The following is a 60,948-nucleotide window of genomic DNA, read 5'->3' as shown; positions in this document are numbered from 1 at the left end:
AACACTGATCCTTTCTGCAATCCATTTAACAGTAAAAAAACAACAACAAAAAACTCATGAGAATTTTTTTTCCGCTTAAATAAAAATAATAAACTGATAAAATAATTGTTAATAAGGTAATCATTTCAGGCTGCACGGTGGTGCAGTGGTCAGCGCTGTCGCCTCACAGCAAGAAGGTTCTGTGTTCGAGTTCCAGCTCAGGCACTGGATCTCTCTGTGTGAGTCTCCATGGTCTCCCTGTTCCTGTGTGGGTTCTCTCTGGTACTCCAGCTTCCTCCCACAGTCCAAAGACATCAAGAGGGGATGAGGTTGATTGATTCTCTAAATTGACCGTAGGTGTGACTGTGAGTGTGAATGGTTGTTTGTCTCTATGCGTTGACCCTGAGATGGACTGGTGACTTGTCCAGGGTGAACCCCACCTCTCGCCCGAAAGCCGCTAGGATAGGCTCCAGCCCCCCCACGACACTTAACAGGATAAGCAGAAGAAAATGTTCAGTTCTCTTCAGTGTTCATGTTCCCATCTCGCGCTGTATTTTACAATGTGACCCAAACACACTCAATCAGTGATTCTCAAACTGTGGGACCACCAGCGGAGGAATCACCGAGATTTTTTTAAAAAGAAAAAAGTCAGAACCATGGAATACTATCCACCCATTTTCTATACTACTCATCCATTAGGGATCGCCGATCCCCCTAACCCAAGAATAAATGTTAAATTAGCAGCCAGGAAACCCTTATATCCCTAGAAATTGTCCCATATCCACTCCTATAATACATCTGTTATCAGCAACTGTAACTGATGCATTCAGCTTCATCAGCACCCAAACTTTATACACCTCCATACAGCAGAAAATAACTGGTTTAATACCCGCTTAGATGACAATAAGGATCTCCGTACCTGTGGTACAAGGGAAAAGTAGAGTTGTGTGCTTGTCACAAGAGAACAAACAACTTTAAAGCAACTTTAAAGAGAAATGACTGAGTTTCAACCTACGTGCTAATGCTAAACTTGTCTTCAATACCAAACTCGATGTAGCGAGCTCAAACCTCTACAGGACTCACACAGGATGAGGAAAAGGACATTACTTGGAGTAAGAAACAGACGTTTAGTCACATTAAAAAACACATTAAAACCAAAAGTAGTGCATTTTATCCACGTTAATGGCGGAGCATAATGACCTGGCTTGGGAGCCATGACAAACACACATGCTCGGTGTTAACAGAAAGGTGTATATGTTTTATTTCTTAAATAACATAATCAAGATAAAGATAAATTAAATTGTAAGGTATGAAAGTCAGCATCATCAGTGTTTCTGCTGATGAATGACAACTTTTGTAAGTGCTGTCATGTGAAAAACCTTAAATTTTAACCTTCAAAGTCAACCAAACTAAACCATGGTGCCAGGGAGCTACAAGCAGACATGCACTCGGGAAGTGAAGAGGACGTGGACTGACATCCATCACCTGCAGGCTGCCTTGGAGACTGGCCAGGACTAATTGACCGCTTCAGACGGCAAAACAGACAAGAGGGTCAGCACAAAAAAAACGATCATCTGGCCCTGCTTAAGCAGGAAGGCGGTCACACCATGGAGAGGAAGGTTTGAACCGTGGCCAAGGCAACCCTGTATACAATGTGCATGTACAGGACACACGCATGTACATACATAAATCCGTGGAATGCGTCGCCACACAAGCTGCCACGCACAACAATGGGGCTGAGGAAATAACCTGAGGAAAACGAGGTAAACTGTAAAACACGATTGAATTAGAACCTGAGGGCTGAAATAGACTCATCGAACTTTACTTTGTTGTAGTTCATGCAATTCAGTCAGTTCGTCGAATCGTGGTTTGCTGGTGATAATACAGATAAAATGTAAAATCTGGTGTCCTTCAAATAAGTAGTACAAGTAAAAAGAAAAATACAAATGGATGAAAAACAACAAAGCAAAGAAATATTGGGAGCATTTAACGAGACAAATTAAAGACGGACAAACGTAATTGGATTTATTGTTTTTCAAAATGTGTCCAAAATATTGATTTAACTATTTGAGTGTCAGCTTCCCCCCACCGAAACTTAATTCTTAAAAAATGAATCAGGCGTGCATCCTTCACTGAAAGGCAATTTGAATTTGATAAAATCTATATTTAAAAAATCCTATAATTATTAACGTAATCAATTGCACGTACATTATTATATCCTAAAACTCCATGTGGAAGTTTCTGAACTTTCTGGCTCAGTGGTTCCCTCAGCAGCTAGTAGTGCAGGTTTGAATCCAGCTTCTTCTCTGTGCTTGCAGAAAAAAATACATTTCTGCATCACCCCCAGAATGAGCAGAGCAGAATATTGACTCTGTTAAAGCCTACACTTCATTACTATTTCATAATCTAACATTATTGCCACATGCTACAGACGCAATTAAATCCAGTTTTATTGTAACCCTGCCTGCACTTATCACACAGAAGCAGGACCCCAGCCAAGTGTAGCTGTTATTTATCTCTGCTGCTGTAAACTTTTTTCTTATCAGTTCCACCCCCATCATTTGATCGCAGGGAATTTAATTGGGTGTCTGTGTGTTTAATCTCAATTCCCTCCCTGCCAATAAATCCACTCAGCTGACTGACTGAGCAGTGTTGAGGTTAATTCAGTCTCTGCTAAGTCAACCTCAGCACTTTGATAAGGCTCCTCGAACTCAGCTGGTAGATCAGCACATCCCTTGTGAAAAAAATAGACACAGCAAATATATTTTAGGATGTTGTCACATCAAATCTACAAGTCCTAGCATGAATGTCATAATCTGACAGGAGTTGTAGTCCACTCACACAAAACAAACACCAGAATATTCACTTTTTTACAACAGAGGCGAAAAATCTCAACTGCTTCATACACAAGTCTTTTTTAATCTTTTGGGTTTAGGATGATACCTTTTTTGTAAAGACTATATAATAAATTCTTCTCAGGCCTCTTAGTAATCTAAGTAAGGACCTGAGGAAGCGACAACAGGACACATAGTTTGCATCTTTGCATGACAACATTTGAAAACTCCTAATTACTTGTGTCCTTGTATCCTGTAAGCTTAACTCATTTTTTTCCCCACATTTCAGCTTTTTAAGTCCTACTTTGTTACAAGATACAAAAAAGACTCATCTAAAGCGAGTGAATGAAAAAAGTTGTTTTTCCATAAACCCAGCAAGGGAAAGTGGTATACTTCTACACTTGCAAGTGCTCCATTTGGCCTGTTCAGCCACTTGTTCTTTACTCCTCCACCTTCCAAATATGAACTGTAATCCGAGTAGTAGTAGTTAGCTTGTTTTGTATAAACTTGAACAACTGTGCAGATTAAACAGAATGTAGGACAACCTGCTCCAGTAATATGTAATATTACTACATAAGCATAGAAATGCAAAAAAAAACAAACAAACAACCTGATAGGAAGCATTTTTCTGGATAATACTACTTGATTTTGCTGATACTGTAGGTACTGTATATTGTATTCCTCTTTCACAGCGAAGAATGGGATGCCAGCAAGTAGCGGAGGTAACCCTTTGAGCACAATGAATGAAAAATAAAATGAAACCCTGAGATGTACAGACACACATTACTGAAGTACACAAATTGATTCTGCACAACTGGAGTCGTACAATAACATTGGCACAACCTCATCATCGGCAGTTTTTAATCTATCAGTGTCAGCATTGCTCAAGGAAGCAATGCGGTAAATTCTTTTAATGGACTTAAGAAAAATAAAAATATTTTTAATTTCAAGTATTTATATGTGTTTCCTAGTATGTACAAAATGTGAATATTATATTTTGATAGAATTTCTATATATAAATGTCAGTACATATCTGCTATTGATTAATGGCTAATACAGTACTAAAATATTGTACACTGGCAAACAAAAGAGAATCCAACCAGTTTGAGAGTATACATTGTAATCATTATTATACATTTATTTGGGGTATAAATGTCGGATGTTTATCAAAATGCTCTGCTCAAGGAAACAATGCAGAGAATCAGTGATTTGTGGCCCTTTCCAAATTTTTCAGTTATCACTATTCAAAAATTCACTATGTTTACAAGTATATTTCAGTTTGCACAAAATATGAATACAATATTCACAGATAATATCATCAGTAAATATTGGCTTTTGATTTAATAAATTGGAAAATATCGATATCGGGAAAAAAATCAAACAGCATAAATTCACTGTCTTTGTGAATGAAAGTATTTATTTTGGGTTTAAATGTTTATTGAAAATTTGTGTTTGAGTTTTGTGTCCCTTGAAAACACACATACTCAGCACAAATTTGCTATCTATCTACTGCCTATGATGCTCATGGAAGATATGAGAGGGTAATTAGTTGAAAGTAGTATAATTATAACAATTGTCATTACGTGAAACCTTCACATATCAATCACAGAAATACTGATCCAAATACTTTCATTCTGTGACTTGGCAGATGAAGCAAATTACAGTAGATCATGTTTTCCCACAAGATGAGTGAAAAACCTTGGCAGCAACAATACCAGCCTCCAGTTTCCTCCCCCACGGATTGGAAAAAGTAGCAGCAGCATCTTGGGAGGAGTGTGTGTGTGTGTGTGTGTGTGGGTAGGGGTGGGTGGTAGGGGTGACCTTATAGCCTCCAGCCTGGCATCAGCCTGCTGGGACTCGTCTCCGTCAGCAACACGTTTGTTGTCTAACCATCATGAGCAGCAAGGAGGATCCGAGCAAGCAGGTGCCACAGTGCACCGGACCAGTGTCCCCGTCCAAAAGCCAGAAGCCACCCAGGATGCCCAAGTGCTCCCGCTGCAGGAACCACGGCTACGTGTCCCCGCTGAAGGGACACAAGCGCTTCTGCACTTGGAGGGACTGCCAGTGTCCCAAGTGTAAACTGATAGCCGAGAGGCAGAGAGTCATGGCGGCCCAGGTAAGTGACGGAAGCACTGGCCTGTTTGCACAGCGGTGTCTTTCAAACATCCCGCTCAGGGGCGAAAAGGTTACAGCTCAAATGCAAACATTATCAAAGTATTTTTGAAAGGTTTTATTCTCTTGCTCATGCTGTTGTTGCGGCTTCTATGTCAGATGTGCAGAGTAGCATTTCTTCAGTTAGCTTACTTTTAAACTTTTTTTTTTTTTTAAGTTAGAGGTCCTTTTTGATACACTTGTTGCTCATTTATAAATAATCACATAACAGCTGGTTAACCATGAATGTGCAACTTCAGTTGGCCGTGTATTCATTTATACCCTCACTTTTGGTGAGCTATAGTTGAAGTAATGATTTGTGGTTGTCAACAGCTCCATGGTGTAAAGGGAACCTCTCATTTTGTGATTACTATCCCTTTGAAACAATTATGCTGTGTGGATAATAGTATAATCACATTAATCATATATTAGAATCACATTAATCATTGGATGCAAAGTGGTTGACACAAGTAAAAACCAACCAACTATTTCGGCAAACATTTTTAGAAAATTAGAACTACCATTTGATATGTAAAAAAAAAAAAAAAAAAAAGGACTTAAGTAAGACTTTATTCATTTAACCCAACACAACCAGCCCGAACTATAACATTGGCATTTTAGTATGGACAGACATTGATTGATTGGTTTCGACCTGAAGCTCAATATTTATAATGGGCCAGTTTTACTCAAGGCCACAAAAATCAATGTATTATGGACTTTTCCATATATTTTGTAAATAACGACTTTGTCAAATTTACAATGTTTATTCATGTATGTTTATTCATTTCATTTTTAAGTATGTACATAATGTGAATATGTAAACTTCTTTTCATATCTAGAATATCAACATAGATGAGAACTGGCTATTAGCCATAATCAATTGTAAAATACTGGCCTATCAGATATCAGCAAAAAATCCAATATTGTGCATTCTTTGTCATTTTCAAGTGAAATAAACTTTACAGAGATGGGTCATTAGCCAGAATAGTATTAAGAGTATAATAAACCGATAATACTATTAAGTAAAGTGAGACTTTGGTTGTCATAAATCTTTGTAAAAAGGCAGTATTATTGGGCTGGAATTTACCCTAAAACTCAAAATTATTCGACAGACACTAGGATTTGTTGCATTACTTTAATATTTGCGTTGTCCAACTAGACATTGAATCTTTGAGTAACTGATTCATAGGAAAAGTTTTGTTTAATGGGAACCTGGTCCTCCCCTCTAGGTTGCTTTGAGACGGCAGCAGGCTCAGGAGGAGGAGCTTGGGATTTGTAGTCCTGTGGATCTTTCCAGCCCTGAGGTGATGGTGAAGAATGAAAATGAAACAGACTGCTTGTTCTCTGTGGAGGGTCAATCCCCAACACCCACCAGCACTTCAACTACCACAGGTGACGTCTGGCCAACAGTTATTCACTTACAGTTCTATCACACCCTCTCTCTCACCTTTTACATTACTAATGTGGCCAATGGCCCAATAGGGGGAAGTCATTGTGTCCAAACCATAACGTCTATGGAAACGCGTGCAAGAAATACTTCACAGTAAGGCTAGGTGTAGTGGGTATGTCAACACAACAGTCAAAATCTCTCAGTCAGCATCATCAATTTTAGTCTCACTTCACCAAAAAAGTGTATTTTGCCTTGTGAGTATTCATTAACAAGCTATATGAGCTCGCAAAGACGTCTCCCCTCCTCCATCAAAGCTTTGTGACTGCAGAAAGAGCCGGGCGTGTATTTAGCTCGAAGCTAATGGCGTCCCATAGCCATTGACTTAGAACAACAGTCCCAAAATATTTATTTACAAACTCACAATTGCATCTTCTGTGTAATCTATTTCACTTATACTCAGTAATCCATAATTACACAACCAATATAAGCTTTCAAGCTAACTAACTAAACTTCTTTCTGCATTCTAGAGTCACAAAAAAAGTGATGCAGAGGTAAAACGTCTTTGTGAGTTCAAGACACCTTTTTTGTAATTTCTTCAAAGTAGAAATACACTTTTTTTGGTGAATTTTCACTTTAATTTTGTGACAGTAGGCTAAAAAGTCATCCTTGATTTCTTCTCGGTAATGGTGTGGAGACCAACGTGGATACTTTGTTCTTTTCCAGCATGATAGCAAATTTTCAGAGGTGGATTACGACATTGGTCAAGGCTACTTGTGTCTCGGCCTGATTCTGCATTGTGTCTATACAAGGGTGAACTTGGGGCTCCTGGCTGAGCAACAGAGGCAAACAATCCAGACGGAAAGAGGAGTGGAGCACTCACTGATAACAGGAGTCAGACAAGAGGGACAGCACATATTATGTTTATCTTTGGCTTTAGTTGTGCACAGTGTCTTCATTGTGTAGGCCAAAAGATCAGGGTCTTCCCAAGAAGAATGTGGCCTTGTTGATAAGGACAGTACAGAGGGTAATGATGATTTGAGTGGCCATGTTCATCCTGATAGGGCACTGCTCTTGCTGGGCTGTTGCAGTGTGTTCGGTCTCCTGACTTGTCAGCACACACACACCTGCCACCTCTAGATGGTGCTGTTGACACTGGTTTGAGATTGGGGTGAGCCTCATCACCAGAAAAAAAAACAAAAAAACAGTCATGTCTCTTCTTTTCCTATCAAATAATTTATTTTCTACTGTGTTACCTGGGAAAATATAAACGTAGAAGTCTACATTAGATTTAATAATGCATACACTGTTAATTTTCATCAGTAGTACTTTTGGAACTTTACCTTAAGTTGTGACAAAACAAAACATGAACAGTAGGACACCCTCAGCTCCATAATTGAGAAGATAGAAAATAATCAAAAGCAGCAAAAAACAACATACTTAAGTCAAACAACCTGACCTTAGTTTTTTTGGTTTATGCTTATTTTTCAGGAGCAATGCAGAACAAACTGCATATAGAGAAAAGAGAGAGAGAATGAAGACAGTACAAAAGTTAAAACCAACTTTGTATGAAGAAAAACCATAAACAAGTCAACATATTTTTTGTATATTTCCTCTAAAACATACAAATAATATAATTTATGTATTATTATGATTATGTTTCTCTCTCCCTCTTAGGGAGTGGATTGACTCTGTCGTGCAGCCCATTGACCAGTGTCAGGGCTCCTACTGACGGACAGTCTGACCCGCTACTGGAGACACCCTACTACAACTTTTACCAGCCTTCATGCTACCCCACCTACTACAGCAACCTGTACAACTACCAGCAATACCAGGTGACGTACAATAACCACTCCGCTGAAGGTTCTCACAGTTGAGATTCAGGCTTTGACTTATGGTAATGGACTCAATTTTATATAGCGCTTTTCTACCTTAGTGGCACTCAAAGCGCTTTACAGTGTCATCTCATTCACCCATTCACACACTGATGGTGGAGGCTACCATGCAACCTGAGAACCTACTCATCAGGAGCAATTATGGGTTCAGTATCTTGCTCAAGGACACTTCGACGTGGTCACCGGGGTCGGGGATCGAACCAGCGACCCTTTGGTTGCTAGACGGCCACTGTACCCCTGAGCCATGCCGCCCATATAACACACACACACACACACACACACACACACACACACACACACACACACACACACACACACACACACACACACACACACACACACACACACACACACACACACACACACACACACACACACACACACACACACACACACACACACACACAGTTAAATTGTTAAAATGTATTGGGCCTAAGTGACGGACTGGTATCATCACTTTGTGCGTGCGTGCGTGTGTGTGTGGTGACTTTACATCTTTACATCATGTAACGCAAATAGGAGATTAGCTGCTTGGCTATGATTCCCCTTGGAATGAGTGAGGTTTACTTCCTATCACCTCATCGCTTCACAGCAGTGAACATGGCTCACTCACCAATGGAGGATGGAGCAGCTAACAAGTCCAAATACCCTTTGAAGTTGTGCTAATCAGTTTGATGGCAGATTACTTTTGCTGTCGACAAAGATGATGGAGCAAGCTGGGTTACCTGAAGGTTTCCTAATTCCTTTCCTCTTGAGGAAAATTTTCTGAAAAGTAAATGATGCTCTGTGTCTGTCTCAGCAATAATGACAGGTGATTCTAGGGCTGTCAGAACTGCCCAAAAATAATGTTATTTTCAAAAACACACACACACACACACTTTATACAAATACATCAGAATATCTGTTTTTGCACATTAACTATTAAAAGATGTATATACCTATATATCACAAAATAAACAGGATTCCCGATAATGTAACACTTCATTTTACAGAGCTACTGTATCTCTTGGTGCAAGATCAAATGATCTGGAATTGATATGTTATGGATGAGCTAATATTCATGCTTGTGCATTGACTGAAATCTGAAGTATTTCAAAACAGGGCTCCTTTTGTTGCACGGAGTGCTAATCACTCTTTCCTTGTTTCTTGTCTTTGACTCCTTATTTATGGCTTTGCTTAAAAAAAAAAATCATTGTTATCTTAGTTTTGTAATTGTATATGATTTAGTTTTCTGCCTTTGTTAACCTGTCGGGGTAAGAATACTTTGAACATTTAAAATCAAAGTATACATCAGTTGAAATGAAAGTATCTTTCGAGAGGGTAAAAAGCAAGTTTCTTCAAATAAGACAAAAAGAGTTATTTAAGATAATGCTATGTGAAAAGTAGGTCGTGGATGCATGCAACATAAAGGAAGAAGGTTTACATAGATCACCTGATCATGAGCTGCTCCCTCAGATACTCATGAAGTCAACTTTGTGGACAAGATTATTTATTTCCCATTGTTTTTTCATTTGAGATGGATCTGTCTGCTGTAATATTGGTACTTATGGCACAAAGCAGGAGAAATCAAGGAGACACACACACACACACACACACACATGCTCTCTCAGTCACCCATCTGTATACTCACACTGATTTATGCTGAAATGTATCTATGATGTGTCAAATGAGATGAGCTTGTGGGTGAAGCGAATTAGATCTATAACTCCTCAGTGATTGCTGATTAGGTGGTTTATTTTTTTCTGTGATAAATGTTTGTCATCCCTCTTCATCCCCCAGTTCCCCCAGTAGCAACATCTAGTTTGGGGGTCACTGCCTCCGGTAACCTGTCAGTGCACAGTGGAGCCTGAATTGCAAAGGTTAATGGTATTGTCTGTTGGCAGAGGAACAAACCGCTATGCCTCAGTGCTCAAAGGAGAAAGTGAGCACATTAATGCTAATCAGTTAGCACTCTTTAGCATAATTTAGCCATCCCCTTTCATGATTTATGATATTTTCAGGGAAGCCGTCAGATGGAGAGGGCTACGTGTGATGCTTATTCAAATTCAGGGACTACTTTCTTTCTATTTCCATGAAGAGCTGATTATTTGAAGATGACTAAGAGAGAATCTCAGTGCCACTAAAAACACACTTTTGCCATTTGGACGGAGAGTGCATTGTTTTTCAGAGGAGATGAACTATATTTTTTATTCAAATTAAGTTACAAACACTTCATTTGTAAAAAAAAAAAAAAGAAAAGGAAGGGAAAACTTTTGTCTCCGTTACCTCTTCTAACTCTTCATAATTTAATGATAACAGCACTTTTACCCTCTACAGATGTAGTGATTACCCTTGAGTTTCTTAGTTTTTAATATTTCTCTATGTTTTTAGCAAAACACTTAACGTCTCAGTGTTCAATGTGATGTATTTCACATATTTGTAATCAAATTATACTGTAAAAGTGTAATTAAACCCATTTAGACAACAACCCATGGGTTGTTCTACCTTCAAAACCTGAGGCGATGTTTGCATTCTTCTGCTTACAGTACAAGACCTCTTGTAAGGTTCATGTAAACTCTAATGTGTTGTGTTGAGTTAAAGAAAAAACTATGAACCGTATGAACTCCACCAACACCAACACCCTCTGTCCCTGTGTCCGCTTAGGGTCTACCAGGTTGATCCTGCCAATTGTGTATGCTTGTCTAAAAAATGTAGCCATGCAAGTCTAAGTACACACGGCCGGTACAGTGAAACTGTGAATGGCTCATCAAATCAGTTGTGGAATTCTGGAACACTATGCACTTTCTACAGTGTGCACTTTTTTTTTATACCTACCATGTAAGGTTGTGTCACTCCAATGAAATTTCGTTGTTTCTTTAGTGACAATGACAATAAATGATGATTGATTGATTGATTGATTGAACAGTAGGACAGAGTTATTTTACATAGAAGGCAAAGGTCTCAGCTTTTTGTTTTTTATTTTATGATTCTATCTCTTATCTCTACAGAGACAAAGAAATTAAGGTTTCAGTGGATGTTGCTGATGTTGGAAAATCATCAGTTTTTAGGAGGTTAATTACAAAAATGCCATAGGTTGTTCGCTGCTTATTATAACTGACTATAATAAAGAGTGCCATGATGAATGTTCATTTATCAAATAATGTGGAGACTGTTTCTATTTCATCAGTTTATGTTTCTTATTTGTAGTGCCTGCGTTCAGGGTGGACCACTGTGCAATTTTGCAAACACAGTTGTGCATCCTGCCTCAGTTACATTAAAATGAACAGACATGCACAATGTATCTCCTGTAAAAAGTGCAGTAACTATTTCCCTCGAATTATTAAGACAGAGATTCATGCGTGTCCTAGTGGTGGTCGTGCTCTTGCCTGTTTAAACTCAAATCCGATAGGAAACTATGGCCTTTATCTTGCAAGACCATCTACCTCTGCACTCTCCTGTGCACTCAGTGGTGCTTGGCTGGCATGCAGGTGGGGGATGATATTATAAGGGTGGTGTAGAGCTTCCAGACAGGAGATGGTGCCAGATAAGAAGACAGGCCTTCTTAGCAGGTGAAGCAGGGAGTGAAGTAATGCAGATGGGTGGCATAATTCTTTGTATTATAATTTTTAAGAAAATACACCCCCTCGGGAGCTGTCATCACAAATAAGTTTGTAGCTTCGTGAAGTTATTTTCTGCACCTGATGTTCCCCTCTTGATTTACTTTAAGGGTTGCTATGATTTACCAGATGCACCCAAATAGTGGATTTAAAGTGAGGGCTTACCTGCTTTTTAAGTTGCTTTAACCCTAAACCCCGCCTCCTTTCGTGAACTTAAAGGAAACATTTGGTGTTGTTTAGCCTGGGCCATGTGTTCACATCTTTTTGGGTCTAAATGCTTCGAAGTTATTTTTTTCTAGAGCGGTCCAAAATAACCAACAGCCTTGAAACGGCTGCAAATGAATTCCCTGGGACAATTATCTGTGTCAGCATACGGGCTCAGGTTGCTATAAAAACATTAACATTATTTAAAAGATGCTTAGAACATTGTACTTATTAATCGATTGTTTTTACAGTTATCCTGGTTTGCATTTGAATATACTTATGATAGTAACTTAATCGAATAACTTCCATTCTGTCTGGAGCTGGTCTGCTCTCTGAATATCATTTTTCTTCTCTCTGCTTACATGATAGTCTATATGATCCAGAGTTTTATCAGTGTATATCTCGACAAGCCACAACTTCACATTGTCCCACCTGATTTCATCATTAAATGTTTTTACTGGTTACTGAATCTTTTTTTTGGTTGAAGTTCCATTGATTTATTTTATTTGTAGTGTTAGAATGTATCTGCTGGAATCGTAAATAGCTTTATAAACCCGTGTCTATTTGTATGTCAGCATTCTGACAGTTTATGCATGTGGGGATCCACTCAAACCTTTTCCTGTAAGCATAGCAAAACTTGTAAGCTTGGTGCACTTTGAAGACTTCTTTTCAAGACTACAGTCCAATCTCTATTGTATTTTTCACAGCCTAATACAAGAGCTGAGTGTAGCTTAAATAACAGTTTATAAAGCTGTCGGAAAATTGATGGTGTGGACAATACGGGTGACATATTACAGGCTGACAGAAATCAAATTCCATAAAAGTGAAATTGAAAACCCTCAGTGAGGCGGCCTTGCTGCTGACAGCTCATTTTAAAGTTTTCAGAGGACTGAAGAAAGCATGTTGCAGCCCATTTCAAGAAAAGGCTCTGGACTTGTGAAACATGACTATTTTTCCCTCAAGTATTTAATTTCTGCCTTTCTCACCAGACTGGGTTTTTAAATATTTCACGTGAAGATTTGATGTCAACTTTGGAAATGTAGAAATGGAAATGAGACCCTAAAAGCATTCAGAGAACATGCTAGCATATATGTTGATGTTGCTGGAATATATGCAGCAAATGAATAATATGGTAAAGATTAAAAAAAATGGCTCACACTGCCATATTTATCTGAATATATAAGCCCCCGTTGTTTTAGTATGAAAGGAGATGAGCTGCCCCACAAGGTTTTACGTGCGTGGTTTACATTTTTTTTCCAATAAAAGAAACTTAATTAAAAAAGACTTACATTACAAAGATTAATTCTAATTTAAGACACTATAGAAAAAAAAACTTCATCAGATAATTATTGGTGGTAAAGCTGGCACTGTCTTCCTTTGAGATGAAAAAGAAACTATGAACGTGTAACATAGTCAAGCAGTCAGACAGGAGGCCTCACTGTTAAAATAGTCAGTAGAGTACACAGAACTGCCCAGAACGGAGCCTTTGGTAGATCTGAAAGAACCACATTTCGGACCTAAGATCTTGATAAATCTGTTTTCCCACATGCACTAAAACACTGAACTTATCTATACAAAAATGCAAATATTCAGATGAGCTGGATCGGACTTTTCCCTGCCACCCCCCTAGAGCAAAGTCAAAATAGTATTTGAAGTCCAGGTATATGAATAGACAGTCAAAATGAAAAAATGGGATTTTAAAAACACATGTAAAAACTTGAGTCTGACTCAAATTGTACTTTGCAAAATTGTATTAACATAGGCAGTCAAGTTCCTCCGGTATATATATACACTTGAGTTCCTAACTGCCTTGGTGTTCTTTGCATGCTCCGTACTGGAGGTCCCACTGCTGTATCTAAGCTGGAAGTCAAACGGCACACAGTGAAGGGGGAACATTACAACAAATAACGTGTATCTGCACTGACCAGGAAACAAACTTTATCATGTCTTGACTTAAGAAGTTAACAATTTTCTTTAATTATCTTTGAATTGAAGGCCACAGTTTGACAGGGATTTTTAAATTTTTAGGACTAACACAAAAATCTTGGTTGATTATGATAATGTTATGACCTGGAAAAACAGGGCTTGGAGGTGATGTCCTGACCTAGAAGTTGTTGTCTGTGAAAGACACAATAAACACACAACTGCAAACCCAAAAGAAATAATTTTACGTTTGTGTTTGCCGGTTTGAAACAGATGCCCCATGCAGAGAGCCGTCTATCAAGCCACAATATTCCACAGTACCGCATGCATTCCTACTACCCAGCAGCCACCTACCTCACCCAGGGCCTGGGCACCACCACCTGTATGCCACCCCTCTTCACTCCAGAGGACAACAACAACAGCAACAACAGCAGCAACAACAACAACAACAACAACAACTACTCAGAGACAATGGCAGCCTGTGAGTGAAAAACACACACACACACACACACACACACACACACACACACACACACACACACACACACACACCTTAAAGGTTTATTCAGGCTTTATCAACACAGCAGTACACTGAAGGGAGGTCCACACTCCAGTTAAAGATGTGATAACTCCTACATGGCATATTTTGTTTTACTATTCTTACTTTAAGGGATGTCCTCATCAACTTTTTCTGGCACTAATCCAAGTACCTGCTAAAACAAGTCCAATCCCTTACATGAACTTGAACAGCCACCATCTTGCAAACAGACAAAGAATAGCATTTTGCATCTACCAGATATTTAATTAGAGACTGAAAACACTGCGAAAGGAGAATTTATGTTCGACCACTGACAATGCTTCTTTGTAACTGTTGTGTAAATGAACAAATGTTCATTAAAATATTTGCCATGTCAACTTCAAAGGTGATAATATGAATCCCCTGTCCAGCATCCTTGCCTGTAAGGAGCCATTACAAAACAAGCGTGGAAATCTTAACACGCTACCTTTCTGTGTGATTGCTCATTTTAAACATAACAATATTATCTTGGGAGAGCAGCAACTTCAAAATAAATGCTGGAAAAGAGGTTAATAGACCGCAGCTTAATTCTCTACAGTCACATACAGGTGGAGAAAGAGATACACCACATTGTGCTTCAGCTTGACATGATCAGGTTTAACAAAGGCAGGGCATATAAGGCCATGCAGCAGCGAAGACGTTGTCTCCGCCTTTGTCATCAGTCATTCCAGATATCAATATTCTCAGTTTAACAGCAGTGGCGTTTTCATTACCCTTTGTGGATGTTAGAGTATGTCAGATAATGTTGCGACTGTAAAATAAAAGTTTGCCAGCAGTCTCTGTGTTTCTTGAAGTTGGCTGTGATCTCCAGTTAAAATGAGTTTACATGCACAGTTGCAAGTCCTTGTAGAATTGGTTGCAAACAGACTTCCTTCCAGTTCACCTTTGGCATCATATACCAAACAAGTTGGTAAGCTTGTTGAAATTCAAAACCATTGAAAAAAATCTCCTTAAGCTGAGGCTTCGTGAAGTTTGACTCCTCATCTGTATAGAAATGCATCGTTCTGCTGTGTTTCATTGTTCGCCATTCGAGCGCATACACGTTGATTCCAAACCACATTGTCTAGGTGTGTACTATTTCAGCCCCAGTTAAGTGTTAACATGCATTTTAAAAATCCAGTTTTAGTTGAGCACAATAATTTAATTTTCCCCAATATCATGTTAATGCACTGTTTATGCACAGGTAATAAAAGAATGACTGTGTTCTGGCGTCTCTACTAGAAACAAAACAAAACACATGGAGAGTGCATGTGCAGATCCTTTTTAGCAGAGTATGGAGGTTCAGGAATTAGTGCACCTAGTTTTGTTTTGTTCTCTGTTCATAAATAGCTGTCCTCATATCGACAAGTCTCTGCCAGCAGTCGGAATCTTGTCACGTTAAGTTTCTTACAGGAGTAAAAAGAAGTGGCTGATTTACCTTTTTTTAAAATTGTCTTTTTATTTATCTACTCAATAAGGTAAAAATAACAAGTAAAAATATATTGAATATTTAAGCAGGGAGTAAGTTGAAAAAAAAGAACTGTTGGAAATGATATAGGATGAAGTTTTAAAAAAATCTGGTCCCACCCGTTTTTTTCATGTATTTATATACGTACACGTTCTAAACTATTTTGACATGAAGACAGTGTATTGCTGTACATCATCATTCATATACTGAAGACATTCAATTCACTGAACATCTCCGTGTCAATGAATTAGACCTCTGACACCATCAGCATCACAAATCTAAAGACCCCCACATCTCCCATGTATTTGTTTTTGACTTTCACCTGTCAGTTTCCTGTGAGGGTCCTATGTCAGCTCCTGCTGTGAATTGCCATGCTCCATTAAGAGATAACAACACTCTCAGTGGGTGGGCCCACATTTGCCAGCAGCCTCTATTTCGGATAAACAAACCAAATTTTGTGGTTTTGAAATTTTCTTTGGGTTGCTCTAAAGGAAAAAGTATGTGTTTGCAGGAAGCAGCAGCAAGACAAATCAGGAGATGTTGAAAAATAAGCTGTTTAATCCAGGGGGGAAATAATTCTACTTAAAGTTTCACTTGCTGTACTGCTAATGGTTATCTTTATTGTTTGGTGAGTGAGCAGTGAGTGGGTTTGCGTGTCCTCTTCTCCATCCATCCATTATCTATACTGCTTATGCGTTCAGGGTCGCGGGGGGGCTGGAGCCTATCCCAGCTGACATTGGGGCTCAGTATCTTGCTCAAGGATAGTTTGACATGGTCACCGGGGGAAGTGAGGATCGAACCAGCAACCCTTCAGTTGCTTGATGGCCACGCTACCTCCGAGCCATGCCGTCCCACTGCCAAGGAGCTATTATCTATATTATCTTCTAATAACATTAATGTACTGTAAGGTGGCTCCATGCGGTACCACCACTGACTAAAATTATTAGAGGCCCACTAATGTGTTCAAATGTAAAAATACGTCTATTAATTTCATATAGTTACCAGTAAATGAACCTGAATCGGTAAAAATGAATGAGGCTCCACTGCTGAACTATGTTTGGAACAACTAGATGTTCCATGGCCAAAGCACTTCTGCATCCCAGTCTCTCAATGTGAGTTTGTTGGAGTGTCATAATTCTCATTACAGAGTTGATTAAAAAAAAAAAAAAAATTTAGAGAATTTTAATTATCTCTTGCTACACAGAGCTTAGAGTGAAGGTTTTTTTGGATAGATATTTTGTTGCCATGACTCATGATATTTTCTCAAACAGCCAGTCGGAATAGTGCACTCCCTGCTAAATCCAGCGTGTGGGTGTGTGCTTTATCTGAAAAGGAGAACCAGTTTTGTAAGAACCTCCGGGTAACATTTGTTTGGCACACCACTGCCCAAGACTGTGGCCTTGATGCCATGCCAGGACGAACTCATATCTTATCAATATGTCATTCAGCAGGGTAATAAGCACAATGTTCTCAGGAGCATTACCTAATGAATTATCAGGGTGTCTACAGGGCCATAAAAAGTCATAAAACGTGACTTAAATTCAGAGCTGTAAATATTAGGCCTTAAAGGACACATTAAGTTTATAATTGCCAGAAACATTTGATCAAACTAACATGATCCGTTTCCCACTGATCCTAATACTGTATCTGAACCTAACTCACCTTCACAAACATTCCACCAAAAAACACATATATTCAGAAAAAAGAAAAAGAAAAATATCTGAGGAAGTTTTAATTCAAGACACCCTCTACATTTTATGTAATGAGGTTACAAAGTTATTGCTGTTTTCACCAGTCATCTTATTTCTTTCAGGATAACGTCAGCTGTGTTATACACTTAAATTTATTCGTTAAAAGTTTAATTGTGTCGTATGACATGCAGATTCATTGATAATGAAGCAAACAGCTTAAAATGAGGAATGTTAGACAGGAAAAAAATGTCCTAATTTTAGTTAAATTAGACATTATTCAGAATTCAGGTTCATCTTCTTCTTCTTCTTCTCTCTTTTGTACCTCTGGATCATATGGTTCAAGAGGAGAGAATAGCTGTGAGCCCTGAGCCTACCTTGCCCTCCCCTTCTACCTGGCTGCCAAACAGCACCCTGTCAGATTTATCTCCCTCCCTGGATAGGACTAATCAGTTGGCCAAATACAGAGATCCAAATAACCTTCAGGAGTGCCACGCTGTCCTTTCCCCTCCTCGCTCCCCTCCTCCTCCTGCCTCCTCTCCGCCCTCCCCCTCCACAGGCCCCGCTGTCTCCGCAAAATTGCCTTCTGGAGTTAGTGAGCGGGAACAGTTAAGATTTACAAACAATGATGAAGCTTGTCATGCGTCTTTCTCCATCCGTCACGGCGGGCCGGGCGGAGCTGTGGGGAGAGCCGTCCTGGTGTTCTTCATAAAAGCCAGCTCTCTGTGAAATACGCCCCCGGCCGGCCTGTTTACTGCCCCGCGCTCGTCAGCAGCCCCACTGCCGTAAATCGCAAAGCGGGAGGTGACAGCGCAGTCCATCAAATTCCCACCCCACATCGCTGCCCTCCCAACATCTCACCTCGCTCTCTCCCCCTTCCATGTATACACATACACACACTCAAAGACACACTCACACTGTTTCTCCACAAACTCTCACCTGCTTCCTCACCGCAACCGGGGAGGTTCAGATGAGCTGCCCCAAAAGAGTTATGGCAGTTTCAGTCACACAAGAGACAGCTTCAGGCTGAGTTTGTCAATGTTTATGGGCTTTCTTTTTGTCCTTGTCTAGACTTTCTAAAAATTCAGAGCTGTTAGAAGTTTGTAAGCCATCTGCCCCTGCAGCAACTTCTATTTCTCACTCTGTTGACATTTTTTCAAATCAAGATTCATACTTAGATCTCAAAATCGAGCGACACTGCGCTAGCTATTTGTCTGTTTTGTTATATTGGTGTCAGCACTGAGTGTACAGTAATTTAAATGCAAATCAGATTGTTGAGGTACTGCAGATGTTAATCCCACTAATCGATAGACCTGCGTGAGCCCATTAAGTTAGAAATCCATTACTATCTTTCTAGATGATATTCTATTGATTTTGCTTTCTTCGATCCATACTGTACTGTACACCAAAGTGAGTTACTGCGTATAAAGTCTGACGTTTCAGGTTCTTGGCCTTTTTTTGAAAGAACTATAGCTGAAAAAAAAAACAATGCTGCTATTGCCATCAGTAAGTTTCTTTGTTTCGGGTGTAAAATGGGCTTTACCTATGTTCAGGTCAGATTACTTCAGACTTACACACCCACGCACTCTCCCACAGGTTCCTACACTCACACCCATGACCGATTTTCATTCTGGAGATTTCAAAAAAGGCCTCTCACTCTTTCAGATTTTTTTAACTTGTAGCAAGTCAGTACATCTATCGTAAAGAGGTGACTTTTTCACAGGAAGCGCTTTCTTGTCATGTAGAAGCCAGAGTTAATGTCTCATCAGTGCACCCGCTGTTGCTTCGGTACCCGGGAAAAGCCTGAGCAGAGTGAAGGAAGGAATTGTGGGTATTTGTGGGATCCATCTTACTACTTGATCTATAGGTTTTTACAAGTAAATACCGTCAATGAGTGTGTTGGACTGAACACATAGAAGATGAATAAATAATCCACAGTACATAAATCAAAAGAAAATGAACCACCAACTATTATCTATCTACTAGAGATTAATGGTTCCAGTCTTTTTAACGCAAAAATGTCAAACATTTGCTGTTTCCAGACTCTTAAACATACTGAAAGGATGTACTGATTGTTGTTTCTTAATGAGTGAAAATGAATCCTATTTAGATTTTGGATTTTGGACAAGAAAAGCAATCTGAACACATCACTCTTGGAAATTGTTATGAGCATTTTTCAAGTTGTCCCAAAATTTCACTGACTAAATGATTCAATGTGGAAATAATTTAATCTAATTAATGCACTGAATTACAAAAAATTCATTTGATTCAATAATTGCATTATGATTGTGATCAAATGTTAATGTTTTATTTGCTCGTTCATGTTAAACTATTCGCTGGAACTTGATTGTTGGCAATGTACAGCAAAACAGATGCAATTCATGCTGCATGGTTTTATGAAACATGTAATTTATTAATCTATTGAGTCATCACCTTTCCTCAATTACCCCTTGTAGCACAGAAAATACATGATAGACCTGGACATTGCAATTTGAACTAAAGTTTTAATCTCCAAACACTGGAACTGTGCAACCCAAGAAAATAGACCTTTTCTCCCCCGTGTTTCTGAATATTTATGTATTTTTGCTAAAGTCAAGGTTTTTAAGCTGTAATTGAGAGTCAGTAGGGGCCCCTGAACGCTGTCAGTGCACATGGGCCTGATGGAGTGTTCTCCTGGTACTTGGTTGGCGTGTGCTTGGTAGTTGGTGTGTGGAGTGTCAGACTGTTTACCCCACCCTGCTGTGCCGCTAAGTGCTCTGTTAGCCTGTGGGGCTGTGGATGGGCTAAATACCAGTGTAATTGTCTGCTCAGGGCACAAGCACCGTTGTAATGTGTTGTACAACACCACCATTAACACGGGCCTGGGGCTGTGGAGACATTAAATGGCCAGGGCTGTGTAGTTTATGTCCGCTTCCCCTCACTCTCTCTCCCTCTCTCACTTAGACTCACTAACTCACTGTCCAGCTGCGACATGCCCGAAGAAAAACCAAATAAATGTGACTTCTACTGACATCGTTGTACATTGGAGCATTTACATGAGTAGCAATATATTTATTATTTATTTATTATTAATCTATTAATAAATCAAAAGCAAGAATTCAGAGATTCTTAATCTCTCTGTAAGTATTACATTACTTTTCTGAACTATCATCAGTGCCTCCATACTGTTTTATTATAACAATATTTATGGGCCTGATGTTGGTGAATGACATTAGCATTATATTCGCCTGTAGTGTACTGTAACTACTCCCAGAGTACAATACCAGGAATGAACTGCACTTTTGGCTGAAATGCTGTCTTGGTATCATTGAGTATGTCTTCTGTGCAAAAGTCCCATAGCAACATTTCTGTATTAGCCTGAGGACATAGGCTGGTTCAAGAGTCAGAAGAAAAATGGTACCTGAACATCTCATAGGAACATTTTGAGTGCTGAAGTTGAGTCAAAAGGGAAGCCATTACCTTCTAAACAACAATCTTTGGCACAACTTTTCTATTTGAATCATGTTCAGTTACTCGGTGCCTTTTTTTTAAAGAATGCCAGGAAGGCCAGTTTTTTTCAAAATATGAAGAAACAAATAGTATTTTCTCTCTCTATACATATAGATATAGATATATCAGCCTCTGAGATTTCTTCATCTTCAACAATTGAGGTCAATCGATATTTGTATTTGTGAGACTTAAAAAAGAAATCAAAAATTAACGAGTATATCAGTTGAGTGTCTGTCGTCACTCTCATCATAATGAGTTATTTTAGGCCAAAAAAAAAAGTTTAAAAAAAGACATATCTGAAAACTTGAACAAATACGTCATCTGCATTGTAAATGATGAAAATGGTTTGGGGGGGACTTAACCGTATAGACCTGGGGAGGGACGAGCTGAACCAAGTCTTATTTGCCATGATCTGTTATTAATAAATGTGCTGTATAGAACTGTTTGTATATTCATTTTACAATGTTAGCAGCATTTGTTTATTCCCCTGTTCTTTTGATATTGTTAAACGATGGGTCTTCTTGCTCTCTTTTTGGTCTGGTCTGATTTTTAGTTTGATTAATAACATTTTTGAAATTAACATTTTGTTTCATCTGTGGAATATTTAATAATACGAATACTGCATGTCATCTGTATTTAGAATGATCTGATCTGCGTTGAGCAGATGTATTTTTTGCTCACCTTTCTTTTACACTATTAGTGTAAACTGACCTGTGTTTAAATTAAACTTTGTTAGCTACGCTCTCTTGCTACTTACTCATGCTCTCATAGACCCTTTCCTTGTTTTGTTTAGCCGAGCAGCAGTGATGGCTCAGCGTGGATTGACAAATGATGTTGCCTCGGCAGCTCTCTGAAACAGTTGAACGACTTGGATAAACACATTTGGCAGCTTTAGCACCGGCGAGAGACATCCTCCTTTCCATAGCAATATATTTCACTCTTCCTGTGTCCTTTACTCTGGTATTTTTCTTACCTTGTCAGCTCACAATGAATCTTTTGTTTAAAATCTAATGATAGAAAAGACCCTCAAATATTGATGGGCCGCGCCTGCTCATTATTGCATATCCATAACTTTTCAACAGATCACATCAAAACACCAACCGTTGACTGACAGGCCATTTTGTGAGTTGATGGGGCACAGTAGCCGAAAAGAGGATTTAACATGCGGATGAGGACTGTCTCACGCCTCTCCGATAGTCATCTTCACTGGAGACAGATTGGTTAACAATAAAGGAGCAAAGGTTCATCTTTGCTTAATTAGCCTTTGACCCCGACACTGATGCCTTCTGTCAGCCCGCCCTAGCCTTTTACTCTCTTCAGCTCCAAAATAAACCAATAATGAACATTTAAGTGTTCTCTGACCCCTGCTAATGGCTGCATAAGTGGCTGCATCCCTTTGCGCAGTTGTCTCAACTGTTCTTCATTGGGGAGATGGGAGATAGGCAGAAGGTTTTACTGTACACACACTTAAATGAATTGTCCTTATTTATGGGCATGCAAAACTTTTATTTGGCCCTTTATTTTGGTCTCTGATTAAGGTGTTTGATGTGGCTTGAAATTAGTCGATTCTCGGGCTTCCCTCCCAGACTCACTGTAAGAGCAGATAATACTCTGTCAGTGCTTTTGGTATTTGCATCTCTCAGAACTCTTGTCACCTCCGCCAAGGAGGTCTGGTGTACAGCGATGGTTTTGTTTTTTTTTGTCTGTCTGCAGGAATACACAAAAACTATGTGGCCTATTTATGATAAGATAATCACAGCCATGCTGATATGCAGTATTACAGCATGACATTGTGTGTGGTATTGCTTTTATTCAACGATTCTATAAATCCCATTTATTGGTTCATAGTAACTGAGGATAACTGAGTTTGATCTGTTTCGTTGATCGCTTACTTTGCTCCACTTAAACAAATAGTACTGCAACTAGACAGGGAAATGGCGTTAGCTAAGCAACACAAGCGATGAACTCACACTTGCTCTCTTGCGTATTTCATCTGAAGCCATCTGCCAAATGTTGCAATGGTTAATGTCTCCAGTTGTGGTTTTGGTTGAATATTTAAAAACACTCTGTTTCACTGAAACATGGCAGGATGTGCTTTTTTGTATTGAACCATGATGAAATCCTTTTGTAGTCTGTTCGTAAGAAGAAATGGTTCCAGTTTTGAGGAGTTTAATATGTAAAATATTTTTTAAGAATGTCAAGTGTCGCTTCCATTATCATGCAACATTTTGTTATTGCTGAGTGTATCGGTGAAGTGTAGTGATAGTGTCAGATAGTATAACATAGAAGACTGTCAGTGTTTGGATGGAGTCGTCCAAAAAAACCTCTGACATGATAAGTGATTTCAAACTGCAGGTGAAGGTTCACGGTGTGAACATCACTGGAGTGGCATGAGCCTTCACTGTTCACTGCTCAGTATTTAAAGCTTGCCTGCCTGTCTGCTCTTTGACTGAGTTTTCCGGATCATTAAGTCTTGCTACTGGCCTGGTGATGAGGAGCTAGACGCCCACATCATCCCCAGAGAAAGGAGCGTCCATCTCTACAAGGCTCGTCTCAGCTACACACATGGGACCCTCTCAAACTGGTCTGGGGCATTTTTTTAGACACTGCTCGTAGCAATTTAATTGGAGCCATTTCATCCCAAGCCAACCTTGTCATGTGACAGGCAACTTTTCATTCATTGAATAGAATTTTTGTTCCCCTTGATGATGGCCTCTACTAAGTGTTTGATGTAAAATATATTCAGAGAGGAGAGAGATTCAGTGTCAATGTAGTCCAGGGACACAGTCTTATGTATTTTTATCTATATATATCTTTATCTATATATCTATATCTATATCGCTCTCTATATCTATATCTATATCTCTATATATCTATATATATCTATATCTATCTATCTATATATATATATATATATATATATATATATATATATATATATATATATATATATATACACAGGAGAATAGTGTTGATAATTGCTGTTTATAATTTTCTATAGTTTTTTTTCACCAACAAGGAGGTCATGTTTGTTTGTTTGCAGAATATCTCAAAAAGTTGTGGATAGATTTTAATGAAAATCAGCACAATGATTAGTTAGGCTGAGGAACAATATTTTGGAGTTAGGAACTGATCAAAACGGAAACTAGAACTGATAACGTCATATCCCCTTTGTGCCCTCTAGTTTTATTATATTTTATACTTATTCTGACCTGTGGCCTGTTACACCTGCTTACAATCCAAATTTCTGTCTAAGGAATTGCACTTTTTTTTCAGAAAGTAGTTATAGGATAAATTAAAGCCGATTGTTGGAGGCAGTTGACAACATGGGAAAATGAATTGAAACCTTGCATTGACATTCCATCCATCCATTCATCCATCCATCCGTTTTCTACCGCTGATCCTGTACGTGTCACGGGTGGGGGGCTGGAGCCTATCCCAGCTGTCTTCAGGCAAGAGGCAGGGTTCACCCTAGACGGGTCTCTAGTCTGTGGCAGGGCCAACACAAATAGACAGACAACCATTCACACTCACAGTCACACTGACGGTCATTAACGGATACAAGACAGGGCTGTGTTTCTGTTAGAGGCGTAAACTTGTGGAATAGTTGTGACAAGGAATATAAAAAAGTGCATTTCCATCTATTTTCTACCACTTATCGGGCAGGCTGGAGCCTATCCCAGCAGCCTTCGGGCGAGAGCCGGGGACGGGTAGCCAGTCCATCACAGGGCCAACACATATAGACAGACAACCACACCTACGGTCAATTTAGAGTACCAATCAGCCTCGTCCCCTCTTGATGTCTTTGGACTGTGGGAGGAAGCTGGAGTACCAGAGAGAACCCACGCAGGAACAGGGAGAACATGCAGACTCCACACAGAAAGATCCTGTGATGGAGCCGGGACTCAAATCTTGAACCTTCTTGCTGTGAGGCGACAGTGCTGACGACTGCACCACCGTGCCACCTCTGCTTTGACATTATTAGGTTTAATTTATTTTTTGGATGCAAGTGTTTCGCTGACATTTGTCTGTCAGCAGGATTACACAAAAAAATATGAGGCCAATTTTCACCAAACGTGGTGGAGGAGTGTAAATAGGACCGAGGAAGAACTGATGAAATTTTGTGGCAGATTATTCCACATGGTCGTAAAAATCAATATGCATCTCAAAACTGTTTTTTTTTTCTTCCTTTTTTACCGACCATGTAATGCAAATAAAATGAAGCCTTCTTCAGTACATACTTGAATACACGTGGTGGCAGTCTCTGTTGTTTCCTAACATACTGTAAAGGACCTCAAAATACAGTGCTTCGCTAATAGTTACACTCATTACTACAGTTTGATGCAGAATTGTAGTTGTGTGTCTGCATGCCCTTGTGTGTTTACATGAGTGTTATCTACCCCTATGACCCTTGTGTATGGTGGATGAGTGTCGAGTATGAAACCCACAGCGAGAGCTTATCCCCGATGGATCAGACTGAATTACCCTCTCCTCTCACATCTGGGCTTTTGTTCCCTGCTTTGGCAGTTGGCAGAGATGATTGCACTTTCATTCACTCCCTCCCTCGCTCTCTTAACAGGACAAGTGGGAGGTTAAAAAAGCTTCCTTTTGTTATTCCACACAAAGACTGTTTAATAGTTTGGAAATCTTATATAGACTGCCGAGTGAAAAGGAAAAGGGCAAAAGTTAATTCAGGAGAATAAATTCTCTTTCAACATGGCCAGTAGGTTAAGTCTGTCTTGTTACACAGAGATGTCTTGTTACACAGTCATTTTTATACTTAGCGCAGCCGTCAGAGGGCTTGTCTTTGCAGAGTGTGCAAGGACTACGTTTATATTTATTAGCGGTCGCATCTGACAGTTGGTTTGTTGTTATGAAAGTTGTCCTTGAGCGGAAATGTGGTCAAATTTGTGCCAGTCTCTTGAAAGCTTGGGTAGTGTGAGTGACTCATCCGCTGTAGAGTTTTCAGCTCCTTTAAAAACTTCAGTTAATGTGTCACAGGTAATTGCTTGAACGGCAGTGAGAACAGATGAATCAAGTCCTAGTAGACGCTTGTGTTAGTTTTGAACCGATAAATATGTTTCGCCTCAAATGTGATCAGTGTCAACACACTTTGAAGGAGTTTGTCTGCACTGATGATGGCTGGGTTGTTCTCTAATGCATGTGTTGCTGCAGCAAAGTGTTACCAGGTACACAACTTCTTCATATCACCACCACTTGAAGCGGTTCTGCAATGTCCACCCACTTCAAGAGCGGAAAAAAACCTGACAGATTTTTTTTTTTTCAAATAATTTTCCAATTAGTTTCACAGTTTATTCACTGATGGTCAAAATGATTTGAAAAACAAAAATGGTCACAATTTTCAGAGCCCAAACGGATGCAATCAAATTGTCTCTTTTTTTCCATCCATCCATCCATCCATCCATCCATCCATCCATGTGTCTAACAGTCCAAAACTCATCCCAACATTTAAGAGTCTGGATGTTGTACATTAGACACATTAAAAAAACTCCATGTTCTCTTAATCAGTTAATTTTTGCAGCTTTACATTGAAATTAAACAAAGCAAACATTTAAATAGGAAGGGAAGCAATTAAGAATGTTGAAAGACAACTGCAGTATCAGAGTCAGTATCAAGACGTGTAGTTTTGACACCAATTGAAATTATTTGGATTACTGTGCCTTTCAGTAACAACTCAGACATGATTGTCATTTTTCCATTGAAAAGTGATGAATAAACAAAGTAGATAAGTTCATTCTTAAGTCATTTAGGACAGGAATTTGAATAAAACCTAACATACGTTGTGTTCAACATCTCAAAAAAGCTTTTTTTTTATCACTCTAAATTGATTATTTTGGGCCATTGGTTGGACCAAACAAGCATTGAGAAGACATCAGCTTGCACCTTGTGACTGACTTTTATTACTTTTTAGACCAGATGATTAACAGATGCATCAAACAAATGAATTGACAATGAAAATCATCAACCCTGGCGTCTTTATCGGGGGCTAATTATGAGCAAGGCTTTCTACCGTTTTGACACCCTGACATTAATCTGAATTAAACAAGAAAGCTGAACATAGTCAGAAGCAGTAGAAAACATGTGTACTACAGTGTGTCATGATTTAACATCCGCAGTGAAACTAAGACATCAAGTTGCTTTCAGCCTTTAATTACATCATAGATTTCCTGCTGATGAACCAGCAGAGAATTAGCAGTGAGCAGGCTAATTCACAGCTGTTCTCCCCCACACACTGGTGCTGTTAGTGCTGTAAAGGTAGACTGCTGCTGGAGGGAAAAGAGCTGGGTGTACTTTGTTACACAAACATTAGTATTAATGATGCTGGCGTGAAAGTGGTGACAGACTGCAGACGAGCAAAATCTAGACTCCGAAACCAATCAGGAAGTTAATGAGGAGAAAAATTACTCTTCTCTCCCCTCTTACCACTTCTTAGGTGGGGAGAGAGAGAGAGAGAGGGAGAGAGAGAGAGGGAGAGAGAGAGAGAGATGTTGGAAGGTGATGGTTGAGGGAGCAAGAGGGAGAACAGTCAAGTCAGAGGATTCTGGGAAACCCTCGATATCAGTTCTGGTTGTTGTGTGATTGTGGAATATTTTGGGGAAAAAAAATATCATTAGAATTTACCAAGTATGTATCACTGATAATCTCCCTTGTAGTGCCAGTCTGCTCATCTCTATGGTGAAGGGGTTATTGAATATATCTGATATTTTTGTCACGTTATGTGTCAAAGTCCAAGATGAAATACTATTGATATTGTCATGCTGCAGAGATATCCTGTTTACACATCATATTCTACAAACAACTTCTCTCACAAAAATCACACCAGAAATATTTTAAAGGGGTTTTCAATTAAATAAGAATCATGATGAAAAATCACAAACAATTCTACAAATTGGACACCAGTAAAAATAAAATCAATTCGATATTTTTTCCAAAATCATGCTCCTCTGCTGCCAAATGGTGAGGCTTGCCTGACTATCTTATTTGTTAATTTGATTATAGGACTTCTTGTTGCTGTAACAGGTAACATTACAAATTTAATTTGCTTACAAAGTTTTCTCGAGTTCTAAGATGGGCCACCTCTTATTGGCAACGGTTTTGTTGAAAATCCAAATTCGCTTTGGTTGTATTTCAATGAATCGAGTAGACACAGTAATTCCTCACAAATGTCGCGATTGTGAATCACATGTTCTTTGAAGAGAAATTCCTGCTTTCCTCTTTTACATTCACAAATCTATTCAAACTTCGTCATCATAATTAACAAACGGGTTTTTGTCTCACAGTAAAATGGGGGGGGGGCAGCAGTGAGAGAGATATGGCAAACTTTGTGGGCTGTTCCTCTGATAAAACAAACTGTTGGGCAACAAAATATTTTTCACTATTTTCCTACTTTTTTCATAAATTGGGAAAATTAAAAGGGAGTTCAGCAAGTGCAGAGTAGCATCTGACTACTTCATACAAGGTCTGGTTGTGATTATGTCAGTTTGCTTCTCAGTCAATGGACTGATTGTTACAGTATGGCTTAAGGCTAAAATACTAATGCAGTGTTAAAAATGTGGCCGCAACAATCATGAGATCAAAGGAGTCCAAAGAGTATTGACTACTACATTCTTTGATTAACTATTAGAGGACTTGAAATCAACAACAGACTCACATTAACCAGTTGGAGGGATGCTGCTGTGCCAGTGTTGAGACTGTGTGCGGTGTCTGTTGAAGGAATGCTAAAATGGCTGGGTGCACACAGCTCCCCTGGGCTGTAAAAGAGCCAATGCTTTGGTTTTGTGTTCTCCATCTTTCCTTTTGCTGACTGATCAAATAAGCTATAAATCCTGTGCTTTGGTAAGAATCCCTTTATTGTACAGTCGTATTTTTATCAAGTGAATACAGCGCTTACAGAGGGACCATTTATTCTGGAGTGCTGATGATACGGCTGCTGTTTGTCTGTCACACAATAGTATTTCTCTCTTCCCTTTTATTTACACACCTTACATTACATAGACGTATTTATTTTATGTGTACTGCTGTACTGTCTACATTTCCTGCAAGCAATATGAATTTATCATATTTATGAGTTTGAGGAGTATCCAAGAAAAAGATTTGCAGCTTGACAATTTTGAAGGATTGAGGGTTGTCTTCTCTTTAAATACACACAAATATAACATTAACAGAAGAAAACCATTAGAAGAATGTCATCTTGTTCTCTACCTAAACATGATCAGATGCCTCGTGGTATTTTAGTTTAAAATATTTTGTAATGGCCTGGTTTTGGTAGACTTGTAGGGAGATAGCATACAGTATTTCAACAACACTAAATCATGCAAATGTTCAAATCATTTGATGCCAGCACGATCTCAGTTACAAGTGGGTTTGGCAGTGACCTCATGATACGATGTGTATCACGATATTTGGGTCACAATACGATAATATCGCAATATTCCAATATAGTGCGATACTCTACCGCAACAGGTATGGTGGCTCGCCTGCAGGTTGGTTGTGTTCCCTGAATAGCTCATGGCAGCAAGACATGGTGTGCAAAGTGTGCAGCATAGTAGCTGTGCTGCAGCATCTGCCAGAGTGGAGGGGGAGAAGTTTCTTGTATTTACAGTTTGTCTAAAACCTGAATTAGTATTTTAAACAAGTTGATATTGAGAACTGGAGTTGCAGTATTGGAAAAAAGTATTGCAATTTATTGCAGTCAATATCAAGACACCCCCCCCCCCTTTTTTGTTTCTTTTGTTTTTTGATAGTATGGTAGTATAGTAGATCTATGCCATTCGTGTAAATACAATAATAAAAATAATAACCAACAGTAAGTAATTAGTTATTAACACAGTGTCTACATGCCAGGGACAGAGAGTGCACACTGGATGACCATCAAAAAACATGAGCTCACTCTGTATAAATAAAGCTCTTGACCCGATGCAGAGGAGTGACTCAGTTATCAGCAGGTTGGCTACTGTTAGCGTTTCGGAGTCAGAAGAAATGGAAGAATTCCCGTATCTGTTTGTTTTTTGTGCAGGTGTGTAATCGTGCCTGAGGGCATAACTGAGAAAGAGACATGATCAAACTTATGATTCCTTCTGCTCTCTGGACAACTGCCGTCTTTAAGAGAGCGCAGAAGCGTTTTTGTTGTATTAATGATTAATTTGTTATGAACTGTTTTTGTCTTTCACAGACAGACCTTTGGACCAGCACACAAATGAAAATGTAAGAAGACTCTCAATCCGTGGCTGTACTTATGAATATTGGCATACACTTATCATTGATGCAAAGATGTCAAGAACATAGCTTTTGACAATATTATTAATTATAATAAAAAGTAATTAAAAAACATGAAATACATTTAAAGCTTTTTTTTTTTCTTTTTTTTTGGGGGGGGGGTCTTTTGCAGCCTTCTCAGCCAGCAGCGTCACCACTGGCCACAATTCCATGACCTTCTGATCTGCCAACTTCCTGGTTACCTCTGATGTCAAATCTGAATGTGATGGCAACAGCGAGATGCCCGCCTTCACCGTCAACTCAGTGACAACATCACCAAATGAAGAATCTATGCATTTGACCAGAAAATGTGACGTTCTGACAAATCATTTAACCGTTCATTTTTGCTGTGTGTTTCTCAGATGTTTCAGTAGCCATATTGTGTGTATGACAGAAAATGTTCACCTGTTCATGTTCTTCATGAACTTCAGTTGAAGCCAGTTTAGCAGCAGAGAAGATTTTTTTGGGAGTAGAAGAGAAATGTTAAGAGCTCACATGATTGGAGTAACAAGACAGTGACGTGTAGTTTTGAAGATTGTCACTATTTTGCCAATCAGTTGACACTAATTTTATCATTGAAAATGTAAAGTGAAACGGTCTGTGGAATAATGAGATTACAAATATCCTTTATAGCCTCTGTCAGTAGGGATTCGTTTGATACTGCATTTTCTTCTTTTTTTTTTAACCAAAAAGACAGGCCGTGTGTTTAACATTTTTTAGATTTAAATCTGGAACCACTTATTGTGCATCTATAGACCACATGTAGAAGAAAAAGGTGATTTCTTCATGACTGCAGTCTCTGTGCACCCTGGATGTTTCTTCTGTTCAACTGGCATTAAAAGCTGATGTAATGTTATTCATGGCTTAGTGGTCGCGTGGCCTACGGTTGCTGGTTCGATCCTCTCTTCCCCTGTTGACCATGTTGAAGTGTCCTTGAGCAAGATACTGAACGCCTAATTGCTCCTGATGGCCCTGCAACAGACTGGCGACCCATCCAGGGTGAACCCTGCCTCTCACCCAAACCGACCCTTAATGGATAAGCAGTAGAAAATGAATGGATGGATGTAATGTTAATAATTGCAAGTTAATATTTGTTGTGTTTCAGAGATTAAAAAGACAAAGTTTAACCCCAAAATCTGTTGTTTGCAAGTTAAAACATGTCCAAACGACTGGTTTACAACTGAGAAAAAAATGTTGCTGATAAAAATGTGAAAGCAGTGATGCAGTAGTGCCCAGCAGAGTGTTTCAGAGGGCGTGAAGGTTGTGTTTCAGCTTCAGCAGTTGTGAAGTAACATTTAACCATGTAGGGACGGGCTGCTTAAATGTCATTGAGATGCTGCTGAAGTCAGAGGGACCCAAAAACTTCTGTCTGGCTGACACCGGATCAATATTAAATTTTTATCTTTTCATCAAAATACAAAATAAACATATTTTTCCGATAAAAATTAAAGAATTAGAGAATAGTGACTTAGCATGATATTTTGAAGAAGAAACATTCCAAATTTTTTAAGAGGCCAATTTGCAATCCTCCAGTGTCAGACAAGAAGATGGATACCCTAATGCAAGTTAGCTTAGCTCAATGAATGGTAGTGGAGGGGCAGTTTTGCTTACCTTTGTCTCACCTGTTCAACATCCAAAACCCAAGGCACCTCTTCCGTAGTACCCTTTCTGTGTACTACATAAAGTAGTTTCTTTTAGTCCACCATGAGTAATGGTAGCAGTCGCTCTTCTAGTTGTCAACAAACATTTGTTTAGTTGGGTGAAGTTTTGAGATGGTGCTTGAAATTACTGCGTCTATCAGAAAAGCAGTTCCAGGTATGTGTTGGATTCTGTTATATCATAAAAAAGTTATGCGAGACGCAACCTGGCAGTCAGCTGGTCTCTGTGGGTCTCAGCTCCCTTGTGCATGAACAGAAAAAATAAAATAATATTTATAATAATAATATAAATAATTATAAATAATATTTCAGTAACAAAATTGTCCACATATGTTCTGTGTGACACAATGCAAATATTTATCCTGAACAAATATCTGATCATTTTTTTAGATCAATGAGTAGACAATTAAAATGTTAAAATAATTTATTTTTTTCTGGGATACGTGAATGTGTAAAGTCACTTTTATTTATATAGCACCAAATCACAACAAAATTTATCTCATGACACTTTACAGGTAGAGCAGGTCCAGTGCCACACTCCTTCAATGAATCTACACCCAACAATTCTCCATCAGCAAACACATCCTGCAACAGTGGGGATGAAAACCTTCCTTTTAACAGGCAGGAATGTTGAGCAGACCCAGGCTCAATGGGGACGGCCTTCTGCTTTGACCGGTTTGGGGGGAAAGAGAGCAGGAGAGCAGAGCAGAGACAAAGACAGATAATGGAGGAAGACAGATATGCAGAAGGACGAAGATCCTCTAGAACCCGGACTTGAATATGACAGTGACTATAAGCCAGGGAGGCGAAAACGGCAGACTCTACGGCTTATGAGTCTGCTGATTCATTCAGGGAAACTGGATCAGCAAAATGTCCAGAACAAGGACATTCAGGATGGAACAACCACTGCCATGGGTTCAACTGGCAGGCCCAGGGAACACCAGGAGAGACTGGAAGACACAACCACTGCCATGGGTTCAACTGGCAGGACCAGGGAACACCAGGAGAGAGTGGAGGAAACATCCACTGCCATGTGTTCAACTGTCAGGACCAGGGAACACCAGGAGAGAGTGGAGGAAACATCCACTGCCATCTGTTCAACTGTCAGGACCAGGGAACACCAGGAGAGAGTGGAGGAAACATCCACTGCCATCTGTTCAACTGTCAGGACCAGGGAACACCAGGAGAGAGTGGAGGAAACATCCACTGCCATGTGTTCAACTGTCAGGACCAGGGAACACCAGGAGAGAGTGGAGGAAACATCCACTGCCATGTGTTCAACTGTCAGGACCAGGGAACACCAGGAGAGTGTGGAGGAAACATCCACTGCCATGTGTTCAACTGTCAGGACCAGGGAACACCAGGAGAGAGTGGAGGAAACATCCACTGCCATCTGTTCAACTGTCAGGACCAGGGAACACCAGGAGAGTGTGGAGGAAACATCCACTGCCATCTGTTCAACTGTCAGGACCAGGGAACACCAGGAGAGAGTGGAGGAAACATCCACTGCCATCTGTTCAACTGTCAGGACCAGGGAACACCAGGAGAGAGTGGAGGAAACATCCACTGCCATGTGTTCAACTGTCAGGACCAGGGAACACCAGGAGAGTGTGGAGGAAACATCCACTGCCATCTGTTCAACTGTCAGGACCAGGGAACACCAGGAGAGTGTGGAGGAAACATCCACTGCCATGTGTTCAACTGTCAGGACCAGGGAACACCAGGAGAGAGTGGAGGAAACATCCACTGCCATGTGTTCAACTGTCAGGACCAGGGAACACCAGGAGAGAGTGGAGGAAACATCCACTGCCATCTGTTCAACTGTCAGGACCAGGGAACACCAGGAGAGAGTGGAGGAAACATCCACTGCCATGTGTTCAACTGTCAGGACCAGGGAACACCAGGAGAGAGTGGAGGCTGCGAAGACAAACCTGCCTGGTCACACCAACAGACACGATGACACAGAGGCTACTGTGAGAAATTCAACTGGTCAGGTTCTGGAACAGCGGTACAATGACGATCCTTCACACACAGTGACAGAGGAGTGACATGCTGGTGAACGTTTCACAAGATGCAAACACGGTGAATGTTTCACAAGACGCAAACACAAAGAAACCAGTGGAGGACGAGGCAGGGACGATGATCCTTGTCTGAGGACTGCAGAGGAGAGGTGGAGGCCACTCGGTAAGACGTGCTGATTGGCATGAGCGGACCGTCAGTGGAGAGAGGTGGAGGCCTCCCCGCAGCAATGGCGATGGCGGGAACAATCGCCAGTTACAGTGTGATAACAGCAATTGGTGGAGACCCGGACTGAGATGGGAAGCTAGTCCTACAAGGGAGAAGTCCAATATTTATCACCATAATATTGAAACAAATGGTGGTTGGAATACGCCCGAGAAAGCCAGGGCTGAGTTCTGGAGGCCTTCCCACCATGGCAGCTGCAGAAGCAAAGTAACAAGAGCAGATAGGAGTTCCTGGTGGAGACCAGATGAGGGATCCCGAAGGAGGCCCAGACACAATACAGAGGACTGCTATCAAGATCGGCGAGGTGACATCGGACCACGGCGTCATCGTTGGTGACGACAGACGTCAGCGTATCGGTCGTCATCCAACAAAAAAGCAGTGACATGAATGCCTGGAAGAGAAGGGATGGGGCAAGCAGCAGGAGGCCGGGGACTGGTTCAGGGTGAACAAAAACCTGGATGATCCTGGTGCTACAGGCTCATGCCATTGTCGTTGGTGACTTGTGGCAAATCAAGATTGTGACTGTTAGCCAAAACAGTATCGGGTGGGGGCTCCCGGACGGTGCCATTAGCATAATGAAGAGTGTCTCTTCATCCATTCTTTAAAATTATATCAATCAGTACTATTTACCTGCTGGGGGACTATGGACGAAAATTAGCATTCTTGCTAACTTGGCCCTCATCCCATTTACATTGTGTTTTCTATACTGATGTCACATGGAGTGCGACGCCTCCAATAAATAAAGGATGAAACAGAAAAAAAAATGACTGCACCTTGTAAACTTGTTCACATGTTCTAAAGGGTTGTATTGCATGTTTTAAAAAAAACTAATGTTGGTCAATGTAATGTGCTCAGAAGTGACTGATTGACAGTCTTTATGTGCACATGTATATGTGTGTGTATGTTTGTCTTTTTGTGTGTGTGTGTGTCAGTGCTGTTTTTGGCAGGCATTTTAGATTTAGTTTTAGTCTTAGTCTTTTGGACTAAATGCTTCTTAGTTTTAGTCAGATTTCTATCCTGGATAGTTTTAGTCTAGTTTTAGTCGACGAAAACTCAAAGGTTTTAGTCAAATATCAAAGATACCTCTAAATAAAAGATATATGTGTGTGTGTACTTAATAGATACAATACAGGTGTTAGAATGAAGCACGCTGAAACTCATCTAACTTTCAAAGGTGAGTTTTTCCCCTCTTTTTCTTTCTCTACCTTTTACTTTTATTTTGTTGCAGATGCAGACAACACACTGGCACACAATATGAGTATTGTATCACAATAAAATAGGATTAAACAAAAAATAAAAGCACACTTGACTTCCATATAAATGACCACGTCCTACATATTGGCTTTAGCTGCTGTTATTGCTTAAAGCATCCACGTGTGTTGCTTAGATAGGGCACAGCAGCAGGTCTGAAGACTACTGTGTTTCCCAGTCCCACAAACATGGGACAAAGCATTTCACCTGCCACCCGTCCACAAATGGACAGGGTTTTATTCATAACATGCTAAATGAATAGAAGGGCTGGTTTAAACGAGCCAACATTAGCCCCGTTCATTCTAGCTGTAGCATGTAGCACTAGGAAGCGCTCTCTGCACCACGGGGGAGGTGTAACCACCACCGCCACCACCACAAAACTTTAGGCTTAATACTAAAAAGAAAATTCATCACAGGGCTGGCCTCACATAAACTAAAGCTATGCTTAAATCATCCCTCTTTTCACGACCACCCGACACCGCTCCTGCTGCCGTGGTGTGTGTCTCGTCCGCTGCAGACAGGCCCAGACTCGTCCCTGTGTGTGCGCGCGCGAGAGAGAGGCTTTTCCTTCATGTGTACTGACGATGGGGGTGTGACCATTCGGACCAACTGCTACAGTTGGATGTTTGAGCTCTTGAGACCAGGAAGCAGAGCTGCCATCTTACACGCTTCTCTGCGCGTCCATTAGGGCAGTTACACCACCCAAAACTACATAGAGACTGAGTCTGTCCCCCGACCACCTCAGTTTACTCACTCCAATTCTACTTGTAGAGGAGTCAGTGAGAAAAACCTAATCAAAATTAAAACAACCACTAAATTTACTAAAAAAAAATCTAAAAATTAGATGTGGACTTTTAAATATCAGATCTCTGACGCCAAAAACTGAATTGGTTGGTTAATGAATTGATATCTGACAGTTGTATTGACCTGCTCTGTCTCACTGAACCTGGCTGCGTGATGATGAGTATGTTAGTCTAAATGAATCCACTCCTCCCAGTCACATTAATACTCATATTCCCCGAGGCTCTGGCCGAGGAGGTGGAGTTGCTGCCATTTTTGACAAAAGTTCAGTAATAAATCCCAAACCCAAAACAAGTTTCAATTCATTTGAGAGCCTGATTCTTAGTTTATCTCATCCAACCAGGAAAACAATACAACCACTCTTATTTATCATTGTGTCCCGCACTCCTGGTCCTTACTCTGAATTCTTATCTGAATTCTCAGAGTTTATATCAGTTTAGTTCTGAAAACAGATAAAGTCATGATTGTAGATGACTTCAATATTAATGTGGACGTTGATAGCGATAGTCTGGGTGCTGCATTTCTCTCTCTTCTAGACACAATTGGTTTCCATCAGTCTGTTCATGAACCGACTCACTGTCACAACCACACCCTAAACCTCGTCCTAACATATGGAATTGAAGCTGAATATCTAGTTGTATTTCCACAGAATGCTCTTTTATCAGACCATCAATTAATCACGTTCATATTTGTACTCATCGATTACGCTCCACTCAGGAAAACAGTGGTTTCCAGATGTTTGTCTGATCAGGCTGTAGCTGGATTTAAGGAAGCGATTCCAGTGGCGCTAAATTCAGTGTCATGTCCCATTGTTACAGAGGACATTGTTGTCAGCCTTAGTCCCTCCCAAATTGATCATTTTATTGAAGGCTCCGGAGAAGAAGATGAGTTAGTAATATGTATGAGTATGATTCATGTATGACACATATAGGAGGACAGAGAGGAGGAGAGAGAAGCCCAGTGCACTATGGGAGATCCCCCAGCAGCCTAAGCCTATAGCAGCATATCTAAGGGCCAGCCTAAGCAGCCCAACTATAAGCCTGATCAAAAAGGAAGGTCTTTAGTCTGCTCTTAAAGGTCGAGAGGGTGTCTGCATCCTGGACTGAAACTGGGAGACAGTTCCACAGGAGGGGAGCCTGATAGCTGAAGGCTCTGGCTCCCAGTCTACTTTTAGAAACTCTAGGAACCACCAGTAACCCTGCATCCTGGGAGCAAAGGGTTCTACCTGGATAATAGGGGACAATGAGCTCTGTAAAATATGAAGGAGCCTGACTGTTGAGGACTTTGTATGTTAGAGGGAGAATTTTGAATTCTATTCTAAATTTGACAGGGAGCCAATGCAGAGAAGCCAGTACAGGAGAGACATGGTCTCTTCCACTAGTTCTCATCAACACGTGGGCAGCAGCATTTTGGACCAGCTGGAGAGTCTTTAGGGACCTACTGGTGCAACCTGATAGGAGGGAATTGCAGTAATCCAGCCTGGAAGTGCAAGCATTTAGATGTCACTGTCAGATATGAAGAGAACAGAACATTTCTGTGGTCCGAGGAGAGACATGGATCCTTAGTCTCTCTGTTGTGGTGCCATCTCAACCAGCAGCATCGTTTATTCCAGAGAATTTACATGTGCGTACCCACTTCAGGTCCAGAATCTAGTCTAATGAAATCAAAGTCAGTTGTTGTTTTGTCAGAGAGGTCGCTAATCACGCTGACAATGGATTAACCTCGCAGTAATCTGTTGTGGCATTTTCTTACTGTTTTTTGATGTTTTCTTTATCAAAACAACATATTCATTATTTCAGAATCCACAGTGTTTTTTTAAATTTTTAAATAAAATTAATTTAAAAAAAACTTTTTGAAACAGCTCACATTTGAATCAAAACACTAGATGCTGCAATAAAACACATTTGTTTTGTTGGGAATGCAGCGGTATCCCACTATGCTGCATATTGCTTAGGTTTTATATGGAGATTCATTTCAAATTGCATGCTTTGAAAGTGTTTATTTCTGTCTATGTTTGAATAAGACAGCAACAAAAGTAATTTGGAGTATTGGAGTTTATGTCGCTACAAGTTTTAGAGAAATAAAAATGCTCTCAGTGATGGAGTGTAAATGTGATGGTGTGCTGGGGACAACAATCTAAAGCAGAGAGAGAAAATTACTTGTATTTTCTTTCTGCTGCACCGTGGGAACATTCATTGGATTCTGCCCCATCTGTTGTAATCAATAACATGACCGTCTTGTTTTTTTTTTGTGTGTGTGTTTTTTTATGAAATGCACTTACTCTTAATTTCATCCACCAGTGGTTTTAGAGAGAAGAATGTGGAGTTACCTATAAGGGTTTGACATTATAAATCACTTCTTGAGACCAGATTGTACAGCAGTATCGATTGATCCTGATATATCACAGAAATTTACTGTCACTTCTGTTTTCAATTAAAGATACAATCAGTCAGATAATGACTTAATTGGATTTTACAGAAGATTGAGTTTTATTGCCCTGTGCTTTACGAGTTTAGTTAAAGAAGGCCATTTTATCATTGTTGTCAGGGGCGACCGCCTGCCACTGCCTTGTCCTTCTGTAGCTGCTGCCGTGTGTAGAGCACAGGGGAGAAAGTGTCACAGGATTGGTTTTCCTTGAACTGCCTCTGCTTCCATGAATCACACCCTGGCATCCTAGATAAAGCCGGTCAGATCACAGTGGGACGCCTGCTGGTGAGATGATGGAAGCTCATCTGCAGGCAGGAAATGAAAAGGAGCCCACAAGTTTGAAGCTGGAGGAAGAAAATGAAAGTAGTATTCTTTTTCAGATGTTGACAGAATATCCATATCTGAAGTTGTCGCTTTGATGGTAAAATAATTCAATAATTTGCATCGAAAATCTGACTCATGAATCTCAATGGGCAGAGCCATGTTGATCTTAAACTGAAATGCACCGACTGCCACTCATGAATCAAAAAGTGGAACTCTGGAGGCTTTGGCTGGACAAAGCACTACCTTTCAGAAAACAAATCTCACAAAACATGAAATTTCAGAAAAAAAAACAAAACATGAAATTTCAGAAAAAAACAAAACATGAAATTTCCCAAAAATAAATGGCAGAAAACACGTTTTACAGAACACATGTCAGAAAAACTCAACATTTCACAAACAACAAAACTTGATCTCTGCTTCTGAAAGGTTAGCATAAAAACCTGAGCAGAAATTCAATTTTGAAAGCGAAAGCGTTTCATTTCATTTGTGACTTTGGCCACCTTGATAGTTAAAATTATTGAATTATTAATTGTGATTTAGTTATTCATTAATTGACCAATTGATTTGACTATGTAAATTGTTTTTTTGGTTAAATTACTTAATTTGTGTATTGGAGTTGAGGCTCTTTTACGTGCAACGGAGAAGTCTCGCTAGTGTCAGCGTGCAGACAATTCTTAGGATTGAAAATCATTAACAGTGGAAGTGATGATAACCAGAGATTATTTTTAAATAGCATCATCATTAAGGTCAATTCACTGACCTTTGATGGGGCAAGCCAACAGGCAACTTAAAGACCAGTTTGTAGGATATTGCAACATCTAGCAGTGAAGTTGCAGAACGCAAACCCTCCCTTTCCATGTCTGAGAACCTACGGTTGCCTGCAGATTGCTATCAGATGACCCTTCACTTGTTTAAATCGGAGTGTTTAAGCTACTCAGTTGTTCAAAATGCACTTCGTAACAAGAAAAGAATTGTGGGGTCTTAAATGATTTTAGTCCCTGTAGATCATAGAGAAGGTGACGGGGTAAGAGCGTGCATCGCGTTACAGATCGGTTTAGTAGATGGCGTCTCTGCAGATATGTCATGTGACTAGAATTACCTGGAAGTTATGCTGCCCACCAGAACACTGCATCCACGTATGCTGCTGCGAAATCCTGCAAAACCAGTGAGCTTGACAGTTTTAATCACGTAGCCTTCAGATCAAATATAAGTGTTTGTGGATTACTTAACAGACGACTGAGATTAGATTGTATTTATGCATTTCTGGAGTTTAAAAGTTGCAACTTCTGGATTTGCCAAGAAGTCAGCCAGGGTTAAGGAATTCAAGACATCAAAGGGTGAGTAACAATATTGGTATTTGGTCAATAAATAAACAGTTCACTGTCCATGTTCAAATATGTCCAATCCAAAAGTGATTTTGATTATAATTACTCACAGTGTTGTTTCAACTTATTTCTACTGGGATTCTGACACTTTCTGTGCTCCAGTCTTTTTTCCCCAGTACTGAATGATGTTCTGAGCGTTCTAAATAAAAACCAGTTTAGATGTCCAGCTAATTTCTGTGTCAACACTCAGTGTCCCGCCTCCCCAGGGAGATCTAAATCAGCTTCGCCGTGACAGGACTTCTGAGCGGCAGCGACGCCCCCAATCAGCACCTAATAATAACCCGACTCAGCAGAGGTCAGGTCCTCCCTGGGTTCAGGGGCCCTGCTGGAGGACGTCCCTCTGATGATATAATCATGTGAGCCGAGATGTTCAGTGCTGTGGTCAAGATTGCCATTTGGAGTAAAAGAGATGATTCAAAAATCTGATTTTAGAGGCAGTATTTCCTGCAAATCAGTTAAAACAAAATACACACCACGCTGTAAAATAATCAAAATAAATACTTTAGATTTATCGCGTTAATTTCTGAGTTTTGGTTTCTTTTACATGAAGTCAGTATTTATTTTAAGAGCTTAATGCAACAAAAGTGAATAAAACTGGTGCATTGTCATTTAGAAAAATGATTGTTTCATCATTAAATATGCTGCAGATTCCAAGTGTTTCATGGTTTTCATTCACACATTTTATGATTGTTGTTGTTGTATTTTTATTTCATTATCATTTAAAGTTTCAGCGATAGATTTGTTTCCTACATTCTTATGACTTTTAAAGACTGACAATAACATGAAGAATGTACAACTTACCTTTCTCTTTTTAAGTGGCATTTATCCATCCACTAGTAGTCCTTTGCAATATCGGATACAGGAGTATGTCCTGCATTGCCTTAGAGAAGTTACTCTCATATCAGGTCTTCCTTATGCCATGTTTATCTGCCCCTTGGTGGGTAGTCAGGTTTGGGTAACCCCCATGTTCACTGAACAAATCAAACCTGCAGACTACCAAATGCAAACCCTGGTCCTTTATGATTTATCATGAGAGTTGTATTCATCTCTCCATGTGGTTTACCTGCATGAAACCGCTGTGTGTAGCTGCATCGCTGTCAAGCTAGAAACAGTCCCTGTGACCGGCTATGATAAAAAAGAAGAAAAGGCGTCATCTCAATGAAAATGAACAAGGTAGATGAAGGGCTGTGTGCAGGGAAGTATCTAATCAGGTTCAAAACATGTCGACATCTCAAACCTCCTCCTGCGTGAGTGAGTCCATGTGTGAACAAGCAGATGTCATCTGAACAGAGATCAGGTCAATGTCAAGTTAATTTGATTTGTATGGCACCAAATCACAACCAAAGTTATCTCATGACAGGTAGAGCAGGTCCAGTACCACACTCCTTCAATGAATCTACACCCAACAATTCTCCATCAGCAAACACATCCTGCAACAGCGGCGACGAAAACCTTCCTTTTAACAGGCAGGAATGTTGAGCAGATCCAGACTCAATGGGGACGGTCTGCTTTGACTGGTTGGGGGGAAAGAGAGCAGGAGAGCAGGGACGGAGACAAAGACAGATAATGGAGGAAGACAGATATGCAGAAGGAAAGAGTGGGACAGAGATAAAGAGAGAGAGAAAGGAAGAGACTGATGGACAGACGGGGACGTGAGCAGGTGGAGCTACGGGTGGCAGCTTGAGCCTCTTCAGGGCTGCAGCCTCCTCCAGCAGCACCCAGGATCTGGGATGAGGGGAGCCTGAAGGCTCCGGAGAAGAAGACGAGTTAGTAACACACAGGTAGCTGCTCAGTCATAAACATCAGGTGCAAACATCTGCTCCTGAAGCTCCCTGCTCACAGACAGCTGATGATTTCGCAGTTGCTCACCCTTAATTTCAGGCCTCATTATTTCCTTAATAAGTAATCCTGACAAAAACATACACTTATAATGTCGCCGCTGTTGCAGGATGTGCTTCCTCATGGAGAACTGTTGGGTGTAGATTCATTGAAGGAGTGTGGTGCGAGACCTGCTCTACTTGTTAAGCGTCATGAGAAAATGTTTGTTGTGATTTGGTGCCATACAAATAAAACTGACTTGACTGAAATTTGGGCAATCAATGTATGAATGATCTATTGATATTCTAATACGAGACCAGATAACATAGATATTGAATATCGTGATACCATGATATAGCATAATTGTTGTTTTTTTTCTTGGTAAAAGAGGCTTCGTTACATTAAAAGTGATGTCATGTCTGAACTTTCAGACTGTTTTGATATGTGTCATAAACTAAAAAAACCAGGAAATCTAATAGTCATCCCAACAAAAGAGCCACAATATGGAGGCTGAAGTATTATCAAAAATATTGAGGTAACTGATATTGCTTTTATCACCCAACCCTACGATTTGCTATGTTAGATTGTATGTTGTGTATTTGTTATTTCACTCACTGACAACAAGAACGACACAATATTAACACAAAAAGTGACCAAATAAGGAATGAAAATGAACAGATTATGTAAGAAATTATGTAAAAAGATCAAAATGTAGATAAACATAAAAAAAAATATATTTTTCAAACAGCTGAAGTTATACCAGGGGGATATAAATCCTTTTATTAAATACTGCACCCGCAATTACATTGCTCCTGTGTTGCCGTGTAAATTTTAAATCTTAATATTAGTAAAAATGTAGCTTGCTTAACTTCTTTGAACATTTTTTTTTTAATTTTCCATTCAGAATATCCCACATTATTTCCTATTTTATGTCATTCTGTTTTGTGGAAGCTCTGTAATCTAAGAAGGGAATTTGCTTTCCTTCAATTGAGATATTCTCTCCCTGATGTGATGGTGATGTTTCTGCTCCTGAATCATCAGTAATAACTGTCATTAATTGTTCTGATGTTCACCTAAGAAATAAAAACACTTATTCACTCATGGTCATATTCCCATATTTAAACTAATTTAATAAAGGACATACGTTTGTCTTACTAACTTACTTGACTTGAGATGCATGGCAATGAAAATAAATGAATAAATAAATAAAAGCAGGCCGAATGCCAGTTACAAGCCGGCCTGTATAAGCTTTTACGCCAGTTTGTGTTTTACTCTTTTATCAAGGAACAACATGAATAAATTTATTATGCGTTCCCTCCCACTCCCACAAATCTACTCGTCCGGCACAAACTGCAAAGCCACTCTAGTCACCTTGAAATTTCCTCTGCTATTTTCCAATTAAAAGCTTAATAGCCCTGGAGACGGGCTTCATGCAGGCAAGTTTACCGTGCTCTTACTCGCTGTATGCCGTGCAGGCTCTGATCCCATTATTTGCTTGAATAAACCTTTTTTACGGTCAGAAATGGGCCCCGGCTTTGTCCGGTGTTATGTTTCAATGCCCTCTATTAGTCCAGCAGAAGGGGCATATCAGCATCCTTGACATAGTTCCCAAAAGGCTTTTATACATGGAGAGACCTAATCATCGAAGTTATGTGTAAACGCTGCAAGAAGGCAGCGTGTGTTTATTCAGGATTAAGGCTGAAGGGCCTGCAGGCAACAGAAGAAATAGCAGACAAATGACTGCTTTTGTTTTTTTTTACAAGCCAGTTGATTCCTAAGAGTTGGCCGTAAAAATTAGGTGGAGAGCAGCTACGTTTAATCGATCAAAACAAATCCATAATCCATTCATCGTTTCAGTCTTTTTAAAGTAAAAATGTCAAACCATTGCCAGTTCCAGATTACACGTCAGGTGTTTTCTTCTTCTTCTCCTTCTTCTTCCCATTTCTGACATAAAATGCACTGGACTGTTGAATAGATGAAAGAAGCGATTTGAACACTTCATTTGAACTCTGAGTATCTGAGATGATCCCCCCACCCCCCCCCGATTTTATTAATATTTTAGAATAAAAGATGAATGAATTAATGGTGAAAGTAATCAGCGGATTAGCAGTAAATTGCTGTCCAAAATGTGCTTTTTTTAAATATCCATCCTTAATTGTGCATTGTTATCGAACTTTTCAGCAGTATTATACAGTAAAACACTGTTTTTATGTTTGTAAACAATTAAAGCCTCATTAAAATATTATCTGGCAATCCCATAGCAACCCACGAGGAGGTCTGGACACCCCCACTCCCCCCATCGGGAAACCCTGGCATTTCCATCTTAATTTGGCTTTCGGTTCACGCAGAACTGGATAAAGATCTCGAGATCTGTGTTGCCTCTTCTGGAGACATTTTGTTGATAATGGTGCAGCTTCCCTGTCACTGCGGGATGGAAAAACTCCCTTTATAGAATGTAGGAAATCTAAATATTCTATTTTTAACAGTGAAAAGAGTTGAGTTTGAAACTTGTGCATGTCTCCTTGAATCCAATTCATGACTGAAGTGTCCTTCATTTTCAGACACTGAAAGGAAACGCAAAGCTCTGAGGAAACGGGGTCCTCGCTGTTCGCAGTCGCACATCAACACTTTGGCAGGCGCCTGGTTTGCATCTCCAGAGGTGCGTGTCACCTGATGATATCTCTCCTGTCAGCCGGGGGAAAGGTGGATCCTCCACTCTTCTATACACACAGACACCCATCTACCCACACACACACACACACGCGCGCACACAGCTCCTCCTGTCATGCGTGCAGCAACTCCATCTCTCTGACTGCTGCTCCCGCCACTGACAGCACTACTCCTGTCCCCCCTCGCCTCTCATCACATGAGAACACGCTGCACCCGACAGGATGAACGGCTACGGGTCCCCCTACTTGTACATGGGGGCTCCGGTATCTCAACCTCGGGCCCCGCTCCAGAGGACCCCCAAGTGCGCGCGGTGCCGTAACCACGGCGTACTGTCCTGGCTTAAAGGTCACAAGCGCTACTGCCGCTTCAAGGACTGCACCTGCGAGAAATGCATCCTTATCATAGAGCGGCAGCGCGTCATGGCGGCGCAGGTGGCGCTCCGGAGGCAGCAGGCGAACGAGAGTCTGGAGAGCCTCATCCCGGAGTCCCTCAGGGTGCTGCCCGGCATAAGCATATCCGGAGCAAGTGAGGGAAACCAAGCAGCCCCGCCGAGGACAGAGGAGCTGGAGCTTAGGTGGAGCAACACGGAGCCGGTGCAGGCAGGAGCACCAACCTGCACAGGTAAGAGGACGAGGAGGAGGAGGAAGCCTGCCGGATAGTTTCCGCTTCATTTGGTTTGGTTTGGTTTTTATTCACGGAATGAAAACACACAGATTCAAAAAAAAAAAGTTGTGCAATTTCATGGCGTGTTGTCATTTTATGAGAATATAAACAAATGGAGACTTTTTTCAATGGACCTATTTTAACCGTATTTCCTCATATGAATTCAATCAGACTTTTCTTTTTATTTGCTCCATTTTTTTTTTACAGCCTTTAATATTTTAAAGTACTGAATAGAAATGTGACAGTGATATGTTCTGTTTCGTTTCGTTTTGCCTCGTATTCTACAATATACAAATTTTGGGCTCTTTAGGAGTGATAACAGTGTTCATATAAGAGGTTGAATTCTCCCCATGAAAAATACTCGAAATAAAGGGTGGGTGAATGTTGATGCGAGGGGAAGAGAAATCTAGAAGAGAAATGATGCGAAATCAGAAATGTTTCTCCCTCTTTTTTTCCCAACAAAATTTATCTGAAATAAATTACTCTGATCTACGTATATTGATATTGGTAAAACTTACAATGATTCTTATTGTAGGCCCTGCATATTTTTAGATGTTATTTTACAGACGTGAACATGTGAGAAAGGTTCATATTTGTAGCTAGGAAATTACAAAGGCTTACAAATAGATGACCCTCTTCATCTTCTTCTAAAAATATTATTATTATTATTATTAGTAGTAGTAGTAGTAGTAGAAGTAGAAGTTGAACAATTCTTATTTTATTCGCCACTTTAATGGCCCTTGTTTTCATTCAAGGTCTGTATAAAGAATATCATGTAGTGCAGAAACTTGGGTTTTTGAAGTAGAAAGGTCGAAGGAATGTTGTCGCCTTCTGTTTTTGTCACTGAGCAAATAAGAGTTTGTTCCGACTGCCGGCTCAATAACAACACACATATGAGATCATATCTTCCAGTCGCAGTAAAAGTTAATTCAGCTGACTCTCCCGGTGACGCTTTTTGAGACTAAATCACTGGAGCAGACTGACTCTGACAGGCGGAGCTGAGCCTCTAAAAGATGACGGTCATCAGCTCCGGACAGGCCCAATCGAATACAATCGCCATATTTCCTGCTGGTGGTCAGCTTCAGATGAAATGTTACCAAGCAACAGGCAATCTGTTTGCAAAATGTGGTCAAAAGGCATCGATGCGTTGATTCTTTAATGACACACAGTCAGCACATTGCGCTAACAGTTCTGAAGAAGAAGAGGAAGAAGAGGAAGAAGAAGAAAGTAAAACCACGTGAATAGCAGAGGCAAGATGACACGAGCTTCAAGTCTGAGTTGCTCTAAGTGCTTTGAAACAGTCCGTTCATGTTCGTCCCCTTGCGCAAAATGTTTATTTCCAGCTGCAGATCATTTTAAATATGTGATTTGTTTCGGCTTGCAGAGTCCACGGAGGACGGTGCTGAGGAGGTGTCCGGGGGAGAGAACGGTGGGAGCTCCAGTGAGAGGGAGCAGGACCCGGTCAGCTCCCCCGAGGACTCAAAACCAAACTCCTGTTACACCCCGGAACCTCCAGACACCCCCTCCCACCCAGAGGAGAGCCGCTACAGCCTCCCTAAAGTGGGTGGCGCTGAGAAGGAGGCCAACAAGGCCGAGAGTCCACAGAAGTACCCCGTCAGCCCTGGAGACCGCAGCGTGGTGATCGAAGGCCTGGCTGGCTCCATCAACCTGCCCTTCAGCCTCAGAGCGAACCGACCGCCCCTTGACGTCCTGAAGAAGATCTTCCCCGCTCACAAGCCCCCTGTCCTGGAGTTGATTCTCAGGGGCTGCGGGGGGGACCTGGTGGGGGCCATCGAGGTGCTGTTATCTAGCAGAAGTCCCGACGGGAGCGCGCACCCGCACACCGATCCGCACCCGGACACCCTGATGCTGCATTCAAACGGACACCCGTTCGAGCACAGCCTGGGCTCCTACCACCCGGTGTCCTCCTCCGCTAAGTGGTCGGTGGGCTCGGCTTTCCGGGTGCCCGAGTCCCTCCGTTTCACATCTGAGTCGTCATCGGGGGTGGTCTCCACCGGCCCCCTGGGTGTCCCCTTGCAACACCCGTCCTTCCCACAGCCCACGCGCTACCCGCTCATGTTGCGCAACTCCCTGACACGCAGCCAGGCCGGCCCCTTCGTGCATAACGACGTGACTCTTTGGAATACCGTGGCCTTGCAGCAGCAGTACCAACTCCGCTCTGCGGCACAGTACGTGTCCCCTTTTCCCCCCGCAGCCCCCGCCGGCCCTGCGGGGTCCGTCTTCCGCAGCTCCCCCCTCCTCCCATCCAGGCCCTCCGAAGAACCGCGCATCAGCATTCAGGAGGAGAGTTGCGCGCTCGGCCCCAAACCCGGCCTTTATTCCCCAGACGAGGAGTACGAAGAGCGCTCCGACTCCGCAGACTCCCGCATCCTGAACTCCTCCAGCTAGAATTGATAATAATGATGGGCTCACGCAGCAGAGAAGAACCAAAATTGTGTGTGGACATCTAATACGTAGGCTGTGTTTATGGGTGGCCGTTGTCTTGTTTGAACTGAAATGTGTCAAGCAATCACGCACTGATGAGAAGCATCAGCCTCCCACGATGTCAAAACTGATGAATGTAAAAGACTCGCGTTGTTTTGAACGTCTGTCACCAATTTCCTGTCAGCATGTTTAGTACTGTGAAAATGTAAAGATCACTACTGCATGTCAAGAGTATGCCAAATAAATCTAAGTAGTCCAAATGAAACAGATGTCTTTTAGAGTCACTAACATTTGAAGATTTCACATTCAGTCATTCAGGCCTGGTGGGATTCATGCAACAGGTGTATTGGTAGATAGATAAAATAGGAAGTACCAGTCTAAAATGTTCTGTCATAATAATCATCAAAACTCTTCGGCACTTTCTGATCAAACATGGTACAGAGACTTGAAATTTTGCCATTCTTTAAATTTTTTTTTTTTTTTAAAGAATCTAAAGATTATTTAGATTTAGATTTAGACAGGACAGGTTGTCATGATTCATTTTCTATCAATTCCACTATTTTAAAAAAAAAACAACCAAACCCCTGTGGTGTCATGGCTGCGGGCTAGAAAGAAGTCAAATTTGCCGAAAATGAAAAAGAATTATTTCAAATCAGTAGTGCAGACTGAAGCCCATTCAGCTGGTAAAAGTGAATAAAAGATTTTTAAAAGAGAGATGGTTCGACGATGGAATATAATCCAGTGTTCATAATGATGCGCTTGAGAAGAAAAAAAAACCCATAGATTTATTTAAAAAGTGAATTTAGAATCAATTATAAATGTTTTTACTCAGCAGGTTAACTTTCGTCTGTTGACCCTTGGCAGGTTGAGAACAACAAAAACATCCAAATTATGACTTCTCATATACAACTTTGACCGTTTTATCTTCCAGTTAGGCTTTTATTTCATCAATTCTTTGTTACCATACTGTGAATTTTTTACCTCAAAATATGGCTTTTGACCATTTAAAAAAATCTCATAATTTACCTTTCCAATAACCATGAATGTCTTTCTTCCATTAATCACAAATTCCGGCCTTTTTCTCGAAATTGTGACTTTTTTATCTCATCATTTACCACGGGAGAATTTGCTATGCTTGAGGCTACTTTGTTCATCTTATTTTCTCATATAAAAGAATATGACAGACAAGACCAGATCTGGTTAAGAGGACATCCTGAGAACTGCTGTGACCAAAATAAAGTGAAGCCAAACAACATCAGCAGCAGCAGCAGTGATGCTGCAAAACCAGAGCAAACGTCTTTCTGCTGAGAAGAACTTTAGCACTGCTAAATGAACTCGTGGTCTGCAGAGGTGGGAGGGGAAGTTCAAGTGGACTATAATGAGAGCTCTGACATGAAGTTTCAGGCCAATTTAACCAACAAAAAGCACTGAAAAGTCTCCATCCTTGTTTTGTCACTGACAGCAAGACAGAACCACCTCTTCACTATCATCACCGAGAGGTATATTTTTCTGTTCTCTACTGTTAATTAATTTACTGACAATGACCTGTTGTGCATTTCTTAATATTTTGGCCTTGTGTTCTTTCGTCCTTGTTGCAAGCACATGAACTTCGACAGATACAAAGATGCAACAAACGCCTAATCAGATCTCGTGAGAGTTTTTGAGGTTTCATTTGAAGATGGAGTTTGTGAAGTCACCGTTCTCTTCATTCGAGTCGGAATAGTGACCGATGAATTCTGTTTGTGTGTTTCAAATTCATTAAAGTGGGGACTTTTACACATGTTTTTACTTTTTTACATTGCCAGGTAAAGTGTCTCACAATACTAGGAACCGTTGCAGTGGAAGAAAAAAACAGGTAGAGATATTGATTGATAGATTCAAATGTTTATTTGATCATATTAAGAACAAGACACTATGAACTATAGAAATATTGAAAACAAAAAAAACAACAAATCAATTTACATGCCAAAAAATTGAAAACTTATTTAATCCCATCCTTCCTTCGTTTATTGATATATATACATACCCCATATAAACACATTCATTGATTCATATACATAGAAAATAAATTCCTATTCAGTTTTTATAAACATATACATTTAGAATGATCTTTTTCTTGAAATATATCAATAAATTAACTATCTTTACTTTGAAGGTATAATGTTACAACCCAATTTCCTTCATCTTTTGAAATGTAGCAGTATCAAATTGTCAATATTAAAATATTGTCAAGTTATCTTGGTATCTGTATTGAAACTAGCTACCTAAAAAGAACACTTTGTTTAAATATGAACGAGAAATTAAACTGAATACAAATAGAACTGACAATTCAACAATATGGGAAATACTGTGCAGTTTTGTCAGTTTAATGTACAAATATTACATCTGGAAGGATATGCACAAAAGTTTCTGCTACACCTGCAGTCCACTTTTAATTAATTGTATTCCTGGAGGAAGACTGCAGAAAAAAGTGACTGATTTTAGGTTTGTTTAGGTGGTTTTAGGTTGCCTGGAGGCTGCTGCACTCCCAGCCTCCATCATCTCCTTCAAACAGCGAAAAGTCGCCATCTAGTGGTGAAAATGTGTTTCTGTCTGAACCCAAGTTATGAAAATGCAGGGTCGATATTACGTAACAACAGGTGAATAGACTCAGACATTTTATGAAAGAAATTTCTGTGTGAAATTATGTGCGGATACAGTAGTTAAGAGGGTTATGTTGGATTTAACGAGAAAATTTTAGATTTGAAGGTGTGAAAAGATGTCCAGCATTAGGGTTCAAAAACTCCTTGGTGTTGAGTTAAAAACTCAGAAGTTGTTGTGTGACAGAAAGGGAGGCAAAGTTATTGGGAGTACCTTGGACTATGTGAATGTATAATTGGAAATGAGCCTCACAGGCAGTGCGGAGAGAGAATCTGGGGCGTATACTTATAAATAAATGTACAAATAGGAGTGTACTAATTGTAACCTGCCTCAGCTCTAACCCTAACCCTATATATATATATATATATATATATATATATATATATATATATATATATATATATATATATATATATATATATATAGGACAACAGACAGATGGACGGACGGAGACCAGGAAAAAGGAAAACAGGGGCAAAGATGAAGAGAGAGAGAGAGAGAGAAAGTAGAGGCACAGAGTGACAGACAGACGGGGGATGTGAACAAGAAGGAAGGAGCAGAATGAGCAGAGAGAAAGACAGAGGGACGGGGGGCACACAACAAACAGCAACAACAACCGTGGAAATATTGCTAAACTAGTTACCAATAATAACATCTACTTGTTACTCAAGCAATTTCAGTATATTATGAGCATTTATGTGCTAGCAAACGTAATACAAACACAACGCTGGTGTTAACGTTGGTACAGTGTTAGAGTACTAATATGAATACTACTAGTACTGATACTAGCGCCCTGGTAGCCCCATGAGCCTCCTCACTCTCTGTGTTTCTTCTTGTCTCTTACAAAGAGGGTACCGTTGAGTCTGAGGGCCCTCCTTCTGGCATAGGCTCTGTTCCAGTGTTCGCTTCGCTTTGCCCTCCGATAGGCCCAGTATAAGCCTTCCCTCCATTTTGTAGCCTCCTGTGTGCCTTTGTCATGGTAGAATTTGGCCTTTCTTCTCTCAAAGGCTTTGACCATGTTTATTCTCCCCCTTTGGTAAGACATGTACCAAGGGTCGTTCAATGTGCCGATCTCTACTTCCTGTTCTTTGGGTTCCCTCATCTGTCTCTCTTCCATATTTTTGTGGTTGCTTTTGTCGTCCCCCTCCAGCTGTTCTCTTGCCTCTCTCATCCATTTATCACAGTTGAGACGATATCTCTGCTTGGTTTGTCTCTCCTCATCCCCCTCCCTCATTTTAATCATATTTTTCCTCTCTATTTCCCTTTTGTATGAAAAATTCAACAGGTCGCTCAACATTTTTATGTCCGTCTGCTGTTGTTTTTGCTCTCCTAACTCCTCCTTCATCGTGTTTCCCTCGGTATTCTCCTGGTTGATTGTCCTCTCCATCTCCAGCTTTTCTCTTTCTCCCCTTATCCATTTATCTCGATTCTGACAATATCTCTCCTTGATTCTCTGACCCCCCTCCTTGTACTCCTCCTCATTCTTTATTTTCCAATTTTTCCTCTCGATTTCTCTGTGATATGAAAAATATAACAGGTCACTTAATGTTTTTATCTTCATCTGCTGGCCTTCTGGCTCTAACACTCCCTTCATCTTTCTCCCCTTTGAATTCTCCTGGTTGCAATTCTTGTCCATCTCAAGGTTTTCTCTCTCTTCCCTGATCCACTTGTCTCGGTTTTGGAGATATCTCTCCTTGATTCTCCAACTCTGCTCATCCCCCTCCATGATTTACAAAGAGACTTTCCTTTCCACAACCCTCCGAAGAATCTTTGAAAGGTGTCTGAAAAGGTTCTGTTCAGTCAGAGTCATCCTTCTCCTCATACACTCACCTGATCACTGGAAGAACTGTTTGTCACTCTGACACCACGGACAAAAGATCTTTCTGCCAGCTTCAAAATCAAAATCAAAATTCTGAGTTCAAAGTCAAATCTTCCTCAGGGTGTTGTTTGGAGCAGGGCAGCGTGTGTTCATTTGGTTTATGCTGTATTGTATATTGATGACCTAATTATTTGGGATTATTTATTTTGATATTTTCGATAACACAATAGCATTTTAAGTTAGATAAGAAATCCAGCCTTCTTTCTTTGATTATAATTCAAATGCACCGGGTACTTCGGCTTCCTCCCACAGTCCAAAGACATCAAGAGGGGACGAGGCTGATTGATACTCTAAATTGACTGTAGGTATGACTGTGAGTGTGAATGATTGTCTGTCTCTATGTGTTGGCCCTGTGATGGACTGGTGACCTGTCCAGGGTGAACCCCACCTCTCACCCTAAAAGCCGCTGGGATAGGCTCCAGCCCCCCCACGACCCTTAATAGGGTAAGTGGAAGCAAATGATGGATGGAAATATTACTGACTGCTGAGCAGGAAAAGGCTCAAAGAAAACTGAGGTCGAGAGGGATAACAGGCCTTCAATCAGGCGTGAAACAAACTCTGCATATTCACAAAGACCAAAGGCACGAGGATGTGTGCTTTTGCAACAACGTTTCTTTCGGTATCCTTCCTGCACCTGAACCTGATCATGGCAATTACACACACCTGCCTGTCATCAGGGTCATCACGACACCGGTCAGTCAGAACCAGAGGCAGGTACCCCTCACAAACTGAAGACGAGTTTGTTTTCGCGACATTCACCCCATCATACTGCACAATACCATGTCTGCATTCAGCAGACAACTTCACGTAGACCTCAATTTAAAATGCTTTAAGTTTTAACAGCCTCGTGTGACTCACTTAAATTCACAGAGTGTAAAGGTTTAATTCTTTATCCAAATCTGAACTAATCTACGGTCCTTAGAAACCATGAACCTAATTGTATGCATTCAATAATCTATTGTCCTGACCTTTTGCCAAATGAGTATTTTTTTTTGTCATGAGAGAGTGGCCTTGTGAGCGTCATCGGAGTATCATCTTGACATCACGATCGACTTCATCATATTGCAGATTTAAACAAGAAAGGCCTGAACTTTCAAAGTTTGACTCTTGCTGCCAGGTTGAGAAAGAAAAGAGATTTAGCAGAATTTACTCATTGCACTGCTAGAGGGACAATTCAGACATGCAGCTGTTTGTTGTTTAACTTAAAATTAAAAGGAGGATAAGTGTGATGGATTGTCTTAAAAAATAGTAAGTAACTTTACCTAGGAAGAGATATGTTATTAAAAATTTAAAAGTATTTCAAATACATTTAACAATGATTTTTTTCCTCCACAGTATCACAAATGATTCTTGAAACAATCCATAATCCATCCATCCATTTTCGACTGCTTATCCTGTTAAGGGTCACGGGGGGGGGGGGGGGGGGGGGGGCTGGGGCCTATCCCAGCAGCTCCCATGCAATGGACTGGTTCACCCTAGACAGGTCACCAGTCCATCGCAGGGCCAACATAGAGACAGACAACCATTCACACTCACAGTCACACCTACGGTCAATTTAGAGTATCAATCAGCCTCGTCCTCTCTTGATGTCTTTGGACTGTGGGAGGAAGCTGGAGTACCAGAGAGAACCCACAAACAAGCAAACTCCACAGATCCCGTGCTTGAGCCGGGGCTTGAACTCAGAACCTTCTTTCTGTGAGGTGACAGTGCTGACCACTGCACCACCGTGCTGGCCTTTTATAGACAAGCAGTGGTTTTGAAATGTTTCTTTAATGAGCAATGTATAATGTCATGACCTTTTTTTTCCTTATGGTAGGTCTAAAATTATGTTGACTCAAAACCTTTCGGTGTTCCAACATGTTTTTGTGCTCAGCCTTGTGGTTTTGATCTCACACAGTTACAGATAGGTTTCTGAAACACATTTTGTTGGCTCCATCCAGTGACCTCCAGATGCCGCAGTGTTAAATCAAACAATGATTTTCTTAAGATGTGTGATTGGATTTGTAGTAAGCCTTTTTTTTTAATGATTTTTTTCCATTCCATCCTAGTTATATCAGTTACTTAATAGATGGGCAAGGGTATCCCTGTAAACAGTCAGTAATAAAAATGCATATTGATAAACTGATGGATGGATAAACAGATGTGAAGTACTGCCATGTCAACCATACATTAACTCCTCTGTCACAAGTTTGGGCCCTAAGTTCACCACTGTCTTATCCCGTTTTGCCCACTAGGTGACAGACTGAAGCAGGCTAAAATGAGCAGTGTCAGGAGGAGGAAAAACACTCCTACTTTACATTCCTAATCGTGATGACAGAGGGTCGTATGACAGCTTTGAGGAACACCCTCACATTGCTGATTCACCTGTCTGACAATCAGCGACAACACTTAAATGTGTTCCAATTCAAGTTATATGTAATACACAACCTCATACAATGGCTCCCTTCATAAAACATTCGACTTCGATGTCAGAAGATGTAGGTGAACCACCCTTTCCTTCGAGTCCTAAAGGCTCTTGAAACTTGAATACCATCACCAGAAGCTCTCATTGTTTTCAAAGGTGACGGACAGATCTGCTCCCCTAACCGACAACATTTTCAGTTCAGTTCAGTTCACACAACTTCGTTTAGCCCAAATGAGCTCTTCAATTGCAGCTTTTTCACATGCATACAAACATCAGTCAGTACAAAGATCAGTGAGGGAACACTAAGAGGCGCATTTGTCAGTTATCAACTCAGTAAAATCAATAATCCCATAAATAAATCAAATGCATAAATAGATCCTCTCAAAACAGGTCAATTTAAAATGGGGGGGGGGGGGTTTGTGGAGCTTAATATCAGAAGGAATAAAAGGCTTCGTGTTGCGATTTCTTTTGCTGCTGGCCTCTTTAGTGCATCGACAGGAAGGCAACATTAAGAACGGTCAACAGAATGTGGTCTAGTTGACTCATAATTATTTTTTGCTTTCTCAACCACCAGTTTCTTCCAGATTGTGCCCAAATTCCTCCAAATTTATAAGAAATTGTGTAAAAAAAAACAACAAAAACCTGGATTACGTTGAACAGTTATGTTTGATCCCTTTCTATCACTCCAACTAATGATAACTACTGCTACTACAACTACTCAAGAACAGGCTGTGAAAAATGTAAAATACACTGTTTAACAAAAGAAATTCTTGTCACTCTGGACTCTCAGTGACAGAAAAATTTTCAACCAGAAAATTAGGAATTTTCCTTCAACATAAGTTTGAACCTTTCTTGTCCTGTTTAGTATATCAAAGGTCCAGTCTTTCAGGAGCCTGAGGGGGCCTTCCTGACGTTGTCACTCTCGTGTCACATGATGCTGGAGGCACTGGCGCTCGTAATGGTACGTCCCTCAAGTGTGAGTGGTTGCGCTGCAGCCGTCCACCATCCTGGGTTTCCACCTCATACTAATGTGGAGCGGGAGCTGGACCTATAACTGTCCCTTTTGTGCCTACTGGTGCGATCAACACCCGCTGTCCGTGCTGACGCTTTGTGAAAATCCCCATCTTATTCAAAGAGAGACTTCATAGTCCTGATGGCCCGTTCCGCCTCCCAATTAATTCGGGGATATCGGGGGCTGCTTGCCACATGCATGATATCATAGTTCAGAGCAAACCCCTCAAAGAAGAATTGTGGACCTTTGTCCATGACAAGCACTCCTGGACACCCTAACCTAGTGAAACTCGAACGATTTTAGTCATTGGTGGAATAGCATATAGCCAGCTTTAGTTAATGTCATTGCAAGATACTTGGAAAAAAATTATCATTCATCAGTTAGCTTTTATCAGTGTCTGGCTGGTGGCTTCCATAATCAAGTGCACTTTTGATACATTTGGCTCAAAGTAATTGTTAGCTATTGTTAGTCTACACCCTTCTGGCTCCAGAGAAAAACGCCAGCAGTTAGACTAAAAAAAATCACAACATAGCAACTTTCACTCAGCAACAGTGAAAAAGGAGAAAGGAAACATATTGACTCAGTATGGAGGAAGACATAAAGCCTCCCTCCCACCATGAAAAACCATTCACCAAGAAGGTACAGTCTAATCCGTGAATGTGCATCCTGCGTTTCATGGCAACCTTCATGAGAACAAAAATGTGTAGGCAGGACAGAGCTGTGGGAAGGGCTAGCCAACTATAATAGAATGCATGTTGAATGCATGTGTTCAAGAACATCAGATTCTGACCCTCCAGCAGCCACACTAAGCAGAGTGGGTGAAAGAGTCACATGACACATCCAACATCAAATCAGATGAATGGACAAAGTAAGGATGTAGCAGTGCAGATGTCTTCTGCTGAGACACCCCCCAAAAGCACAATGGAAGTGGCCACGCTCCATATAAGCCCTGAGAGATGAAGAAGTTCACACGTAGCTGGTGCGCCAGTGTTTTCTTGGAGAGAGGCTTCCCCCATGATGCAACGCTGTGATACGCTAATGTTGCTGCATTGAGCTGATAGAAGCTGTGCGCGACACACAGCATGCCAAGTCACACACAGACAGAGTTTGTGGAAACTCTCTTTCTCCTCACTGTGAGGGTCAAGAGAAAAGGAGTTCAGAGTGATGGTGCATGACCTGAATGAACACCAAATGTGCTGTTCCTTCAATAAATTGAAGGCACCAGGCACCAAAGTCTCATTGGCCTCCTCTGGACAATTCTCCTCTGAAGATGGACTTTCATGTCCAGCACCAGCGTCATCTTGCTGATGTACAGGAAAGATAATAGATAACGGAAGTTGAAATAATAGAAAGTGACCATACATGGTAGAAAGTGACCATATATGTGCGTGTGTGTGTGTGTGTGTGTGTGTGTTCAACTGAATATTCTGACATCAAAAGTAGAATATTTTACTAAGGGAGCCATTGCATAAAGTTTTGTATTTCATAGAACTTTATTTGGAACATGTTTAATTTTGTTATTGTTGGTCAGATAAATAACAATGTGAGGGTGTTCCTCAAAGCTGTCATATGACCCTCTCTCATCTCCGTTTAGAATGTCCATCCATCCATTTTCCTCCGCTTGTTCCTGTTAAGGGGCTGGAGCCTATCCCAGTGGCTACAGGCGAGAGGCAGGATTCACCCTGGACGGGTCACCAGTCCATCACAGGGCCAACACATAGAGACAGACAACCATTCACACTCACAGTCACACCTACAGTCAATTTAGAGTATCAATCAGCCTCGTCCCCTCTTGATGTCTTTGGACTGTGGGAGGAAGCTGGAGTACCAGAGAGAACCCACACAGGAACAGGGAGAACATGGAGACTCCACACAGAAAGCTCCCGCGCCCGAGCCGGGACTCGAACCGAGAGGATAGGATAATGGTGATATAAAGACCTACACCTAAGACAGAAGTGTAAATGTTTAGTTGACATGACAGTATTACAAATCAATGTGTCAATATGCATTTTATTACAGAAAGTTTACAAGCACACACTTGCCAATTTACTAAGTAATTCATAAAAATAGGATGGAACCGAAAGAAATTGTAAAAAAAATAATAATGAGAAATGACTGCAGCTTTGTAGTCCTATCTAGCCACTTGTTAGCAATTGCAGTCTTTAAGAAGCAAAAATGCTGTGAAAATCACAAAGGCAGTGTTTACATAAGTGTTTTATTTAATATAAGAAAACATCAAAATATCTCATGCAAGTGTTAACTACAGACCCATTTAAAATCCCACCGGATGGAGCTGGACGTTATATCTTGGTTGAAGACTCATTCCTGCGATACTCTTTAGTTGAGACTCCTCACTGCTGCTGCTGTGCATTGTCGGATTCTTCTATCATTGTGGCGTCCAGAGGTTGTGTACTCTTCACATTACCTCACAAACTGGATGGATCTCTCCATTCTAAGATTTTGAAGTCTGACACGCCAGTCTACGTGTCAGTACAGCTATTCAGATACGACTTCTGGCCTAGAACAAATCCAATCTTTTATATCTTGGTTTGACTGAATACAGCGGCAGCTGGAGGTTACTGCTGTTCCTTTGAGGGGGATGGAGCAAAATGTGCCTTTCTGATTTGGTATAGTGAGTCAAAATCACCCGGCAATAAATGATGTGAAAAAGTGACGTTTGTGGCACTGACTTAAAAAAACATTCTGAGAACGCTCTGAACATTTCCTCAATTAAACACCCTGTTCTGGAATGTTCAATAAAGATAAAAAATAATAAGAGTATCGCCCATGTAATTCAGATCTGCTTCAAATTATACAGCCTTCTTCCATGCTTAGCCCATGTTCTCCCCTCTTACAAATGTAACTGCAATCAGTACACATGATTTTGATGTAATTCTGCCAACAGATAAACAGCGCACATGAAAACACAATCTTTTCTGAATCATAAGTAGAGTAAATCCCTGATATGAAGTAAATCAAATAATGTGATGGGAATACTCCATTTTAAATCAAGAGAAAAATAGAACTTTGTTGCACAGAGAGCTATAATCATTTTCAAAACTTTTGCTGAGCTCTGTTGATGAAAAAATAGAGTAAAAATAAGAGACAAAAATGAAAGTTTTGTCCACACTCTGCCTACGTAACTTGTCTACAGCTGCAGGACTGTTTGTCGTATATTAGCCAGGAGAGGTCGAGGTGTCAAAGCCCTTCAGACAGAGACAAATGCTGTCGCGCCTGGTTTTCTATTCAGCTGCATGTGTTGTTGGTCCATCAGAGGTTAATTAACATAACAGGATCCCCAGTGATCCCACACTGCTCTTCTGTCTATACACAGCTCCTGTTACACTTTATGGTCCACTCAGCAGGACACTTCCAACAAGATGCTGTTGTTTCAATCACCCCAGAAGTAAACTGGACAGCGTGTGATCAAGTGTCATCTATCCATCTCTTTGTTGTGTCCTTTGAAAAGGATAAATCCATTATCAGTTTAACTTTGACTACAGGAGTCATTTCCACAGGTTACACCCAAAATTACCATTTCGAACTTGTTAAAACAGAAACTGTAGACAGAAAAACTTCAAAATTAACAACAAGGATATTGCAGTGGAATGTAAAGCACAACAAAAATAGTTCATGTTTTTTCAAGCTACAAGAATTTTCAAAGTCTCTGAAAAAGAGCCCTATCAAATGTGTTCATCAGATGCCTCAAGTAGTCCTGAAGATAACGAAGCCTAAAACTCCCCAAAGTCTCCGTAAACAGTTGCGAGACCCCGAACAGCCCCCTCAGAGTTAAAACTGTTCAAAAATATCTGGAGCTCATCCGTATATCTCATGTCTTCTTTTGCACTGTTTATTCGACCGAATGTGCAAGCTTGTCACTCTCACTGCCAACGTGAACAAGCGCCGAACCAGAAGTGCTCATTTGGTTTACGCTTTCATTGAAGCGTTTGTGGATTACTGGGCATACAGCTGGATAAAGGAGACATGGATGATACTGAATGATGCACTGCAGCTGGTCGCCATTCGCTTCAAGCTGAATATACGTGGTGGGATCTTCTTGCATTTTGGAACCACATAGAAGTAATTCAGGAGGGAATCTTGAGCATAGCAATACTCACCTATTTGTTAGTATTAGAAAGGCAAAATACACTTTTAAAGTAAGGTGTTGCTCTATCCATCCATCCATTTCTTATCCTGTTAAGGGTTGTGTGTGTGTGTGTGTGTGTGTGGGGGGGGGGGGGGGCTGGAGCCTATCCCAGCAGCTTCCATGCCAGAGGCAGGGTTCACCCTGGACAGGTCACCAGTCCATCACAGGGCAAACATCCAGAGACGAACAACCATTCACACTCACAGTCACACCTACAGTCAATTTAGAGTATCAATCAGCCTCGTCCCCTCTTGATGTCTTTGGACTGTGGGAGGAAGCTGGAGTACCAGAGAGAACCCACACAGGAACAGGGAGAACATGCAGACTCCACACAGAAAGATCCTGTGCTGGAGCCAGGACTCAAACCCGGAACCTTCTTGCTGTGAGGCGACAGTGCTGACCACTGCACCACCGCGCTGCCCGGTGTTGCTCTAACAGGACTGATGTTTTGATTGGTCCAGTTCTTGATTTCCAAACACCAGTGGAACTCTTAAAAAATTCCCTGAATTCCTTCAAAGGAGACTTTTAATGTACCAAAACAACCCCCCAAACCCCATCCAAGGACCTGTGCTGCTTGGACATAACAAGCCACAGACATCCCGTTTCACCTGGAGGGTCCAGCTCTGTGCGCATCTTTCAGCCGGCCTGGGTCTGCAGATCAAAGCATTCCTGGTATGGAAACAGCAGCCCGGGGTGGCCGCTCGTAACCTCTGTGATAAATTAAGATGAAGTGG

General features: G+C 40.7%; 2 protein-coding genes across 2 annotated transcripts; both read left to right on the top strand.

Moving 5' to 3' along the window:
* Nucleotides 1-4,662: 4,662 nt before the first annotated feature.
* dmrt1 (doublesex and mab-3 related transcription factor 1) lies at nt 4,663-31,596 on the top strand. The gene is made up of 6 exons (XM_086206885.1): nt 4,663-4,929; nt 6,194-6,356; nt 8,029-8,186; nt 14,243-14,450; nt 30,364-30,395; nt 30,580-31,596. The coding sequence occupies exons 1-6, from the start codon at nt 4,708-4,710 to the stop codon at nt 30,619-30,621; spliced, it is 825 nt and encodes a 274-aa protein (XP_086063011.1). The 5' UTR covers nt 4,663-4,707; the 3' UTR covers nt 30,622-31,596.
* A 13,641-nt stretch (nt 31,597-45,237) lies between these two features.
* dmrt3a (doublesex and mab-3 related transcription factor 3a) lies at nt 45,238-48,383 on the top strand. The gene is made up of 2 exons (XM_086206884.1): nt 45,238-45,645; nt 47,072-48,383. Exons 1-2 carry the CDS (start codon nt 45,246-45,248, stop codon nt 48,094-48,096), a joined length of 1,425 nt encoding a protein of 474 aa, XP_086063010.1. The 5' UTR covers nt 45,238-45,245; the 3' UTR covers nt 48,097-48,383.
* The last annotated feature ends 12,565 nt before the right edge of the window (nt 48,384-60,948 follow it).

The sequence above is a fragment of the Aulostomus chinensis genome, chromosome 6 (assembly GCF_037954235.1).
Source record: "Aulostomus chinensis isolate RoL2024-O1b breed Wild chromosome 6, RoL_Achi_v1.0, whole genome shotgun sequence".
NCBI lineage: Eukaryota > Metazoa > Chordata > Actinopteri > Syngnathiformes > Aulostomidae > Aulostomus > Aulostomus chinensis.
The sequence above is the reverse complement of the archived record's forward strand: the minus strand, read 5'-3'. Positions and strand labels throughout refer to the sequence as shown.

Bases quoted from the DNA above. Each gene is read 5' to 3' on its own strand.
- dmrt3a (XM_086206884.1), top strand. From the start codon at position 45,246: ATGAACGGCTACGGGTCCCCCTACTTGTACATGGGGGCTCCGGTATCT. The intron at 45,646-47,071 runs GTAAGAGGACGA...TTCGGCTTGCAG, and splicing joins AGGAGCACCAACCTGCACAG to AGTCCACGGAGGACGGTGCT.
- dmrt1 (XM_086206885.1), top strand. From the start codon at position 4,708: ATGAGCAGCAAGGAGGATCCGAGCAAGCAGGTGCCACAGTGCACCGGA. The intron at 4,930-6,193 runs GTAAGTGACGGA...CCTCCCCTCTAG, and splicing joins AGAGAGTCATGGCGGCCCAG to GTTGCTTTGAGACGGCAGCA. The intron at 6,357-8,028 runs GTGACGTCTGGC...TCTCCCTCTTAG, and splicing joins CAGCACTTCAACTACCACAG to GGAGTGGATTGACTCTGTCG.